Source organism: Podarcis bocagei, assembly GCF_964188305.1.
Source record: "Podarcis bocagei genome assembly, chromosome: 3".
NCBI classification, from domain to species: domain Eukaryota; kingdom Metazoa; phylum Chordata; class Lepidosauria; order Squamata; family Lacertidae; genus Podarcis; species Podarcis bocagei.
The window spans coordinates 48,337,912-48,410,000 of record NC_138127.1 but is presented as its reverse complement, the minus strand read 5'-3'; the positions used below and the strand labels follow the sequence as shown (position 1 = coordinate 48,410,000).

The following is a 72,089-nucleotide window of genomic DNA, read 5'->3' as shown; positions in this document are numbered from 1 at the left end:
TCAAGTCATCACACTTGTCCACATTTGCTGGGGGGGCTGATTTTTCCTGCCTTGATGTAAACACCAAAGGGTCCCAAAACTCTGTTCAGGGTGTCAAAGGGAAACAAAGTTTGCTTGTTTGCTAAGAGGAAGCCACATCATTTGCTGCTCTTTCGTTACTTCCTTCACCCCCTCAGGATTATGTAAATGGCACACATGTAGTTGCACTGACTTATGTATCATATCAAGCATGACTAGATCCCTATCCATGAAGTCTAATGTGTAGGGCGATCAAGCATAGAAGGAGTGGGACTGTGACACTGATCCCACCCCAGATATCATGTGACAAGGCTAGACACCTTTATTTATTACTTCCATAATTTATATACCACTTAGCACAGTGGTGGCCAAACTCGGCCCTCCAGATGTTTTGGGACTACAATTCCCATCAAGCCTGACCACTGGTCCTGTTAGCTAGGGATCATGGGAGTTGTATTCCCCAAACATCTGGAGGCCCGAGTTTGGCCGCCACTGACTTAGCACCTTATTTTCTAAGTCAACAAACCTTGACTTTCCAATCGTGGTTTGTTTGAGAGAAACAAACCAGCAACTCTGTTTTGCACATAATAAAAAGTCAGCCTGTATTATATAAGCTGTTATTCCCCACTTCCCTTATTTTCATGGAAAAGAAATAATATATCACCCTTTGATTTGGATAAGGTCACATTCATGTCTATTGACTGAACCAACAAAACTTGCATTTTGAACATTACTCTTTATAGTCATTACTTGCTCAGAACTGAAATATCACTATTCAAAATACAGTATGTTTTGAACATATAATGGGTGGTATTTTAAAAATGAAATGTGTAGCAGGCATGAACAGGCACAATCCTGATCTTAGGAAACATCCCACTGGGTTGTCTTCAATAGGAGTCAACACTAATTTACTCATTAAATTACTTCTGTAATTATTAACGCAGCATTCCTTCGACATACATTGCTTCTAAGCAGCTAAATAGTGCACAAAAACCTTGCCCAGAGTGGTTCATTCATATTATACCCAATTATCAAAACAATGTGAGAGCCAACCATAGTGCAATAGTGCAGTGGCAGCAACTAGCCCACTAAAATATCATATAAATTGGCCCTTATATTGGGATATTAGATCAGCACTGCAAATCTGAGAATTAGCACAATAATTCTCACGATAAAGTGCTGACAAAAGCCATATCTAGGTGCTTCCCATAACATATTCCAATGGTGACTCCAACAGCCCCATGGAAGGGGATGCACTGGTGTGACAGTCTTCTACACTGTAGTACCAATCCATGTGCCTAGTCTCTTAAACATAGAACTAGTGTGCTGGCTTTGTCATGCCGAAGTGGTTTCTAAGCAGCAACCCAGTTAAGCATACGGGATATATACTTGTTCCTTTAACCTTTCCCCATATAATATGGCTTAGGCCCAGGCTATCTGAAGAACCATATTCTCCCATTATGAACCTGCCTGTGCTCTGAGATCTTCAAGCCAGTCCCACCACCCTCACAGGGACATTGGGTAGGGACACAGGACAGGGCCTTCTGGGTGGCTTTGGAACTCCCTTCCTAGAGAAACTAGACTGCCTCCCTCATTGTTGTCATTCTGCCATCAGAGGAAGACTATTTTATTCTGGCAGGCTGTGGAGAACTGACTACTAATAAGGGCTTTTAATAGTCCTGTGCTGTTTTCACTCTCTGCATCTTAATAAATTTGTTTCTACATTATTTTAATTCTATTATAGTTTAATTACTTTTTAACTACATGTTTTTAGCTATCTGTGTTTTATCCATATTTGCTTTAATTTTTCTGAGCTCCCTTGAGTCCAGGTTCTGGAGAAAAGGTGGGACAACAACAACAAAACCACAGCTTGCCTTCAGGAACTTGATTCCTCCGAGCTTTCTTTTATCAACAATTTAAGTATTTATTGATCATGGTCATAAAATATATTCCCCACTGAGGCCAATAGGACACTCAAGGACTTGTTCACATCAACATTAGCAATGGGCAGCAAGGTAAAGTGTCTCATTAACATCTCATTACATCCCTGCTGCTGCAATAGATTGTGTAACCGGAGAAGCTATAGTTTAATTTCATAATTGCTTCTAAGGGAAAGAATAACTTTCACTCAAACGTGGAATTATTTGCTATGGAGCAAATTGACCCACAGCAAGTTATACTTACATACTTCATCTTCAGAAGCAAGAGTGATATGAGACTAACAAAATATTTCCCCCTTAGTAGGTAAATCAGATATTGTCAAGGTTTGTACAAATGAGGAGTGTCTTCTTCTAACAGTGTTTACCGAGAGGTGCTAGTCTGCATTGTGCAATTATTATTATTATTATTATTATTATTATTATTATTATTATTATTATTATTAATTGAATTTATATACTGCCCTATACCCAGGGGTCTCAGGGCAATCAACCTGCAAAATAATTTTAATAGGAATATAATGCAAAAAAAATTGAATCTACATATATTAAGGCAGCAATCTTCAACACATTCACCCCAAATAAGCACTCTCCTTCAATGGGACTACTTTATAGGTAAATGGCCTATAATAACCCAGTGTTCACATATGAAGGAACTAAAAATGCAATAATTTCTTCCTATATAATAAAAACATAAGAGGTATGTCACACTGCAGCTTGCTTGACCACAGAGAGGGGCCGCTGTAAACTGCAGTGTGACGACAGTCTTGGGAGAGCTGCTGGGCCATCTCAGCAACAATGGAGGACAGAAGCAGGCAGCCCAGGCAACCCATGAAAGAACAGTCATGGTAGTTCTTCAGCAATCATCCTGCTCTGCTGCGGCCACCATGACTACATGCCTCACTGATGATGTTGTTTCAAATTTCCCCCACAAGGAGGACAGTTGCTGAGGAGCCACCCCAGCCTGTTCACCAGGCCACCCACCACTACCTTCCTCTTTCTCACTGGAGAAGGTCTAAAGGGAGTGGGATGGTTTCTTCACAGCTCGCCCAGGCTTCTGCCACCTGCCTCCTCCTCTCAAAAGGTTCAAAGAGAGTCAGGTGTTCCTCTACAGGCTGCATTCCTCCCACTTCTTCCTGGGAAAAGGTCTAGGTTCAGTAGGAGGGAAGCCTCGCCATGCCTTTCCAGTCTTTCCCTCATCCAGGTAACATCACTCTGTTAATGGGAATTCTCCTGCTCTCTGGCTCAGCCAGCAGCTTTGGAATCTGTACCAATAGCAGCAGCAGAAAAAGGAGACGATCTAATGGGTTACTGGGGGGGGGGGGAGACACATACAGAGAGTGGGGAGGTGGGAATCAGGAGGGGAGTATGTGGGATTGGTGAGTAAAGCACAACACCTAGTAAATATTATATTATATTATATTAATTATATTATATTATATTATATTATATTATATTATATTATATTATATTATATTATATTATATTATATTATATTATATTCAAAAGTAACATTACCTTTTCTGCATAGTAAACCCCACTCTTTTCCCTTCCACCCATTCATGATGAAAAATACAATCACCTTTTGTATGGCAGGAAACTAAATCAAATATTTCAAAGTCAGAAACCCTCTAGTCACTCAGAAAAGATGGTATTATCTTTTTCCCCTTTTGTCCTTCATAAAGAATATGTTCCTTGTGAGACTTTTTCCCCTCCTCTGAAAGACACACATACCGCACACAAAACTCTAGGAGCAAAAGGGGAAGTTAAGAGCTCAGAATGAAGCAAGATAGAATATTAGCATTAGGAGATAACTACAGTGAAAGCATTTATTCCCACTGCATGGCGATATTCAGGTGATCAGACAAGAATTTTGCCCATGAATGCGGACCCATTGCAGCACAAGAAATTAAAACAGGCACACTCCTATTAACTATAGCTCCCCACTTCATCCAGTTGTTTTCATAGCCTACTTTGTTCCAGAGTTTGGTAACCATAGTTTACTGGGTGCTGATGAAACTGGAAACTATAGGCAATTAAAAGCTTCCTGGCTTAATCTTGGTTCATGTGAAGAGAGAAAAGGGTTTAAAGCAAAAACAACAGTTGAGTAAGGTGAGATATAATCACTTAAACCAGCTCAATGCCTTTATTTTATGCAATACAAGGCATTTTCATAATTTTACTTGCTCTGTGTTGTAGTTTGTTTCTTGTTTGTTTCAAACATTTGCACCCTGCTCTGATGGTGCTCGAATGGAAGGGGGGGTGAAAGTGTATGTTTAGAAACCAACCCACTGTATAAACATAAATTACATTAATTGCTCTGCCCACATTTGTCTTTAGCCCCATCCACCACTGTGATTCACAGAAAGTTGCCCAGAAGTAAATGAAGGTCTTGAGCTGGAAAAAAAATCCTGCCCCCCACTTGCTCTAATTCATTCCTATAGGGCAAATTAAAATGGAGGACAGTGTTGCACCCATGACATAACCCCATCTACTACCCTTCATACTGAGTGACCTGTCCCTGAGTGGCAGGTACCTCACAAGGAATATAAAATGTGTCTGAGCACAGAGAGGTCCTTGAGATATAGAAGATCTTCACACACTTCTTACTGGACTAACTGAAATGGGGTCTCTGCCTGCCTCCAAGATATATGTCAAGAAATCTGTTCACTCCCACAGAACTCAACATGCAACATCTTTGGGAAACTACAAGAAAAAAAAGTATTTATTTTACAGGCCCAAAGTCAAATTTGGAGATTTTCACCTTTGTTTTGCATTGTAAATTAGTGCCATGGTTTCCTAAACCCTGATCTATAATGGACTCCTTAACTGTATAATCCTATCTGCTTAGAAATCATATCACATTGGGTTCAATGGAGCTTATTCTTAGATAAGTTGGTATAGAACTGGACATCCTTCCCTAGCAAATTCATGCCACTGCAGGCATACTAAAAACAGTAGCATAGGCAGTGCAAGATTAAAGAACATGCCAGCCTGTGGGCAGAACTGATTTGAGGGTCTCCCCAGGACATTACAGTAACTTCCCATCCCACAGACACAAGCAGAGAGATCATCTGACGGGAAAAACAGTCTTTAATCACTCACTTTCTACCCCAAACAAGTATTCTGAAGAGCCTGGCCATGTCATGAGTCAGGCCAGGTGTGCAAGATGTTGAATTGCTGCCTCTCCTGCAGGTCAGAGCAGCTTTTTGGTGTCTTCATGAGAAATTCAACAACTGAGCCTTTTCCCAGCAGGAAAAAAGATTCCCATTGGGAATTCCTGCCTGCAGTGTATTAATAAAAGGCAAGAGGAGCCTTGCTTAGAAGCGGGTGCTCCCCCTCCACTTCAAACGTCGACGGAGAATTATCATAAGAAGGGGCACACAGCAATCGAGGCTACGAATGCAAACTATATTCAGGATTCATGAACTGGGCAAATGAGGACCAAACAACACGCACTTTGCATATATTACATGTGTGCCTGAATCGGATTAACGACCTGCTCTCCCCTGCTCCACACACACTCCAGTAAATCATGGGGAACTTTTCTCTTCCCCGCCCCCCTTTTTGCCCAGAAACAAGCAGCCCTGTTCAGGGAGGAGAAGCGAGCAGCTTTTCTCTTTTTTGCTTACAGACCATTTGGCCTGCCACCCCTTCCTCAAGCAAGCGCTCTTCAACTGCGGTTGCCTGCAGACCCGACGTGTCCTACGTGTCCTCTGCACAGCGGTGCTTTCCTCCTGCCATTAGCAAGGATGCTGATTGCCGCCGCCGCTGCTGCTGCTGCAACCGCGAACATCTGCTACTGTTACACAACGAGTCAACAAGGGAGCGAGCAAAGGGCGGGTGGCAATTGCATTGCCGCCCAGGAGCAGTTGCTCACAGTTCTTGCTGATATCTTTCTCGGCAGAGAGAGCGAGAGCTAGTTTAATAAAAAGGAAAGCGCCCCCCTCCCAAAGTGTAACATGGTGCAAATCCCACCCTACTCACATATAGGACAGGGAGCCTTCTAGTGAAGGCAAGATAAGGAGCAGGAGGAATGGGAGGCCGCGAAGGATTATGGGAAGAAGTAGGGCTGAGCATAGCTGTGGCCACTTTCAAACTTAGGGGAAAGGAGCTGTACACTTGGGGAAGGGAGGCTAATGGGGGTAAAAACCTAAGTTTTTCTGAGGGAAGGAAACAGTGTATAGGAACTCTTGGCAGAGCAGCAGTTGAAAGAGGGAGAGATTAGCTGCAGGTTTTTAAGGGTATGAAGTGCCGGATTTATGTATAAGCTAAACAAACTATAACCTAGGGCCCCACTCTCTTGGGGGGGCCCCAAAAAAATTAAAGGGGGAAAAACTAGATGTACATTTCCAAAATATAATACTTCTTCTTAATTGTATTTCAGTTCAACAATTACTTTGATAAAGTACACATTTTGTTATGTGCAAATGGCTTTAAATACATATTAGGTCAATAAATTACCATATAGCATATATTCAACACACAAAAACAGTGACAATTTGTTGTTGAAAAAGGACAGCTGGACATATAAAGGGCCCCTTTATCTTCAGTAGCTTAGGGCCTCATCAAACCTAAATCCGACCCTGGGTATGGGAAAGGCGTTTCTGCCCAAAAGAACTATCATTTCTTATTAGATAAGAATTCTCAGACCATTTTAATGCTTGAACCTTAAGGGGAAAACTGGCAGCAAGTGAAGGGCTGAACACCCTTCAATCCCATTCCCAGCCCTGTATTCAGAAGCAGCTGTTCCTATTTAATGTGACATGGGATGTTGTAGCATCAAAACAGCATCTAGGGTGTATTTTAGAAACATTTTAGAAACATCTAAGCCAGGGTGTATTTTAGAAACATTCAGTGCCAATCTTCACTTTGCCGATCAGGATCAATTAAAAAAAAAGTGCCTGTTAATTTGAAACAAATGCAAAGTTAAAAAAAACCATTGGGATTCCCTAGCAAAATAGTCCAATTGAATTCAGTGGGACTCGAAGTAGGAGTACAGTGGTACCTCAGGTTAAGTACTTAATTCGTTCCGGAGGTCCCTTCTTAACCTGAAACTGTTCTTAACCTGAAGCACTTTAGCTAATGGGGCCTCCTGCTGCCGCTGCGCTGCCAGAGCACAATTTCTGTTCTCATCCTGAAGCAACGTTCTTAACCAAGGTACTATTTCTGGGTTAGCGGAGTCTGTAACCTGAAGCGTATGTAACCTGAAGCGTATGTAACCCGAGGTACCACTGTATCTGCCTACATGAAAATCGAGCACCGTTGAAAAATGTTTGCAGTATTTAGGGGAAAGATGTAGGAAAGTATGGATGGGCTCTTGTGGATAAAGGAGGGAAAGAAATTGTTATATAAACTCATGCACTTAAATGCCATGTATTTGTCATAATGCAAGAACCTGCCATATACTAAGTTGGCCCTTCTTGCTACTGTTAATGGCTTTTTAAATTTTACACATCTTGATGGTGGTATCACATTGTTTTTATTGTGTGTTTCCAAGATACAGTATGTTCATATTCCTAAGTCACCACTATATTTTAGTATTGGGAAACTACATTAGTGTACAATCGTAAATAAATAAATGGCATTTAATTGTTGGTTTTCAGCTCACCTCTTTAGCCATAAGACCAAGTTTTCATTCTTTCTTAAATCCTAATCCTAAATAACATAAACCTGTTGATTTTTAGCAATAATTTAAATATGCCTTTATGAGAATTCATTCACATAAACAGTGTGATAATTCTAGGGATTTGCATTTAAATTTAAAAGAAGTATTTCCCTCATTATATACTCAGAAAACTATACTCTTGCTTTAAAAAACATTTGTGTCACCAAGAAAAGCATCTTTTGTGTTACTTTTTAATTTTAATTTTATTGAAGGGATTTCAGTAGAGTGGTATGCCAAACAAAACAATTACAGCTACAGTGATAAATCTTAACTATGAAGTAAGCAAGGATTCCAGGCATGCCCATCCTTCCCTACTCAATTTCCCATTCCTTTTTGCTTCCTAAAAGGTAAAGGTACCCCTGCCCGTACGGGCCAGTCTTGACAGACTCTAGGGTTGTGCGCTCATTTCACTCTAGAGGCCGGGAACCAGCGCTGTCCGCAGACACTTCCGGGTCACGTGGCCAGCATGACGAAGCTGCTCTGGTGAGCCAGAGCAGCACATGGAAACGCCGTTTACCTTCCCGCTAGTAAGCGGTCCCTATTTATCTACTTGCCCCCGGGGGTGCTTTCGAACTGCTAGGTTGGCAGGCGCTGGGACCGAGCAACGGGAGTGCACCCCGCCGCGGGGATTCGAACCGCCGACCATGTAATCAGCAAGTCCTGGGCACTGCGGTTTTACCCACAGCGCCACCCACGTCCCCACCTTATTGCTTCTTACCCCTTATTCAAACAGAAGGGGGGGAAATGTAAAAAAAGAAGAGAGATGAGAAAGGGAATGAGGAAATTAAAAAAGGGTGAAATTAATTAACTTACTTGTCAAGTTTGCCTGAATAAAATCTTGTTAAAGTTCAGAAATGTTAGCCAGTTACCTGTTGCAAAAATATTAACCTATTTACTTTAATTATGCAGTTGAATGTTCTCAGTAAACATCCTAGCATTAAAAGAGATGAATGGCAGTTCTTAAATAATTGGGTAAGCTTTCTTATTAAAGACAAACTGTCCAGTGGTTAAAGAAAGAGACAAGGTGACGAAGTCAAAAATTAGGGTAGTGTGTTGCATTGAGAGCATCTCAAATGCAATTTGCTTCTCACTAGAACAAGCAGAGCTAATTGCCCACCTCTCACTGATGATGGAGAAATTAAAATGCTTGTTCATCTCTTAATGTTTGCTTCCAGGCAAGAGCAAAAATCGATCACATGAGTAGCTCTTGTAAATTCTAAATGGTGAATCCTATCTTTTTCCACTTCTTAATTGAATGACACTTGTGAGCATTATCTCTGGGACAGATACACAATTAATTCATGCTCACTGAGAACCACTTGGTACACATAAAGGATGTGCAAGTGAGTTGTGCATGTTATTTCCTTGTTTTTGTAGTGTCATGTGAAGGAAAAACTCATGCCTAGAATGGATGCAGCTCATTTATCTCCCCAGTGGGGAAGATACACAAATTTCCCTTTAACACGAGACTCTGAGTGTGGAAAGGAGAAGATGTACATATTCTTTTTCCACATCATAAGCAAACATTATCATAAAGGCTTGTGATATAATGTGTCAGGTAGGGACTCTGTTAAGATCCATTAGCTTTTGGGTGAAAATGTAACATTTTTAGAGATGCAGAGATTCTCTGTGTCCCATCCAAATGTACCTATTTCTTTCCAGATCTGAGCTTGGGGGGGGTGTATATTCTAAAATATCAAGGCATTACTAGCAGCGCATAGTTCTAATTGACTTTCCTTCCTCACTCCAGATGTTGCAGTAACCCACCACCCAATCCTCATAGCAGGCTTGCAGTTCTAAAAAGTTTCCTTTCTTAGCTGTTAATATGATGAACAAATATATAAACCTTTATAAATTAAGGTTAAAGTTTTTAAAAAGCAAAGGCAGGTAGTCTTTGAGGCATAGAGGGAAGGGCAAGATTGAACTAGAGGTTATTTCAGTTGCAAAGCCCGGAGGAAGCAGGCTCATTATTCCTGGATCTCAGGGATGATATATTTTGTAATTAATGTGTTTTCTCACATAAAATGATTTGTGGATTTTGCAGAGGCTTAGGTGCTCAAGTTCCTCTTCATAATTTTATTATTGTTTATTTATTACATTCCATCCCACCCTTCTTCCCAAAGGAATCCAGCATGGTATCACAGCTTCTGCTGCTTCTTCGGCGATCACTCGTAGCTGAGTAAGATTGTCTTCCATGAACATGGTTTTAACAGTGAGTCCATAAGTGACTGTGGAGGCCAATTCTGGATCCACATGTCCTTCCACAGTGGGGACATAGATTTCCGGGCGGGAATATGAAAAGCAGCCTCAGTTGGCTGTGACTCAGAGCAAAAACAGAGTTGTCTGCGTAAAAATCCCCACCAAACTGGGGGGCAGGGAGCGTAGACAGAGGTAAGGGAAAAAAGAATACAAATAATGTTCAAACCACACACTAAACAGAATTTAACAGGAAATACCCTGAGGATCAATGAGAATAATTTGTTTGATAGGCTTATTAAAGAACTTCAAGACAAAGTGAATAATGAGGCAATGAAATCTTGTGGCTGCAGCAAAATAGGACAATACAGAGAGATGATAAGGCAAGAAATAAATCTACCAAAATGTTAGATAACTTTTCAAGCAGACAAATAGATTCAATTCAAACATTGGGTGAGAGCTATTTAAATTACACATAGGTTTTGAATCCATAGTCAATATTTAAGAAAGGTTTCTGTCTAAGTACGTCCAATTCAGTGTAGATACCATATTTTTCGCCCTATAAGACGCACTTTTTCCCCTCCAAAAATGAAGGGGAAATGTGGGTGCGTCTTATGGGGCGAATGCAGGCTTTCGCTGAAGCCTGGAGAGCGAGAGCGGTAGGTGCGCACCGACCCCTCTCGCTCTCCAGGCTTCGCGGACCTCTCCTCAAGCAGCGGGAACGTTCCCACTGCTTGGGGAGAGTTGCCGGCATCCCGAAGCCTGCAAGCGCTGATCCCAGCACGTGCAGGCTTCGCGGACCTCTCCTCAAGCAGCGGGAACGTTCCCACTGCTTGGGGAGAGTTGCCGGCATCCCGAAGCCTGCAAGCGCTGATCCCAGCACGTGCAGGCTTCGCGGATCTCTCCCCAAGCAGCGGGAACGTTCCCACTGCTTGGGGAGAGTTGCCGGCATTCCGAAGCCTGCAAGCGCTGATCCCAGCACGTGCAGGCTTCGCGGATCTCTCCCCAAGCAGCGGGAACGTTCCCACTGCTTGGGGAGAGTTGCCGGCATCCCGAAGCCTGCAAGCGCTGATCCCAGCACGTGCAGGCTTCGCGGATCTCTCCCCAAGCAGCGGGAACGTTCCCACTGCTTGGGGAGAGTTGCAGGCATCCCGAAGCCTGCAAGCGCTGATCCCAGCACGTGCAGGCTTCGCGGATCTCTCCCCAAGCAGCGGGAACGTTCCCACTGCTTGGGGAGAGTTGCCGGCATCCCGAAGCCTGCAAGCGCTGATCCCAGCACGTGCAGGCTTCGCGGATCTCTCCCCAAGCAGCGGGAACGTTCCCACTGCTTGGGGAGAGTTGCCGGCATCCCGAAGCCTGCAAGCGCTGATCCCAGCACGTGCAGGCTTCGCGGATCTCTCCCCAAGCAGCGGGAACGTTCCCACTGCTTGGGGAGAGTTGCCGGCATCCCGAAGCCTGCAAGCGCTGATCCCAGCACGCGCAGGCTTCGCGGATCTCTCCCCAAGCAGCGGGAACGTTCCCACTGCTTGGGGAGAGTTGCAGGCATCCCGAAGCCTGCGCGCGCTGATCCCAGCACGCGCAGGCTTCGCGGATCTCTCCCCAAGCAGCGGGAACGTTCCCACTGCTTGGGGAGAGTTGCAGGCATCCCGAAGCCTGCGCGGGCTGATCCCAGCACGCGCAGGCTTCGCGGATCTCTCCCCAAGCAGCGGGAACGTTCCCACTGCTTGGGGAGAGTTGCAGGCATCCCGAAGCCTGCGCGGGCTGATCCCAGCACGCGCAGGCTTCGCGGATCTCTCCCCAAGCAGCGGGAACGTTCCCACTGCTTGGGGAGAGTTGCAGGCATCCCGAAGCCTGCGCGTGCTGATCCCAGCACGCGCAGGCTTCACGGATCTCTCCCCAAGCAGCGGGAACGTTCCCGCTGCTTGGGGAGAGTTGCAGGCATCCCGAAGCCTGCAAGCGCTGATCCCAGCACGCGCAGGCTTCGCGGATCTCTCCCCAAGCAGCGGGAACGTTCCCACTGCTTGGGGAGAGTTGCAGGCATCCCGAAGCCTGCAAGCGCTGATCCCAGCACGTGCAGGCTTCGCGGATCTCTCCTCAAGCAGCGGGAACCACCGCTGGGCTCCCACGGCTTGCAGAGAGCTGCCTGTTTGGGGGCTGGGGTCGGGGGAAGCTCGGGCTGCCCCAGCCCTGCGCCTGGGGGGGAAATAATTTTTTCCCTTTATTTCCCCCCCAAAAAACTAGGTGCGTCTTATGGGCCGGAGCGTCTTATGGGGCGCAAAATACGGTACATTGAAATCAGTGGGCTTCTCAGTCGTGTTCATTGATTTCGTTGGGTATGGCTTCAGTATGACTTAGCTGGATATAACCCAAAAAATTCCACCAGTCATGCAGTGTTTAAAAACTTTCATTCACATTCTGTTGAATATAAGATATCATAAATAAAATTTATTGCATGAATAAACAAAAGCAGGGGACGTGGGTGGCGCTGTGGGTTAAACCACAGAGCCTAGGACTTGCTGATCAGAAAGTCAGCAGTTTGAATCCCCGCGATGGGGTGAGCTCCCGTTGCTCGGTCCCTGCTCCTGCCAACCTAGCAGTTCCAAACCATGTCAAACTGCAAGTAGATAAATAGGTACCGCTCCGGTGGGAAGGTAAACGACGTTTCCATGTGCTGTTCTGGTTTGCCAGAAGCGGCTTAGTCATGCTGGCCACATGACCCGGAAGCTGTACGCTGGCTCCCTCGGCCAGTAAAGCGAGATGAGCGCCGTAACCCCAGAGTCGGCCATGACTGGACCTAATGGTCAGGGGTCCCTTTACCTTTACTTTAATCAAAAGCAGGCCAAAGCATCCGTATCCAGTGTGATGACAAGACTAACAGTGTTACGTTATTACTGAGCCACAGCATGTTTTGGATTTGTGCATGTCCCCTCTTCCTTCAGTGCAGCCATGAGGATTAATGCAGAAGTTCTTGCTTCTGATTTTCATTAACCACAGTTTCATAAATTGTGTGGACTGCAAACTGTAGTTAAAGTTAATTATGGTTTGCTTTAAACAAGCCAGCATCATAAAGTATGGTGGGAATTCTGCTTGTTTCAAACAAACCATAGCAAATATTAACCACATTTTGTCGTGTTCCGATGACACAACAATCTGCATTTAATCTCAACCAGAAGCACAGCTTTTGAACTACTATTCACAGAGCTGGTGCACACATAATGCTAACTAGGACTAGTATGAACAGACTAAAGAACTGTTCATCATCAGAAACAACTCCCTTGGGAGGTCATGGATGCTCCTTCCTTGGAGGTTTTAAAGCAGAGGTTGAATGGTCATCTGTCTCGGATGCTTTAGTTGAGATTCCTGCATGGCAGGGGTTGGACTAGATGACCCATGGGGTCCCTTCCAACTCTACAATTCTGTGATTCTGTGACTTAACACAAATATGCAAATGTGTGTGTTCCAGGAAAGAAAATCACACTCACTTTGCTGCCCTACTGAGCTCCTCTGAGCAAAGTTATAGTTTGACTTAAAATGTTCTCTGAACTTGGACTCACAGTTTTTCTCCCTCCAGATGAACCGCAAGCTACAACCAACATCTGATCTTGGATTTACAGTTTTTGACAAGCTGCAGGCCCTGGTTGGGACAACACACTAAGCCAATTCATCACTTAGGTCACAGCAGAGCAGCCGTAGAAGAACCGAAGGCAGAGAGTGCAGTGGCAGCCATTTCCTCCACAGGAACCCTTATCCTCACATTTTTGGGCTATGCCATTCTTTGACTTAGTGTTACGTGTGAAGCAGCTCCCAGTCCTACTGGAGGGCAGAGGGAGGGCACAGTCCAAGGCTTGCTTTCATCATGGTGAACTGTTGTTTAGCATGGCATCTGAACATGGCCATTGCCAGTTGAGTTATGCCAGAAATGAGCCCAAAATACATTTCTGTCACTCTACATATACAACATAATTTCTTCATAATATATTTGGGTGATTTCAGCATGACAAAGGCATTTTTTCTTGTGTAAAACTTGTAATTATGGAAGACATGGCCTATTTTTTATTATTTGCTGTTTCTCTGATAGTACTGCAAGTAAGCCATAGTAAACTGGCAATTTAGGAAGACATTTTCAGTGAGAGCTTTCTAGGTAAAACCTGAGGACACTGCAGTCAGTGCTGGCAGGGATAATTGATTCTGGAAACTTAAAGGGAAGCAGGGGGCCTCAAGGGCTAACAGCACAGATAATTTAAGAAGAATCTGGGTGTCAAGTATCTGAAAACACAGAAGAATAGGAGAGAGTTAGTGTAGGGAGGAATTACTGGCAATGGTTTGGAAATGATAAATTAATTGTAGAAAGTATTTAACCAACTAATCTTCAATAAAACCGGAAGACCAATATAGTCTTAATACTTTTGCACCTCCTGCTGCTAATTATTATTAACATCTACTGCATTTCATTAACTTAAGATATACACTTCTGTATGTCAAATAATCATGGAGAAGATTTACATTAAACTAATGTATCTTTCATCCAAAAATAGCAGCAGTACTCAAAATATTGTAAGCTGTATTTATTACAATGATCATTTTTAGTTGTAATTTGAACTTATAAAAATATATACAATTTAAAAGAAGCTAACAGGAGCTATATAAGGGAGGTAAAACCCATAGAATGCCCCCTGTATGTAGCACTCTGTTACTCTTAATTTTCTCTGGATTATACTGAATACACAAGTCAAAGCGAGGATGTACAAGAACAAATATGTTCGTTGAGATAAGAGAGTATAGAGAATGTTCACAAAGGCTAACATTTCACAAAAAGCAGATATAGAGATACATCTGTTTCTGGGCTACACCACTTCAGACTACTGGCTGGTGATGACATCACTGAATGACTCATCAAACAAGCCTTCATGTGAAAAACTAGCACATCAGGGAAAAAGCTAATAGAAACCTTCACCTTGACATCTAGCTGTCTACAAAAGTTTTGTATAGAAAAGGTTGGGTGTTTTGGTTATTATTATTTTCTGTCATGGGAGCTGCCACATTTGAACTTGGACAGCCCATAAATTGGTACAGTGGTACCTTGGGTTACATACGCTTCAGATTACAGACTCCACTAACCCAGAAATAGTACCTCAGGTTAAGAACTTTGCTTCAGGATGAGAAGAGAAATTATGCTCCGGCGGCGCAGCAGCAGCGGGAGGCCCCATTAGCTAAAGTGGTGCTTCAGGTTAAGAACAGTTTCAGGTTAAGAAGGGACCTCCAGAACGAATTAAGTACTTAACCCGAGGTACCACTGTATATTTTCTCAGCTACAAACACTAAGCCAGGCATAGGCAAACTTGGCCCTCCACATGTTTTGAGACTATAGTTCCCATCATCCCTGGCCACTGGTCCTGTTACTTCTTGTAGTCCCAAAACATCTGGAGGGCCGAGTTTGCCTATGCTTGCACTAAGCCAAAGTAACTGTACAAATAGGATGCTTGGAATCTTACTTGGTCACAATGCATAAGCTCTACACCAGAAAACTAGTAGTATAAAAATAATGGGCTGCATGAAGGCATAGGGACAGGGGGTGGGGACACACACACAAGCATGTGACTAATACACCACCTCTGACAGAAACACATATTGGCCTTGTTTGGATGTTAGCTTCAATCTCTTGCATTCCATCCTCCTCCTCCAGTATGACTGTCTGCAAGAAATTCATAGAATCATAGAGTTGGAAGAGACCCTGGGTGTCATCTAGCCCAATCCCCACTGCAGTGCAGGAATCTCAACTAAAGCATCCATAACATATGACCATCCAACCTCTGCTTAAAAGGAATGAGAGTCCACCACCTTCTGAGGGAGTTTGTTTCACCATCAAGCAGTTCTTACCATCAGAAAGGTCTTCCTGACGTTTAGTCAGACTCTCCTTTCTTGTAACTTGAAGCTATTGGTTTGGGTCCTGTCCTCGGGAGCAGGTCAAAACAAGCTTGCTTCCATGTGACAGCCCTTTAGATATTGGAAGATCGCTATTATATCTCCTCTCAGTCTCCACTTTTCTAGACTAAATATATCAAACTCCCTCAACCATTCCTCATAAGACTTGGTTTCCAGACCCATTATCATCTTGGTCACTCTCCTCTGCATACATTCCAGCTTGTCAATATCCTTCTTAAACTGTGGTGACCTTCATTTCATTCAGGCCTTAAAAAGTAATGATAGTTCATACACATAAGTACCTGAAAAGAGTTAGCAATCTCTGACATAAATAATATATGCTATGGATTCCATTTTGCTTGTTCTAGCTTGTATGCTTTATATAGTCCTAAATGTTCTGCCCATGTATATGTCAAACGTGTTAAATAAAACTGGATGAGCTTTTTTATTATTTTCCCATTTTTATTTTGATTGCAGTTAGAAATATGACTGGTCGTTGTTGGGGTCTTTTGTTTGCTAGTTCTAAAGTTGGTTGGATAGACAACTCATAAACAGTGATCTTTCTTTCAAATCGCCTTCACTGTGAGAAAAGCTGTTCCCAGTCTCCAATTTCATACGGGAGAAGCTCTGGAATGGGGTAATGATGGCTAACCTCCAGAGGCATGAAATTAATCCTTTTAACTTTAAAGGATGATGAAGCATTTTAAGTGTCCTGGAACAAAACCGAAGGAAACAAATGGTGCAAACAGCAATGTTCACTCTGTGGTTTAAAATCAAATGTGTGCTGTGCTTAACAAAAATTATAATTCAGATTCATTCTCCTTCCAGTTCATGGCTGTTTACTTAAGTTTTTATCTGAGGCCAGATATCTGCTTTAATTTGGTTCAGGTTGGGTCCAAACAAAACATAACATGGCATTTCCGTTCTTACTGCCTTTTTTGTGGTTTAAAAACAGCTGCTGAGGGGTGGGGACAATTGGATCTGGGCCACAGTAATGGAGAAGAAAAGGGTAGCCCTTTTTGGTTTGTCAATTGGCTGGCTGACATCACACGCACACCCTAATCGCCACAGGGACAGGCAGGGAGAAGGTGAATACAATACAGGTATCTATCTCCCTGCTTTATGATGGAGAAAATTTTAGTCAGGGAAATGCTGTGAATGAAGAACTAGTGCCAAGTCCACCAGTACCCCCCAATCCAATTTGTGGGCCTACAGTTGCTTTTTAACAAAGATTACAAACATTGGGAGATGCAGTCATAGATGTGCAGTTTGGCCCCTAGTTTAAGGATGCAGTAACACACAACACATTCCTGTTCATCTCTCAGTGACAATATCACACGGGCACTTGTAGATGTGAAAGAGCCCTCACTGTGCAACAGTACATACAACTTTCACATCAGTTCATACACAGTATTTTTCATTGCAGGCAATGTATATGTATGGTGAGCCAGCTCTTTTTTCATTTATGCTGCTTTTGATATTTCAATAATGTTTTCCATTTTAGTTTGATGCTATTCCATTTATTAATTTTATTGTCAGGAGCTGCTTTGAGTTCTTTTTGAAGAGAAACTGTGGTACAGATCCCTAGAATAAATGTATGTATATATGAGGATATAACAGGGAAGCAATTGGGAAAAGATGGATCATTTATTAGAATTTATTCAGTTCCCAAAACAATGTTTGTGCATTGACAGTCAGAAGGTTTTTTGAGCGACAGTGAAGGCTCTTCTCTGTTCCAACTATATTTTGAGAAATGATAGCTCCCAGTGAGTCATCTGTAAAAAGGAAGAATAGGAAAGATTGGTGGACATACCTAGGCCTGGTCATCCTCTTGTTGCTCAAGTAGAGCTTTGCCCTGCCAGCCACTCTCAGGCTGCTGTCCATCAAAGAAGTCCTCTGTGAAGAGGATTCCTGAAGTGATGCTGGAAGTGTCCATGTTTCTCTGTGACTGCTGCCATTCTATCACTTTTGTTCTGATTTTGCTCAGAAATGTTCTTGGCTACTTGAGAGGACTTCCGGGTTGGCGCCATCGCCGAATGGCGGACTCCCTCCGAGCTCCGGAGGGAGTCTGCTCGGCAGGGGCTGGGTCTCACCGCGCCGGCGACGCGGGGACCCTTAAAAACCACAGGCACGGAGCCCGTGGACATGGTGACTCGGCTGGCACCGCTAGCACCCTCCCGACTCGTGAAGGAGCCTTTTTAAAGGCTTCCGATCGGGTGCCGGGGAATGGCGTGGTGCTTTGAGTCTACCGCTTCCCCTGCCGAGCGCAGCCGCATGCCATTCGACGGAGAGCGCTGGCTTCTTCCATTGGAAATTCGGACTATTAACAACAACCCGTGAGTAATTGGGAAACCGGGTACAAAAGGAGAAAAAAAGAATTTTTTTTCGGATTCGGCACGAGCGGGGGTGATCTAAAAAGGAAGTCAGACCCCCCCTGATTGTAAACATTTTAAAACAAGGACTGGGTAACCAAGATCGATTCAGAAGCTTTTTGCTGATAAAAATTATTAATTCCACGATGGGAAATTACAAGAATTGTGCTGGAGGAGAAGAGTGGAGGGTGAGAGGGAAAAGGCAACCCCCCCCCCTGGGAACTGGGGCGATTCGCAGAGCCTGGCGAAGAGAGACGGAGACTTTGACAGCTGTCAAAGTAGCTGTCAAAGCTTGAGAACATAAAGAGAACTTTGTTACAAGTATTTTGCTGGCTAATTCTGTTACAAATTGTCATTATATGGATACAAAATGTCGGGGGGGAAAAAGAAACAACAACTTGACTTTTGGATTAGAGGATACAAAGTTGCTGCAATCCCCCTAGAGGGGTTTCGGGACATTACAAGTGATCGTATGTGGAAAATTACTCTGGGCTGAGCACAGGACTTATTCTCTGGGAAAGCTGCAAAACTGAAATAGTATTTTGTCTACAGAGGTGTTTACATTAAAAGAAGACAATAGAATTCTCTATTGAAGAAAGGAAGGGACTGGACGTAAGTTTTAGTTCCTGAATAATAAACCTCTGTAGAGATACCAGATCTCGGAATAAGAACGTTTTAGCAGCTGAACAAGACAAGAAACCTGAGAAAGTAAGGAATAAAAAGAACAAAGGACCAACTATGACACGGAAAGAACAATGGGAGGAGCAACAAAGACCAAGGAAACTAAAGGCCTCTATTTGACTGGATTTCTGAAGTTCAACATCATTAAAATAAACAAATTAAAAGAAAAACCGGCAAGGTGGAATGGGAAAAATTTGGCTATGGACTTGAGACCTCCAGGCTGATAATATATAGACTGATGGACATGGGGAACTCAAACCGGGGAAGGGAGGGGGAGTTTTGGAATCCAAAGGCTATGTAACCAACTTTTTGAATTTTCTTATATTTTTTATCTTCTATTTCTTTATATAACTTTTGTATACTATGGTATTTTGATCTAACATGTTTTGAAAAAAAGAGGGAATTCGTGGAAGGAAATTGGGGTAGATCTTGGGGGGGGAAATCTTTTTTCTTTTTCTGTTAAAGATGGATGGTAAGATTGTATAAATTTAAATTGGTTAATGGGTTAAACATATTAAGTTTTAAATTGGTAATGAGAGCTTGTGGAACTAAATTAATGAAAGGGGAATATAGTCGGGAGGGGGAGGAGGGAGTCCTAGAAAGAAGGTTATGAAAGTAAGGATCTAAATTCTTTTTTTCTATCTTTTCTATCTTTTCTTTTCTGTTATATTTCTTTTCTGTTTTTATTGGAAACTTTAATAAATATGATTTAAAAAAAAAAAGAAATGTTCTTGGCTACTTGAAATAAAAGTTGGACCCCTCTTCTCCTCAAAGCATGTGAGAAGACTAAGAAGGAAACAACACTCAGGGTTGAATCCAACAAAGTAGTAAGAGTGGTAGACACAGCAAAATCAATGGACCTTAAATCCATTGACTTCGAAGTATCCAATCTGTGTATGTCGAAGGGTGCATCTGCATTATACATTTGAAGCAGTATTGTGCCACTTTAGTCAAGACTTCCCTCAAAGCATCCTGGGAAGTGTAGTTTCTTAACGGTGGTGAGTATTGTTAGGGGACCCCAGCTACAATTCCCAGAGCTCTGTGAGGAGAATGAGGATCTCTTAGCACCCCTGACAAAACTGCAGCCCTGGGTATTCTTTGGGGGAGACCGTGATTGTTTAAAGTGAAATGATCTGGCTTTAAATGTATAGTGCAATTGGTAGCTAAGTTGGTTCAGCCCATGATCAAAAAAGTCTGCAACATATTGATTCTTTCCTGGAATCGATTTGTTAGCAGGCTTCTTCTAAAAAAACAAACCAACAGCAACACACAAAATATTCAGTATTCAGAAAAAACCAAACCCTGAATTGCACTAGTTAGCAATATTTGCAGCTCCTGTTACAAAAGGGTGGGAAGAGCCTGTCCTGGCCTTAAATTCATTCTGCAACATCAGTTATCCAATGTGACTGGCAGAATTCCAGAGAATGTAGTATCCGTGTGAGTAAATGCAGGCAACCCCCCATTTGTGCTGGAGTTGCGTTCCTGGCCTCTGTGCATGTCAGTGGAGTGCACATAGCCCATTATGGCCCCGCCCCCCTTTCTACCGTCTTCCAAAAGGATCCCCACATGGGTCAACGTAGTCGTGCGTCAACTGAATATGCGCAAAATGATCGCCACCTGTACGTTTTTAATAAAATATTTACCCTCTAATCCCATTTTACTTTCAACAAAATGGTTAATGGTTTCTTTTCGTGTGTGTGTATTGTTCTGTTGCATGTATTTTGTTTGCGAAAGCTCTTAAAAATTAAAAATAAGCAGTTTTTAAAAATTTAAAATTTTAAAAAAGTTAAATAGTTATCATTATATTTATTTTTCAAATTATACTACAAGTTTGATTTTGTTCTGCAGAAAATGTGTCTAAAGTGATTCAAAGTGTCTAGATCAGTTACCACATTACTTTTTAAGGCAAGTAATGTGTTAAAAAATATTTAATAAGAACCAGAACTAAATTCATATTTTAAACTTTCGATTGATTTTTTGATTTATATGCAATCTTCCTACACAAGTCATGTTAAAGTTGGTTTACAGTATAGAAAACAACAACAGTGCATCGACAAGACACCAATGAGCATTTCAATAATAATATCAACAACATAACAATGTACTTCAAAATAATAAGCAGTGGTTGGACTCCCTGCCCCTCCCCACTTTAAATATAAATAACTCCACTGTTCTGAACTGTGCAGATGCAATAAGGTAAAGGTAAAGGGACCCCTGACCATTAGGTCCAGTCATGACCAACTCTGGGGTTGCGGTGCTCATCTTGCTTTATTGGCCGAGGGAGCCAGTGTACAGCTTCCAGGTCATGTGGCCAGCATGACTAAGCCGCTTCTGGCGAACCAGAGCAGCGCACATGGTGAACAATTAATATTCTTTGCCACCCTCAAATGAACTCTAGATCATGTTGAATTAGATTTATCATGAGTTTCCTTCCACTATAGCGCCATGCACTACATTGCCTTGCAGCTCTGTGGTATACCATGGGGTTATATGAGCTCCATGTAGACATGGTAACTTTCAAGCATATTTGAAGCACATTTCACCCCTCAGAGAATTCTGGGCACAGTATTTTGTTGAGGGTTGCTGGGCACTGTAACTCTGTGAGTGGTAAACCACAGTTCCCATAATTCTTTGAATGTGCTTTGGTCCAGCTATCTGAGGCAGCTGGCACATGGGGCTCCCTCCCCACCACCCATTGTAATGAAACACTGCAAGTCCCCATGGAACAGGCATGTCCAAAGTCCATTTCGGGGGCCTAATCCAGCCCCTGTGGCAGTTTATTTCCAACTTCAATAGTAAAAGAATCTCAAGAACTCCAACCTTAAAAGAAGCTCAACAACTTTGGGGTAAAATCATAAAAAAGCTCAACAACGTCAATCCTAAAAAAAGGTCAACTTTGGTCAGCTCCCATGGCCCTTCACTTCATCTAATCTGGCCCTTTTTGAAAAAGGTTTGAACACCACTGCCATAGAACCAAGAGGATGATGTGCCATCATGTGCAGGAGGTGGGGAACATGGCTGGATTGTCTTTTTAAAAAAAATTACAAGAAGAGACCAGTTAGCAATGCGGTTGTCAGGTCTGCTCTGTAAAAGGATCTGCAGGACTAATAATTCTGAGGAACTGATCTCGTTCATGAGTGGATCAAATCAGGTGAATTCACTTGGAAGGATTTGTCCCCAGGTCCCTAGTAAATACCTAAGTCAAGACGTGAGTAGGAAACCAGGAGACCCAAGCTGTTGAAAACCTTTCCCATCCTGTTTCTGAAACCTTTCCCATCCTGTTCCCTGATGGTGCAACCTTTATATCAAGAGACCAACCTCACAGAAAGAACCACAGTTTAAATTGGCCAGATTATGTTTCCTGCTGCCAGTGACTAACAAGGAGCGTCACAGCATCATTGTTGATTTCTCACAGGATCACCAACCGGGATGTCCCCAACACCATACCCCAAGCCACCTCTTGTGCAAGGAAACTGTTAGGCAATGTGACAGAATTCCTGTCTGGTACACCCAAGACCAGATAACATATACCCAGAATTGGTGGGTTGCTGGGCACAATACCTGAAAAGAAAGGTGGAATCATGATAGACCCCACTGGATCTATGATACTGTTGCCAAAACAACCCCCCCCCCCAAAAAAAAAATGCCAGCTAATGTAACTGGAAGAGTTAAACTACACACCCTCCTGCCCTCCTCCCTCAGTGATTCATGCAAGGTCAGCATACTGATCCAAGATTAAATTCCGGAGGGCCCATTGTTTTCCTGTTTAGCAACAGTAATAATACCAAATAACCACCCACATAATTTAGCTCTCAGCATCCCCTGGGACCAAGCGTCCCGTTTCACTGCAGTTTAATCCCCCGCAACTCACGGTGTGTTCAGATGAATTCCCATATGAATACCAGAAAAAAGGAAGGTCAAATAATAATAAACCTTGTTCCAGGACAAAACTCCACGCTGTCAGCTTCACCCTGGTCTTGGCAAACAAAGCTCCATATTAGGAGACTCCCTGCACTCAGGACTGCTTCGCACATGGCATTTTCCTCTAAAGATGGAAAGGATGGAGGAAAGTATACACACCTGATATCAGAGACCTGAGTATCTGTCTATAACTTTGACCTGGCAATTATACAAGATAAATTACTCCAGCAATTATTTTAGCTGGCTGACTGTGTCATTCTGTTCTATTACTTTGTAGCTGTAAAGACAAGTCGACTTCCTTACTTTAGCGAATAAGGTACTTTTTTGTTGTTAGCATAGCTTTCTCTGCTTGCCCAATTCTAATTTAGTAATAATGGTACTGACAGCATAGTCTCTGTTCCGATCAGAATCTTCTCATTCCATCAGCCAAGTAGATCGGGGCAGCCAATGCGATACCCAACATTTGTTGTTACGCTTCAACTCTCATCACTCCCAGCCATCATGGCTGATGGTCAGGGTTGGTGGGAGCAGTAGACTGTCAACATCTGGAGGGTACAACTTTTGCTACGCCTGATGTAGCAATGTAGAGCATTAACAGAGCAATACTATGCATGTCTACTCACAAGTAAGCCTCGCAGAATTCAATGAAACTTAACTGTCACCTTTGTATGTATATAAAGAATGACTACCTCGCAGGCTAGATTTGGGCTCTCCAAGACCCCAATAATTTGGCAATTAAAGAAACACATTATCTATTTTTTAAAAATTGTTCTGCCGGGTTGTTGTGAAGAACTCACCAGCCATCCAAAAATCAGGTGCCTCTGCCTTGAGTCACCTTGCAGCAGCACATATTATATTATATTATATTATATTATATTATATTATATTATATTATATTATATTATATTATATTATATTATATTACATTACATTATATTCCCCCTTTTTATTCTCCCTTTCCCTATGTCATCCTTAAAACACCCCTGCTAGGTGGGTGAGGCTGAAAGACAGTCACCCAGTGAGCTTGAACCATGGTCTCCCAGGTCGTTGTCCATCACTCCAACCATTTGCCACACTGCTTTGAAGGCCATAGAGCACAGGAAACAGGAAAGAACACTTATTCCTAAGACTGTTTTGCAGCTGCACAGCACCAGAAGATGAGGCTCCTTGGCATGGGAAAAATTACAACACTGTAATGGGAAGCAAAATGTTGGAAGCCCACCCCCACCCCTAGCTGGTCTATTTGCTTGAGTGTGTGTGTGTGTATGTTAGCTGACCCTTGTATATAAGATTACAGCCCAAGAAGGCAACATGCCTAGGTGGGACAACCTTAGGAGTCCATCTGGCTTCAAATCCCTACTCAAACATGAAGCTCACCTTGGCTCAGTTACTGCCTCCCAGCCTAACCTACTCCACAGGCTTATTGTGAGAATACAATGGGGAGGAAATAGGCAGGATGTGCGGCAGTTGCGTTAAACAAACAAATGCAGTATTAAATAGGAAGGCGCATGGTGCCTTGAAGCACGTCCTTTGCTAACTGCCACAATACTTGAGGATGTATTTATTTATTAAATTTGTATACCAACCTTCATCCATAGATCTCAGGGGAGTTCACAGCATTAGAATACAAGATAAAAATGCAAAATGCATAATAAAATCAAGACCGAAACAAACCAATAACACCCCCCCCAAAAAAAGTACTCAAAATAAGAATAGTCCAATACTATTGTGGATGAATGAATGTGCACCTCATTACTTTTGGATAATCCAAAGGGAATACTGGACTTTGCTCCCCATTCTGACCTTCTACTTAGTATTCAAGAAGCTACAAAAACATCAGTACACTATGGATTGTCTGTACCAATACTTTACGTCGAAGTCAATACTACCCTATCAAGGATCTGACCCAAACGAACCCAGATCATTTAGTGTGAGCCATCCTCAGCTCTAGAGTTGTTTTTGTGGGGTAATGTGCAGACATGGGGAAAAGTGGTGAAGTTTCAAACTTGCGGGTTAATATTTTAAGTTCACTGTGGTGTGGGTGGGTGTGGGTGCGTTGTGTATGAGAGAGAGAGAGAGAGAGAGAGAGAGAGAGAGATGCGCAAGGTTGGCTGCCAGAGATGGGCTTCCGTCCCTGTATTATCAACTGTCTTGACCCTGCTAAGCAACGCTTCCAAGAGGGCGCGAGCACCACAGATGTAGAAAACATGCGGGCGGGTGGGACGTGCTTTATTCACAGAGCAATTATCGCGTAGCCTCCTTTTTACAGCCATATAAACCTGCCATGGGTGTTTGCTTACTGCAAAACCGATTGCCTCCGTAGATACCGGGAGGCCGGTCAATCCTGCAGAGCCGCCTTTAGCCCCAACCTCCCGAAGTAAGGGCAAGTATACACTGCTGTGGCTCATGTTTGTTTACTAAAAAAAAAAAAAAAAGCGGGGAGAGGGAGGGGGATGCCTGGGCCGAGGATCGCTGGATTTGTTTGCAGAGCAGAGACGCCTCCGTTTGAGTGCCAAAGCTACCAGCAAAATGTGCACGGAGAAGCGGCGCGCCACCTCGAAAGCGTGGCTTGGATCTGGGTGTGCGTGCCCTGGAGGACGCGCTCCTCCAGGAATCCTGCAGGCTCTTTTTGTGCGGGTGTGCTTGCGCGCGCGCAACACACCACACCAGTGTGCGTGTGCAGGAGGCAAAGGGGAGAGGCTGCGAATAAGTTAGCCGTTGCTCCAAAGTAGCCCTATTGAAGAGCCCTCCCTGTTACCACGTGCTGGAAGGGAGCGCAGCCATTGTGGGAAGATAAAGAAGGGGGCCAGCTTTCTGTGAAAATGCAAGGGCTTTTCTCTCTCCAGGACTGGGGAAGGACGGTGACATTATATACAGATGGCTAATAATAATAATAATGATAATAATAATTCCCATATCGAATAACCCTGCAATAAACGTCCACGCTGGGAATGTACGACAGCCAGCACCCTAATAGCATGATAGATCAGTGCGAGGGAAGGGATGTAAACAGATCGCGGCTGAACACGAAGTGCCGCTCCATCCATAATGGTGAGCGATGGCTCTCGCCGCGGCCAGGGTTCCTGTTCCCTCTCATTGCTCTTGCCCCCCGGCAGCCCCCGATCCATTTCCGAGATCTGTGAAATGGAGGTCCTTAGCAAAGCGCGCCGACCGGAGGACATCAGCAAACCCACGTGTCACTCAGGCAGAAGGAACAGGATTCTTTGGATTCCTTCCAGTTCCGCCTGGCTTGTTGGGTTTTCTCCCCCCCTTCTTCGCCTGCTCCAGGTTTTACTTCTGGTTGCCTGTGAAGGCTTTCGCTCCTCCCTTTTGAAATCCTATATTAGCTGTGGCCAAAGCTGGGTAGGAAATACAGCTCATTGTTGGCAAGTGCTGATGAGAAACGCGCCGAGGAGGGAAAGCAGCGGCTCTGAGACTGGTTTATGCAGCAGCAGCAGCAGCAGCAGGAATAGCAATAATATAAAGATTATACTCCACTTACGCGAGCACAGAGGAGGGGAAAAGACAACCGCTTGCTCTATGCTGGGAGATCTTTACTGACTGATTTTAGCAACACGTTTGGAGCAAACAAGAGAGAGGGCGTGAGGTAAGTGGCGCGCAAAGTGGGGGTCTCTTTTTTGACGGGGGGTGCTTCTTCCTGCAATGCGCTCAATGGGGATGTTTGGAGGGGAGAGGGGGCCAAGGAGTGCATTTTCAGCAGAACCCCTCAATCCACTTCTTCTCGGATTGCAAAGAACCCTTGCAGACTTTAAATTCCCAAAGTTGCTCTTGACAAGGAGAAAGGGAGAAGGTCGCGCGCCGCTCTGCCTGCCTTATGTAAGCCGTTTTGTGCAAGGGCATGCTAAAAAAAATTAAATAAAAGAAACGTACGCGGTTGGAGGCAAATGAATTCGGGTTGGGAGGAAGGGGGATTGTTGATGGTGTGCACGCTCATTTAGCTCCGGGGTGTGCACGAGTTGCGGTGGGAGGGATAGGCGGCTGTATCCTTCCCCTTTTGCACAAGGTGCCTTCCTGCCTATTGCAGGCTGGAGAAAAGAAACCCAGAGCCGCCTGAGAACTGTAAGGAAACATTGCTGTCAGGAGGGAAAGAACCCGTCCGGGGTAGAATTCGTGCCGCGAGGCGTGATTACCCTGCAGACGGTTTCCTAAGGAGAAAGGCAGTTTAGTGAGAAAAGCGGCGCTGGTTGCTGGCAAGCGCGCACGCACACACAATGTTTATCTCTTTCTTTCTCTCTCTCTCTGTAAACATTAACTTTTAAAGGCTGGAAATGGCAGACCACATGATGGCCATGAACCACGGGCGCTTCCCCGACGGAACCAATGGGCTTCATCACCACCCAGCGCATCGAATGGGAATGGGTCAGTTTCCCACCCACCACCACCAGCAGCAGCAGCAACATGCCTTCAGTGCCTTGATGAGCGACCATATACATTACGGAGGTGGAAATATGAATGCAAACAGTGGGATCCGGCACGCCATGGGGCCGGGGAACGTGAACGGGGGGCACCCTCCCAGCACCATGCCTCCAACGGCGAGGTTTAACAATTCCCAGTTCATGGCTCCTACGGTTGCCACCCAGGCAGGGCCCTTGACGGCCAGCATGCAGCTGCAAAAGCTCAACAACCAGTACTTCAGCCACCACCCGTACCCTCACAACCACTACATGCCGGACTTGCACCCTGCCAGCCACCAGCTCAACGGAGCCACCCAGCATTTCAGAGACTGCAACCCAAAGCACGGCGCAGGCAGCGGAGGCAGCAGCGTGCCGGCCTCTGTGCCCCACGTCCCTGCAGCAATGCTGCCTCCCAATGTCATAGACACTGACTTCATCGACGAGGAGGTGCTTATGTCCTTAGTCATAGAAATGGGCTTGGATCGCATCAAGGAGCTTCCTGAGCTGTGGTTGGGACAGAACGAGTTTGATTTCATGACGGACTTCGTTTGCAAACAGCAGTCCAGCAGAGTGAGCTGCTGACTTCTTGCCAAACAAGATTTGACTTTTTTTATCTGTATGAATGAAAACATTCCCTCTAGACACAGTATTTCAAAGGCTTTTAGGAGCTCAAGTATCTGGGAAGCAGAGTAAACTATAAGCTTGTATAATTGTTTCCCCCCTTTTAAATTGGCTGCCACTTTTTTCTTCTTCTTAAACGTGGACACTCCATTATGCCCTCCCCTTCCCTATAATAATTTTAACTGATTCAGCCTTTTTTAGTAATTCCTCAGCTATAATTTCTTCACTGGCAACATACCAATTATTTCAACTGTTAGATATGAATATTGGCAAAGTGCTTAATATTGTGGATTTTCTATAGGCTATCATTTCAGATGACTGAAAACTGCATTCAAATTCTGAGTTGAAGGACAAAAATATTGCATTAGTTGGTTGCATGAACTTCAGGGTAGATTCCTGCACAAATACTGCCCTCTTGCTTTGTTTTTAACTATGCATTTGCAGTGAAACTAATTTTTTTTTAGTCTGCTGAACTGGAAGCTTAACAAATGTGGGCCAAACCCTCTCTGATCAGGAAAAATAGTACTGTTACTTAAACTCTGCTGTCTGCACCCTTTCTTTCCTCCCTACCCCCCAATCTGTACAGACAATAATATAGTGTGAATGGAATGGTGTCTAGTTGTTGGGGAAAGCATTTCATAGGATTTTATTTTATTCTGGTTCTATCGTCAGCATATTTTCATTTTGGCATTGTGCATAGTTTATTCAGTACGGGGGGAGCAAACTACTGTGTTGAAAGCTTTTTAGGAAATTTGACAGTATTTTTGTACAATTTTTTTGAGAACATACTTGTTAATTTATTCTATTTTAATTTGCCAATGTCAATAAAAAAAGTTACCTGCTTTAATTTTTTCTAGACACCAGTTACCAAATTTTTTTCTTTAGAATTTTATTTTTTCCTCCTCTCCACCTCACAAATGTTCGATACATATAACCCATTTAACTTGTTGAGCTGTTGGGTTGTGTGAAACATTCTGAAAGAAAATCTACATGACACCATTGTATGCTATATGTCATGATCAGTGCAGAAAGTTTTTTTTTAAAGGATTTAAGCCTAATTATGACATCAGTCTCATAAGTAACATTGTAACATGCCTGTGTGATTTTATCTAAAGTGAAATTGCCAAGAGGCAACAACTTTGTGATTTGCCAATTTACTTGCTTTAAATGTAGTCGTCCAGAATTATGATGCATAAAAGTATTTATTCTATTTATCTATTAAACTTTAATTTTATAAATACTCTCACTTATCTTATCCATAAGACTTGATTCTTCATGTAAATATATTTGCTGTCATCCAGAAGGGTTCAACAAAAGACAGGTTTTGTTCCCTCTTTAGCATCTAATGCTGTTAGCAAATGATAACCAAAAAAAACCCCTTGCATTCCATGAGTTTTCATTGGGCAGAAAGAAGGCAGAAAGAAAAGAAGGAGAACTTTGGTGGGAAATGTTTTCATTGGGCAAAGTTAAACGAGTCTTCCTGTCTAGAAGGTGAATCCTGACACCAAAAATGAATAACTTCCACATTTTGGCATAGAAGAGCAGAAACTGTTTATATACATTAAGGCAAGAGTAGGCACTATCCCCCCCCCCAACAATAGCTAGGATCAGGTGAAATGCTGTTTCAGTAGTAATATGAGTAAAGGTGGTGTCTTTGACAATGGACTTAATCACATTTTTTTTTTCAAGGTCACAGCAATTGAATGCGCTGACCTGACCCCTCATTCACCAAACTCTCTTGTAGACTAAAACTGAAATACGTGCAACAAGTTTAGACCTGTCCCCCTGTCTCATAGTAACTTCCAATACAGATGTGGTGGCATGTCATGGTTCAAGACTCCATGTGGGAAAACCTTCTGGGAACAGAAGAATTATTGGGTTTGAACTCTCTTGTACTGTATTTATAAAATAGAAAAAGGTTAGCTGGCCAGCCATTCTTATAACTGCATCTAGATCTGTGGCAGTCAGCTTGGGTGTGTGTCTTGGGTTTCTGTACTTTTTCTGTTGTAACACAAGGCTTGCCTTTGTCGCCCATCAACATTTTTTTCTTTCCAGGTGCCCTGCACCTGTTCTCTGCCATGTGGCCTTGGGATAGGTGGTTGTGGCTTGAGAGAGAGAACAACTGGACTAGAACTTATTTTGGTTCTTCTTAGTCTTCCATATGAAGATAATTCAAAATTTCCCCCATGGTTTATGCTTGTGCATCAACAAAATCATTGAATATGGGAAGGCAAGGGCAACTGAGAACAAGGGCATTGACATAAGCAAATAATATTTGGGGTTGTGCATGCTTGGTTTCAAGCAGTAATTGCTTCCAGCCATCTTACCATTACATTAGGATTTTATATTTTTGTCTGCATGTACTATTTACAGGAATACAGGTATAGCTGTGTTGAAACCTTGCATCAGTTTATTTTAAGGCTCTCTAATCTGCATCTTTGACTTGGACTTAACAGAGGTCAAGTTTTGACCTAGATGGCTTGGGGTATTTGGCTAGGAAAGTGTGTGGATCCAAGATGGCTGACATTCTATACTTCTAAAAAATAGTTACCTGGCTACTAAAGCAACTTAGGGGTCTAACATTACTTAACAACATGCTTTTAAACTAGAAGGCGTACTATTGGAATTTAAATACTCTGCGTAAACTTCATGGGATAGTTCTGCTTTCTTTGGTGACTGATCGAGCAAAGAACTATAAAGTTATGTCTAGGTAATTCTTTAGGTAGGAGATCATTCAATAACTGGCGTCTCTTGATCATACAAGAAAAAACTTCTTGTTTACATGCAGCAAACTGCATAACTTTAAGTTTATCAGGTGCTACAAAGCTGTCCAACTCTGCTATCAAGTGTTTTTTTCAAAAAATATTTAGGGCTTTTGTAAATTTATTTAAAGGGAGAGCAATTTCATGTATTACATGGCCACAAGCTCAGATTTTTCCAGTGAGTGTACATTTGATAGGGAGCTATAGCCAATATTGGCTCTTTTGAGTTTCCATATGATATATGACAGTTCAAAGGTACACCTACAGCAGAATCCTGTGTACAATTACTTGGTAGTAAATTCCATTCACTGCTTTTAGAATTGCAACCTTCACAGATCTTTCCATATAAAGCAACCTTAAGCTTCTAGAGAAGCTTAAAATATACTGGGAGTTGGATTACTCTAGTGTTTGTTTTGTAACAGTATATAAAGTCACAACACAGGTTCACATACAGTTGAAAAGCAACGTTTTGCAAACATTTTCATGAACCCTGTCTCTGAACTGAAGTTTGGGAAGCGTCAGAGCTTAACTCCTCAACTTCTGGCAGAACAGATCAGGTCCAAGGTGCTCCATAATATTTTCTGTAACTTTCTCTAATAATAAAAATAATAATAACTTTAAACCACTTATTTACACTAGACCAAAGTGTATAATTATGATGTGAGCAGTGACCTAGTTTGCCAGCCATTGCCAGATTATTTTGCAAACTAGGCTAGGGGGAAGAGTGTTACGTTCCTGTTTAAGTTGCTTATAGCACAGGAAACTTGACCTCTGTACTTTGGCTCTTTTTCAAAAAGTTCTCATATGGTACATGAGCTCTACTGTTCTTTAAGCCTTGGCCATAAATAGACACGGCGCTTTATTTGCAATGGAGATCAACGATAAGCCGTGCGCAGAAGCAGCACAAGAGACACTTGTTAAGAAAATAGGTGCTGATGAATAATAAAACAGCGTCGCTCTCTTGCGGCGAGCGGTGACAGCCACTTTTGCTGGTGCTGAGAAAGACGTCTCGCTGCTGCCATGCAGCTGGCAAGAACAGTTAGCTGCTCACAGCTGTTTATGAGGTGCTCAAGGGAGGCACACTAAGAAGAAGGTGACATCTATTGTGCAGTTTATAGTCTGGATGACTTTTACAACTGCAAAAGCCTACGCGGCACATAAATTGATGTCAACAGTAAAGGCCAGATCCTTTAGAGCAAAATATTAATCCCCTAATCTGTTATGGGTGGTCAGCTTTGAAATGTAAACACTCTTCTTCATGCCTGAATATATTAGGCATTGGTGCCACCTTGTGGAATGTAGATCGCAATTCAATGAAAAGAATTCCTTTCTCCCCATCCTCCACACAAAAGGAGCCATATAGAGATGTTAGACTATGATAATTGTGTGGAAAACTGGGCCTGAAAGAGAAGAAATGATGATTCTGGCCAATGGGACATTTACCTTTCAATGTACTCCTGGATTAGTTGATCCCTATAATAAATTTTTAAAAAGTTTCAGTTCTTTTGGTGCAGTAGATTTAGCCCATAGCACTTTGAATCTGGAAATTGGGGTTTGTATACTAACTCAAAGCCAAATGACCCAATGCAGTAATAGCATGCTTAGGAGTGACCGTGCTTCTTACTTACTTTTTTAACAATAGCATCTGTGATCTAGATTTGGGACTGCAGCACAGAAGCAGGGTTGTTGTTTTTTAAAACCCTTTCTCCCTGGGCCAGGCCGCCAATCTGCATCAAGGTCCCCATGCTAGGGATTATCAGAAAAAGAATTGAAAATAAAACTGCCAATAGCATACTGCCGTTACGCAAATCTATGACGTGACCTCATTTGGAACACCGTGTATAGTTCTGGTTGCCTCACATCGAAAAGCATGTTGTGAAGTTGGAGAAAAAGTCGAGAAATGGGCCAATGAAATAATCAAGTGGATGGATCAACACCCCCTCCCCTATGAGGAAAGGTGGCAACATTTGGGACTTTTCAGTTTAGAGAAATGGTGAGTTGGAGGTAATGTGATATAAGTTTATAAAATGATGCATGGCATGGAGAAAGCAGGCAGAGAAAAGTTTTTTCCACCACATAAGGCTAGAATCTGTGGATGTCCATTGAAGCTAAATGTTGGAAGTTTCAGGGCGGTATGCCCCTTGCATAGTTTTTTAAAGTATTTTTTAAAGTATTTTTATTAAGCAAAATAAAAAAATTCCTTCCAGCAGCACCTTAAAGACCAACTAAGTTAGTTCTTGGTATGAGCTTTCGTATCTGAAGAAGTGTGCATGCACACAAAAGCTCATACCAAGAACTAACTTAGTTGGTCTTTAAGGTGCTACTGGAAGGAATTTTTTTATTTTGACTATGGCAGACCAACACGGCTACCTATCTGTAACTTTATTAAGCAATTTCAACATAACAAATTATCAAACCATATAATCACATACATTATTTTCCTCCCTTTCCCCCCCTTCCATCCCTCCCTCCTCCCCCCCCCCATACCAGGGACATCCCTCAGCTCTTGCATAGTTAAACTATGGTGCTCGCTCACACAAGAGGCAGTGATAGTCACCAACTTTGATAACTTTAAACAAGGATTAGGCAAATCCAGGGAGGATGCTTCAATCAATGGCTACTAGCCATGATGAAGGTGATGCTCTGTCTCCATGGTCGGAGGCAGTAATTCTTCTGAGTACCAGTTGCTGCAACCTGCGGGAGGGGAGAGGGCCCTTTTGCTTGTGAGTTTCTCCCAGGCATCTGGCTGCCCCTGTAGAGTAGAGGGGGCATTGGCTTCATCCAGCAAGCCCTTTGTATGCTCTTAAGAGGTGTGGCCAGTCCTCAACATGCTGTTCCTGTAAACATGTCATTTGGCCTCTAGGGCTTTATACTGATGGAAAATGAGCCAAGTGGGGACCCGCTCCAGAATGGCCCATGTTGGAGGCCCACATCTGTTTCTTGCTGAGAAGCAACTTTCCCCACTGCTATCTGGCCTCAAAGGGGACCTCTGAGGCAAATATCAACTGTGGAGGAGATTTTCAGCAGGAAACCAATGTGAGGGCTCCATTTAGGTAAGGAGCCTGTTTTGGATTGGGGGTCCCATGTGATTGTTCTTTTGTTAGTGTTAAAGCTAACCAAGTTTAAGCACACTGGATTCATTAAACTTATCTCTTATATTCATTCACCTGTTGAACCAACCATCCTTTTCCATGTAATGCCAAACACTTCCATGACCAAGGAGCAAGCGTATGTAAATGAAGGGGTATGACTTCTAAGGGTTAGCTCAGTTCTTAGTGGCTCCAACTGCTTTTCTTAACACCTGTCATTTTTGAAAGACGAATCCTATTGCTGCAGTATAGCTTTTCGTTTCACTACATCAATGACAGACACAACAGCATATTTTAAACAGGATATTTTACTTAGCAGTACCAGGAGTTTTCTAGATATAACAAAAACAAAGAGAAACTAGGCAGGCAACTCGGGATGCCACAGCTTTTTGTTCATTGGTATATTAACCATTCCGTGGCTGGTTTTCTCTCACTGCAACGGATGTTAATTAAAAGCTGCGGCTTTTTCCAACAGTTGCCAAGACTGTCAGTCAAGCATGACCCCTTTTAAAATAGAGTCTAAAGCATTGTACATATATGTCAAGGAGATTTCATGAGTTCTTGGGACATTAAATCCAGAGTATCTTTGATCTCAAGTCAAGTTTTACATAGTTCAAATGAAATAGGAGTAATTTAACATGATAGATGACAGGCCATGGCTGTGCCTGTGGGAAATTTGCAGTAACCTACCTGCAGCCACTAGATGTAGCTGGCACTCTGTGCACTTTGGATTGTAACTTAGTTGTAGATTGATTTCTAATACAGTGGTACCTCGGGTTAAGAACTTAATTCGTTCCGGAGGTCCGTTCTTAACCTGAAACTGTTCTTAACCTGAAGCACCACTTTAGCTAATGGGGCCTCCTGCTGCCGCCATGCCACCAGAGCACGATTTCTGTTCTCATCCTGAAGCAAAGTTCTTAACCCGAGGTACTATTTCTGGGTTAGCGGAGTCTGTAACCCGAAGCATCTGTAACCTGAGGTACCACTGTACAAGCCTCAATTTGTGCTGCAATGTCCTGCTCTGCCCAATTTCACCTGTGCAATTTAAAAATGCTTTTCAGCCTCTTCCACTGTTAGCGCACCTGTATGGAAGGCAGACGCTCTTGTGTCAGGTTTCTAAAATGAACTGATGGTCAGAAAGGCAGGTAGATCTGCAATCAAATTTAGTCATCCGCCAGTAATTCCACACACACCCTTAATTTGGGAATGGCTTTAAAAGAAACCCACAAACATTTAAACCTTTCCTCTCTGCATAGAAATGACTCTTTGGTGACAGGTGTGCTGTTGGAAGTGCCCAGAACAATGGTTCTGGATGATTTCAACAGCCATGCTGAGGCTGCCTTTAGTGTTCTAGCTCGGGGCTTCAAGGCATCCATGATGACCAGGGTAGCCATGCATGGGTAACCTCCAGGTTGGATTACTGCAATGCACGTTGTGTGGGGCTGCCCTTGAGGGTGATCCAGAAACTGCAGCTAGTGCAAAATGCAGGGACTTGACCGCTCACCAGAGCAGGGTATTACTACCATGTTGTGCTGCTGCTGCTGCTGCTGCTGCTGCTGCAAGAATTGCACTGGCTCCCAGTTAGCTACAGGGCTAAGTTCAAGGTGCTGGTTCTGGTGTATAAAGCCCTATACTGCTTTGAACCAGGATACCTAAAAGCTTGTCTCGCCTCTTATACGGCTAATCCATCCCTATGCACTGCAGGTGAGTGCCTTATCAGCACATCCATTCTACACAAGATTGGAATTGGGTTTTTAGTGTAGGAATCCCCTCCCCTTAAATATCAGACATGTGCCATTTCTGTTGCCTTTTCATCACCTTCCTGAAGACCTTCCTCTTCCAAAAAGCCTTCTAAGTAAAGATCTTTCCCACTTTGCATCTGTATCAGAATCGCTTTTAGAGGTTTCACTTTATCCCTTGTGCATTTGCCCCCCTGAGCTGCTTTGGGAGGAAAGACAGGTTATAAATTTAACAAATAAATAAATATTAGAAGTCCTTCTGTTTTAAAAGTTGGAAAATTCCACTTCTTCACCACAGTCTATAGCCCAGGTTTGTTCTTGGCTGCAGATCATGGTTAAGGAGGAGATAAATTCCACATTTGGAATCTAATTATACTACTAACCATCATAAAAATAATTCTGCATTTTAAACCACATAATTCAATAAATGTCTCCAAACAATGTAGGTGACAGTTATACAACCCTTCTATTATCTGATTTCTTTCGAAAACCTCTGCTGCATTTAGGGTGCAAAATTATTCCTAATTCTGAAAAAAATACAATCTACAGTGTCTCTTGTATCGGTAATTATCATAGGTTATGGCTTGGAATAGGCTTGGAAATCTAGGTTCAAATCCCTGCTAATTCATGAAGGTTATCAAGCGACCTTTCAGTTTGCCCAACTCACATGGCTGTTTTGAGATACTTAAAAACCAGATAATCCTGCATATTCCACGCTGAGAAAGGTTGCACTAGAAATGTGGATGGATAGATTTGCTTTCACTGGGTCTGAATCTGGCTCCTTCAGCTTTGACTGAAGATACACACCAGGCACCCCCAACCTTCGGCCCTCCAGATGTTTTGGACTACAATTCCCATCATCCCTGACCATTGTTCCTGTTAACCAGCGATCATGGGAGTTGTAGGCCAAAACATCTGGAGGGCTGCAGGTTGGGGGTGCCTGATATACACTGTAATTACCCTCAGTAAGTGTATGCAGATCTACTCAGAAGAAAGCCCTACTGAGCTCACTAAGGATTGCTAACAGGTTAAAAGAGTTTAGGATTACAATTTAAAACTCATGTTTTGATTTATTTACATAGTATAAAGCCATAGTAACTCTTGGTCAATCCTTAGTCAGTTCAATCCTTATTTCCTAGATTTTTCATAATACTAATAATATCAGTGGGTTGTATCTGTGACTTAATGATTACATGCCTTACCCAAGGGATACACTCACATATTCACTCACTAACTTCCTACAGACTCACTCGCTAACTTACTTGAATAGCACAGAGTGCTGCATAAATGAAACCATAATAATTAATTCCCACCAACCTTGAAGGACTTGGGAAATTTCAGAACTCTTAAATCCAGAGCCAGTGGGGAATTCCTCCAGATCCTTGGAGCAGCTTTCTTACACAAATCCAACTTTATACATGGGTTTAGAATAACATTATTTGCAATAAATCTGTCATATTTAAAAGGTTTTCTGTGTCACCTAATTGGTTCTGCAATAGTTGGCCTCCACCACCTGGGTACTGAAGAAGAAGGCCAACAAACCAAAGAAGCTGTTCAGCTCAATAAAACCTTTTCAGTAATATGATGGTGGAAAACTGGGGAAATAGCTGTTATAAAAGAAACCTGATTGGAACATTCAAAAGATGTATATTATCAAAACCTCACTTAGCAAAAGGTACTGGTTCCTATTGATGACCAAGTCAGATTAACACTATATTCAGAACTTTGTAGGATAAGATCTGTGCCCCTTGATATGGGACAACCTTGTGATGTTGTCTTGTCCTCCAGAGCTTCTGGGTTGGAAGATCCTTGGTAGTATCCCACTTTCTCTTTCCTTTAGTGTTTTCTAGAAGGGACTGGTGCCCATTTGGACTGGTGAGAAGGCAGGGACCCCAACAATAAGTGGAGTCAGAGGCTATGCCTGGTGGAGCCAACCAATTCTACTTTTGTCCCCATCTTCCTATTGCTCTGTTCTATAAGAGTAACTGCAAGGGTGGCTGAGTTTTTGTCAATAGCATCGCTCAGAGTGGTGAATGGCACTATTTATCAGGAAGAAATTCCAATGAAAATGCTCATTATTACATATTTTACATGTTGTGCACCCGGGGGTGGGGCTAGCTGCCCATGGGGGTGGGCCGAGCGTCCCAGGGGGGCAGCGCAGTGATGTCACCCCCCCCAGGGATGACACCCAGCGCAGTCCGCACCTCCCACACACCCCTTCCTCCACCTGTGCTCCTAAGCAGTCTCAGCACCCTTAACTTCCTGCTGCCATTTGGGAACAGCATTCTGGAGAAAGGGCAAGCGGAGGACAAGGGGCTTCTCCTTTGGTTGCCGGGAAGAAGGCAATCCTCACAATTCTTGGGAGCAGGGGAGCATGCTTTCAATGTACGGTGTGTGCAGAGTACAACTTTTCCCTGCCTGTGTGTTGAGCTGCACCTGCTGAAATTCCTTCATCATTCCACACAGCTGTTAAAGGCCCAAGAGCTCTGTTCTATTTGGCATTTAGTCTTGGGAGCTCGCAGCCAAACTCTGGAGAGGAGTATTCTTGCCTGCTGTGTCATCCACTCCTCCCGCCCCCTGTGGCAGGAACAGAGGGAAAGTTTCCTTTTGCTGTTGGTTCTCCCTTTCTTGTCGTTCTTTTGGGCCTCCTCCTGCCATCTTCTTCTCTTCTGCTCCTTGTTCTCTCCCCAGGTAAGTGTGACAAAGTCGATAGCTGGCAGCATGGTTGAGAGACAACTATGGAAGTTTTCAAACTATATTTTGGTGCACGAGCTTTAAATAGTGTGAGCATGTGATTGCGACTATGGGAAAAGAAACTTCAGCTGCAAGCCCATATCCACTAACCTGGGAATAAGCCCCACTCAATTCAGGGCCTTACATTTGAGTAGTCACATATAGAATTGCATTGTGAGGTAAATAGCCTTACCGGAGCTTCCAGTGAAGGAGACCAATGTGAAGTAGATGTTTTTGGAGGAGGGAAATTTAAAGCAGGATTAGGCTAAGACTGTGCGGTATGAGGAAACTCTTGTGTTTTCGTTGCAAAAATAAATAATGGTGGTTAAGATTTAAACACAAAGCAAAGAAGCCTCTATGTGTTTCTAGAACAGTTTTGGCTTGGGGGCTGTTTTGAAACTCTGACACTATGGATTTCACATCTCTGTGAATTCATTGTGCATCAGAGTGCCTTTCCAACGTCCGTTTTCACAAACTACAGTGCTTAAAGCCTTACAGAAATTGCACAACTGTAATTCTGTATACAGAAGAACCATGCCGCAAAAGCAGCACTGGACACTGGACACAACAGGTGTGTTGTTTAGCTTTTGACAACAAACAATAACAGAGGCGCACTGTTTGCTTTTCTCTGTGATGCTTAACTTTTAAATAATCTGCACTCAGTGGCTGACAGTGTAAGCCTGTACCTGCTTACTTAGGGAGTAATTCTCACAGAACATAGTGGGACTTGTTTCCAAGCACATAGGCCTAGGATTTGGGCTGTGAAATATACCTATGGTGAGCTGGCATGGTAGAATTCTTTATTTGTTTTGTTGGGTGAATGTGAGGAATAAAGGCAGTTATCAAGGATCATCACTGTCATCCTTTTTTTAGATGGGCTTAAAATAACTCATGACTTCAGAGCAGGTGCCATGTGTCTTTCTGTTGGATTTGAGGGGAGGGGGGCGGAAAGCTAAAAATAGGCAAGTCCTGCAAACTTCTGAACTCCTCTACTGGGAGAAAAAGACCTTGTGACAAGGAAAGTGGCACCTTCTGTAATTCATCCCTGCAATAAAGAGGAAGACCCAAAACACATTTTTTAAGACAGCTTGCTTCTGTTGGTTGATCAGTTGTTCAGAATCTATTTTAACATGAGTGCCAAGTGCAGTGAATTGGTAAGAGAAGCTTAGAAAGGGAGCTCCCTCTTGGAAAGGGAGAAAACTTTTGCTCCGACGGTTAACAAGAACACCATTGGAAAGGAATGTGTTAAATAACTGCTGTGTTTTTAGTGGTAAACAAACTGGGTTCAGCCACAACCTCCTGAAGTGGGTCAAATACAGGTTAACAGCACAGGGCTTCCCCCTGTATAAACGTACTCTTTCTACATCAGTATACCTGTGTATGGGATACACTACTATCAAGCTGTGGTTAGCAAGTGGACTTAGGTGCATAGGTTAAAGCTGCACATGGCTTGCTTATTTTATAAACTAGATCCGTTTCCTTTCTGCCACAAAAGCAATATATTCTTCCATGCTACCCCAATCTCTGAGTGGCATGAGATTCCAGGGATTCCAGGCACATACCCAGAGTTCGTGTTTCCTTTTGGAAATGAGGCACAGCAGAGACTGTGGTGTCTTTACGATATATGGTTTATTTACACATTTATACAACCGAGCCTACGATGGAGGCGTTCACAGCATTAACACCCCAAAAGGGTCTTGTTTCTCCCATAGCTCAATCCTTGGATTCAAACAGAAATCAAGCATCGCTCTCAAACATTGCGCTGAGACTCTCTCTAGCTTACTACTTTACTTCTAGATTACAAAACTCTGTCTTTGTCTACTAACTAACTGTGAATGGTCAGCAGGTCTTGAGGCAGATACGAAGATTATGCCCATGACTGGTGTGGGTTGCAGTTCTGCAGTCTATCATGTCTAAAATGGCATTTTATTTATTTATTGTTTGCATGGGCCCACCACTTAGTAAGGAGCCTGCAGACTTTTACTTCAGCTTCAGCCCTGACAGCCACCATTGATCCTGAGACTAAATAACAATACGAGGATTCTTCTTCTGCATTGAGCTGTTCTCAAAGGCTGCTTGGTACAGTCAAACCTCTTACGTCCACCTCTGCTCGCGTCCATTTTGCCCAATGTCTGTGGCAAACCCGGAAGTAACAGGCAGGTTTGCCACCATTCACACATGCGCAGGAGCAGCGATCGCCATTCGCACATGCGCAGAAGTGGGCAATCACCGCCTGCACACAACAGCGCCTCTCTCAGCAACCCATTTCAACTTCTGGACGGGCCTCCAGAACAGATTGTGGTTGTGAGTAGAGGTTCCACTGTATTTGCATCTGTTGTAGCACATGGGGGACTGTCTTCTTCGTAGTGACTTGGGCCCACTATACCATAAACCTGGTGCCCTCTAGATGTTTTGTGTTACTTGTCCCATCAGCCCAAGGCAGCATTGCAAATAGTTGAGAATAATGGGAGTTGTAGTCTAACAAGAAGATTGGGGGAAGCTGCTCTATGATATGTTGATCCCAGTTTCTCTCTCCTTCCTTATGTTCCAATCACAAAGTCTGTGATTTTCTACCAGCAATTTCTTGATGATGCCCTCTGTCGAAGGTAAAATTGCCACAGTAAATCAAAGAGGGTTTTTTTACTAACGTGTGCTAAAAAGAGATAGAGAGAGTCAACAGTCGGCAAAATAATGGGGCATGGCTTTTTGTTCTGCAAAAAAATAATCTTTTGGGGATTAAGGGTTTGGTTTACTAATGGGAAATGATTTCTTACATAGCAATTCACGGCAAATTACTGGGAAGAAATTCCCCTTGGTTTGAGTACTTTCAAGTTAGATCATGCATACAGTAATACGTTGGATCAAATTGGCAGACAAGACATGTGACAGAATTTGAACCACAGTAATTATGAAGATCAAGAAACGTATGTCTGCAAAAATACATTGCCTGCTTAATAGAGATGACGCAGAACCAGAGCAAATAAAAGACTAGATGACAAAATGGGCTCAAAATATTGGAGAAAACATACCACTCGTTACCTGGGATATTCTGTGGTAAAAGGCACATTGGTTCTCCTTAGATATGGGAATAAGCGGAAATTCCTTTATCACCCCGGTTCAAATACAAAATATATAAATAAAAATTAGCCTCCCACACACTGGAACTACCAAAAGGAAAGAGGAGATTGCTTTCATATATGATGTAACAAAAATATATCTCAGGGGAAAAGAATGAGACAATTTAAAAAACCTTAAGGTGTGAAATTCCTCTTCATCCTTTGTTCTTGTTGAACTATGGAAAGTTTGGCTACGCCAGAACATAAAGCATTAGCTGTAATAAGAATAAATGTGCTGGCTGAAGGAAATTTTCTCTCTTTTTTGTAAGAAAATATTGTGATTTATTGATTAAGGAAATAACTCTTCTCAGCTTCCCATTTCTTGTACAATGAAACAGTCCTCTGAAAAGCCTTTAGGCAAAGCTGAAATGAAACAATGAATACCATGACTATGACCAATGAATCTTGTTTAGATAAATCTATTGGTGCTAAAAGAAAGACTGTGGCCAAGTAGCTTCTGATTAATCGCCATTAATTGGGACAAATGCACAAAACCTACAGTTTTTCCAGAGGGCTTCAGTGAATGGCAAAACTGTTTGGATGTGTGTGGAAGGAAGATACATGAAAGGGCTAAATAAATAAATATCTAGGTTGTCTAAGATGCCAGTTAAGCTTGTGCTAAATATAATATTTACTACTATCAACAGGTATGGCCTTCTTTGGCAGTTTTTGCTCTATTCTTGATTGCTGGTGTAGCTAAAAGCCTAACTTTGTCTCACACCCAGGTAACATCCCTAGAATGGAACATGACCAAAATGGAGCTGGCCCTCAGCCTGACCAGCAAGCCCCACCTCCCATAAGCAGCTCTGAAGCGCTGCCTACTGAGAATGGTCTAGAGAAACAAAGTGAAAAGTCGCCTCCGAGGTCTCTGTCCCCTGAGAACGCAGCGCATTCTCAGCCTGAAATAAAGCTGTGCGATATATCTGAGGAGCTGAGCCGACAGCTGGAGGACATTATTAAAACCTACGGGTCAGCTGCCAGCCTGGTGGAGGAAAGGAATGCTAAAGCGACAACAGACAGACCTGAGAAAGGAGATTCCTTTAATAATGAGGATGGAGAATATGAGGATGCCCATGACGAGGCTGAGAAGGAACAGGCAGCTTCTGGGGATGCATCTGGATCAAAGGAATCCAGCAGCCAGAAAGACCAGAAGTTGGAAAAGAAAATCCTGAAGGGACTAGGCAAGTAGCTCCTTGCGTAACTGGAATGCAGAACTTAATAGGACTCGTTGGCTATGTTGGAAAAGGCGCCGCAGTGGTCGTCTCCATAACATTTAATTGTTTGGTTCCAAAAGTACACATTTTCTTCTTGTTCCCTGGCAAGAAACCAGTTTTTATTTTCATTTTTAATATGTGGTGCAAAAATGGACATACATGGCAATTAACTGATGGTACAATTCTGTACATCACACCTAGACTTGTATAATTTGTAGGTGCAATAATGCAAAGCAGCATTTACCAGCAGTTCTCAACCTGTGGGTCCCCAGATGTTGTTGGACTACAACTCCCATCATCCTTGAGCTCTGGCCTTGCTAGCTAGGGGTGATAAGAGTTGTAGTCCAACAACATCTGGGGACCCACAGGTTGAGAAAGGCTGATTTAGGCTATTATTATTATTATTATTATTATTATTATTATTATTATTATTATTATTACTATTACTATTACAGTCATTACTTGGAAGTTGAACAGAATCCATCCAAAAGTCCATTCAACTTCCACAGCATTAAAAAACCAAAGCTCAGCTTCTGATTGCAGGAGCTTCCTGCAGCCATATCAGAAACCCTGTTGGACACTCAGCTTCCAAAAGAACGTTCGAAAACCGGAACAGTCACTTCCGGGTTTGAGTTATTTGGGAGAACTAGGCTGTTAGAAAACCAAGGTACGACTGTATTGAATTTATATACCGCTTAATTGCTAAAGTGTCTTCTTCAGTGAGTGTTTCATCCATCTTGAACTTGCACTAGGCATCATACAAAAAATTAGTCTGGCTGTCTGGCAAAAATGTGGAAATAGAACCACTGCCACAAAGATCACCAACCTTTTGGAGCCCATGAGCCCATTTGCCAACCAGAAAGCACGTGTAGTACATGGGTAACATGTGGGTAGCCACAAACAGTGTAGCACAAGGGTGCAACAGTGACAACCCCAACGCTACTACCATACTTAAAAGAAGGTCACCTGAAGTTGCTTCAAAAGCGCTTGGTACAAATCTAAAGAGAAATGTTCCACACAATCTGCTGCTAACATTTCTGAATATAGAAGCCAAAACCAATCTAAAATGCAGCTTCCAGTTGCTACAAATTCTTGTATTTTGCATGAAGTGCTCTCTGTGAGAATGTCCTTTTTAAAAATTACTTCAGGAAAAGAAGCTACCCTGCTGATGCAACATTTGAACAAGCTGAATACCCCAGAAGAGAAGCTGGAGATCCTATTTAAGAAGTATGCTGAACTGGTTAGTATAGCAGCTACGGAGAAAGGATAGAGACAGCCGCACTTTAAAGTGTATACATCTAAAAATAATATTGTAGAGCTGGTGAAAGTGCAGAAAGGGGACAGCTAAAACAGCTTTTCCTCCCCTGGGGGCTTTTTAGCAAGCAAGGAAGGATATGCTAAGTGTTTGAATTGATGCATGGTGTGAAGAAAGTAGATTGAAAGAAGTTCTCTCCATCTCTCATAGAATACAGCCGAGGGTCATCCAATGGGGATGAGATGTAGCGATGGCCAGCAGCACAGACAGCTATAAAAAGGAATTAGGCAATATATTATTCACAGAATACCAGTTGCTGGGGTGCAACTTGTCCTCATGTCCTACTTGAGAACTTGCCTTAGGCACCTGGTTGGCCATTGTGGGAACATTAGGAAGGACCATAGCACCATGGCAGAAGATCCCAGGTTCAATCTCCAGGTGGGGCTGAGGAAAGTGCCTGGCCAAAACCCTGGAGAGCCACTATTGAGCTAGATGGGCCAGTGGTCTGATTTGGTACAAGATGCCTTTATATGTTCTTAGCATATTCCTGGACTTGGTCTTATCCAGCAGGCAGGGCACCTTGTGTGCTCTTATATGTGATGTGATGTTGTGTTCTTGGGTTACAACCTGGGGGCTGATATTATGCTTCTAAGAGCCCTGCTGAAGCAATAAGAAGAGAGAATTCCCCCCCACAGACACACATATCTGGTTTTCCCTTGGACCTCTCATTTAACCCCTCTAAGGTCTGGTGTTGGGGTCCAGCTTGAGGCAGCAAGTAGAGGTGAGGGGTGAGGATGAAGGAGCAGGGCATATATAAGGAATAGACCAGCATAGCTTCAGCTCCATCATGTCCTGCTCTTGCTTTATCAGGGTTGCAGCTTGGCAAGCTTAGTTCTGAGACACTATATTGTTAGAGGTTTGTGGGTGCTGAATGCCTTGGTTTAGTAATTGGAATTTAATTAGAGCTTGTGTGTTACAACCGGGGGAAAGCCGGACTCTGTGTGTTTTAAGATAGATTCATGTGTGTATTTCCCCTGTGTGCTAGACACTTCCAGTCATTAACATTATTTTTTTTAAAATAATATTTATTAATTTTCAACAATTTAAACACAACACTACAAAAAAAAAGAAAAACAATACAACAATACAATACCATACAAAAAACACTACACAACACTAACACAAAAAATTAACAAAACAAAACAAAAACCATTCAAAACACAATCCAATTTCAATATCTTATCTTTCATTCACATGTTTCCACGACCTCCTCACACCTCCCTTTTTGTCTTCCTCTTCTATTAATTGTTTCAGCAATTCCTCTCCATCTTCCTCTATTTTCTATCCTATAATTATCTTAACACATTCTAACCTTATTTTTTCCCTTTAATACTCTATTAATCTATCTATACCTAATTCCTTATAACATTTCTACTAAAGCCATATAACTTCATTCCAACATTTTTCTAACATTCATTAATTTTACAGTATTTCTGTTAGTCTTTAAACTTTTTCCAATCTTCTTCCACCGATTCTTCTCCCTGGTCTCGGATTCTCCCAGTCATTTCCGCCAATTCCATGTAGTCCATCAACTTCATCTGCCATTCTTCCTGTGTGGGAAAATCTTGTGTCTTCCAATACTTCGCGATAAGTATTCTTGCTGCTGTTGTTGCATACATAAAAAAAGTTCTATCTTTAACACCAATTGGCCGACCATGCCCAGGAGAAAGGCCTCTGGTTTCTTCAAAAAAGTATATTTAAATATCTTTTTCATTTCGTTATAAATCATCTCCCAGAATGTCTTAATCCTTGGGCATGTCCACCAAAGGTGAAAAAATGTACCTTCAGTCTCATTACATTTCCAACATTTATTGTCGGGCAAATGGTATATTTTTGCAAGCTTGACTGGTGTCATGTACCACCTATAAATCATTTTCATTAAGTTTTCTCTTAAGGCATTACATGCCGTGAATTTCATACCCGTGGTCCATAACTGTTCCCAGTCAGCCATCATTATGTTATGCCCAACATCTTGTGCCCATTTAATCATAGCTGATTTCACCATTTCATCCTGAGTGTTCCATTTCAACAGCAAGTTATACATTCTTGACAAATTCTAAATTTTTGGATCCAACAATTCTGTTTCCAATTTTGACTTTTCCACCTGGAAACCAACTTTTTTGTCCAAATTGTAAGCCTCCATTATTTGGTAATAATGGAGCCAGTCTCTCACTTTGTTTTTCAATTTTTCAAAGCTCTGCAATTTTATTCTATCACCGTCATGCTCCAAAATTTCCCAATATTTCGGCCATTTGGCCTCCATATTGAGTTTTTTCTGTGCCTTCGCTTCCATTGGTGACAACCATCTTGGAGTTCTCTTTTCTAACAGATCCTTATATCTTATCCAAACGTTAAACAATGCTTTTCTAACAATATGATTTTTAAACGCTTTATGTACTTTTACCTTATCATACCACAGATATGCATGCCAGCCAAATGCATTATTAAAACCTTCTAAATCCAACACATCTGTGTTTTCAAGAAGCAGCCATTCTCTCAGCCACAAAAAGCAGCTGATTCATAATAAAGTTTAAGGTCTGGCAGGGCAAATCCACCTCTTTCTTTAGCATTGGTTAATATCTTAAATTTTATTCGAGGCTTCTTGCCCTGCCAAACAAATCTGGAAATATCTTTCTGCCACTTCTTGAAACAATCCATCTTATCTAAAATTTGCAATGTTTGAAACAGAAACAACATCCTTGGCAGCACGTTCATTTTTATCACAGCAATTCGGCCTAAGAATGATAACTTCAAATTTGTCCATATTTCTAGATCCTTTTTCATTTCAGTCCAACATTTTTCATAATTATCTTTAAATAAATTCACATTTTTTGCAGTCATGTTAACCCCTAAGTATTTCACTTTCTTAACCAACGTTAGTCCTGTCTCCTCCTGAAATTTCTCTCTCTCATTCACAGTTAAGTTTTTCTCTAAAACCTTAGTTTTCATCTTGGACAACTTAAAACCTGCTACCTGTCCAAATTCTTGAATCAATTCCAGTACCCTTTTAGTACTAGATTCTGGCTCCTGTAGAGTCAATACTAAATCATCAGCAAATGCTTTCAGTTTGTACTGTTTAGCTCCCACTTGTATACCTTTAACCTCTTGATCCTTTCTAATCATATTTAACAAAACCTCAAGGGCCGATATAAAAAGCAATGGAGAAATTGGGCAGCCTTGTCGTGTCCCTTTCTCAATCTTAAACTCTTCTGTCACTACATTGTTCACAATTAATTTAGCCTTTTGTTCAGAATAAATTGCACCTATACCATTTTCAAAACCTTGGCCTACCCCCATCCCCTGTAGATTCTTCTTCATAAAACTCCAAGAAATGTTGTCAAAGGCTTTAATTAATTAATTATGCTGGGCAAACATTAATTAATTATGCTGGGCAAACTTCCTAAGTTGTGTCTTAGGTGGTTCTTAATCCTTGGAAATCAACAGGAGTTGAAAGGTAATGGAGTCAGCCTAATTTCCTTTGAGGGGATGGCCTGGGGATAATGAGCCACTAGCACATCAAAGGGGCAGGAACTCTCCCTAAGTTAGAAAAGGCAGAGACCATAAATGCTAAGGGGGAACTGTTTGACAGGAGGAAGTTAGGGGCCAGAGAGAGGCATGACTGGTTGCTGCTGGCTGCAAGGCTGCAGTTGTTGTGAGAGGAACAGAAACCTACTGGAAACTGATGCTGCAGAGCCTCTCAGATCTACACTCAGGTTGTATATATGTGCAAATAAACCATATATCATAAAGACACCACAGTCTCTGCTGTGCCTCATTGTCCCAAAGGAAACACAGGGCCTGGTAAGTGTGCCTGGCACCTTCAGAATCTCACACCGCTCAGAACATTATAAAAGCAGAAATCAGGTTCAGCAGACACCATTAATACAAAGAGTCCGATATTATAGAGAGATAAGGAATAAGCCATAAGATATTAAAATCAAAACTTTAAAAAAGCATTATCCAGAATATTTTTCAGGAGTAAATTGGGCTGAGGGAGGGGAAACAGCATTTTGGTTAAAAATGTTTTTAAAGGAGACTGTAAAAATAGATAAGGCAGAACATTTGCTGTTGAAGTGATGCATGTCCACCCTTGTTTGATAAACTTGGACAGGAATGACTGAAGAAGGCCTGTTTTGACCATCAATGCAAAGCCTTCCAGCTTCTCCAGGGGGGAAAGGAGCGACCACAAGTCAGATAATTGTTTTCCTTTCAGCAAGTGTTAAAATTACTTTATCATTTTTTAAAAAATGAAAAAGGCCAGCTACAAACCTCAAACCACCTATTCTGAAATGAACAGTTACAGCTTCAGGTTACAGGAACCAGACTTTGGTCTGACCTCATATTTCCTTTGGCCAGCATCTATTTAATTTGGAACAATTTCTTTTGGAGCTGTCCACCTTTAAGTAATGCTTATTGAAATCTTGGTTTTTCAGCCGCTTTCTTTTATCATTGTCTTGTGCTGTGCCCAAGGGGGATGACAGCTTAGCAAAATCTATGCCTGGGCTGAGATGAGTGAGGTCAAGGAAGCTGCTGAAAGGTCTTGCAGTGATGTCATGGGTAACATTGTCAACTTTTAAAGTGAATTTTAGTCTTGTGCCTCTTTACCAGCTGTGAAGCCATTAGTAGGTGGTGATGCTTATCTCAGTTCTATAAAAAGCTTTGCCTGGTGATTTCTGCATAGCAAGCTGCTGTTAAAAGGTGCAAGCTCAGGCAGCCAGGACAATTCCCTCCATTCCCAGGGCAGATGCAAATGCCGGTCATGGCCACCATCCAAGAGTTCTGCTTTCTAAAGGTAGAAACCACTATACAGCTAGTGGCCTGATTTGTTGGGAAAGTGGTTTATTAGGAACAGGATCGTTGTCCTAGCAACTTATCAATCAATTAAGCACAACTCTCATTTTATCTCTTCGCTGTAAAAATAAAATGAGAAAGGTTTTCCAGCAGTCATGGGAGGCAGATGATTTAATGGTTCCCTGCAGTAAACCAGAACTCCCACTCAAATAAATATTAGTTTCTGTTTCTGTCCTCCCTTTACCCCACCCCCTTTTATTTTTTAGCTGGAGGAACATCGTGCTGAACAGAAGAAACTAAAGTATCTGCAGAAAAGGCAGGCACAGCTCACAAAGGAGAAGGACCAGTTGCAGAGTGAACACAGTAGAGCTGTCCTTGCCCGAAGCAAACTGGAAAGTCTCTGCAGAGAGCTACAAAGACACAACAAAACCCTGAAGGTAAAACAAATCCACACTTCCTCTTCTCCCATTGCTTTCCCCCTGGGAAAGCCACTCTTAAACCATTCAGAGCCGTGCTTTATAGGCATGGAACAAGGCCTGAGAAGAACATACTGACAGCCGCACTAATTTGTCTATTCCCAATCCAGAAAGTCTGGCAATTTGTAGACCTGTGGATAAGTGAACTGTCTTTATCAAGGAATTTTAAGCATTCTCAAATCCCAATTCAATGGTCTTCAGAAGATGCCATGACACTATTTCAAATCAGTTTAAATATATTGTTGCTGATGGCCAAGGATTCTCTTGTGCAGTAGATTAGTTTTTCAATGGCGGTCAATGTTTGGGAGTCAGCTGGCAAACTCTGACAGGTTTGGAGTGTGTGTGGAGAAATGGCTGTTTTTATGTTATTGGAAGGGAGAGAAAAGAGGGCTGTGAATTAGCTCAAGTCTGGAAATGCTTGAAAGTACAGGACTGCTTTTTGAATAGCCTGGTCACTGCCTCAAGTTTTGCTCATATTTGTACATTTGTAAGCAAAGTAAATGTAGGTTTACCATTGCTCCAAACCCATTTTGTGCTGCCCAGGCAACTTTACAATAGTATAATGTAGATGTGCTCCCTGATTAATGTTTTTTTTTTTGTTTGTTTTTTTTTGAGTGACAAGCATGCTGATTGGAGTGCACCTTATTCTAAGGTTACCAGATTTTTTCCCATGAATCCCGGGACACTTTTCAACTTCAGTCAGAATGGATGGATTTTGTCAGGGGACTGATTTGTAAATCTGGGGACTGTCCCCGGGAAACGGGGACGTCTGGTAACCTTACCTTATTCCCACCTCTCACATTAGGAACAATGACCATCTCCTAGTTAGTTATTAATGCTGTGCCATAATTGCAATTTTTGGGCTGTGCTATTGTTTCCAGTATTTGCAGTTTTGTGCTAAAATGACTGAACCGTAAATATAGGTATATGGCCCAGATTGAGCATATGGTAAATTTACCCAGCATCTCTCTGGATTGCATTATGAGATTCCTGTTGATTTATGTATGACAGATGTGGGGAACCTTCCAGATGTTGATGGACCACAACTCTGTCATCATCAATCATTGGCTATGCTGCCTGGGATTGATAGGAATTATAGTCCAACAGTATCACAGATGCCCATCCGCTATTGTATGGAAACCAGTGTCATGTTAACAGTGCTTTTGATTGCACCTGGAGTGAAAGAAGACAGCTTTGCCCCCTGTTAAGGAAACAAATTCCAAGGCATTGGATGGACTTCCGGGTTGGCGCGATTCGGAAATGGCGGATTCCCTCCGAGCTGCGGAGGGAATCGGCTCAACCGAGGACGGGTCTTTGCCACGCCGGCGACGCGGGGACCCTTAAAAACCGCAGGCGCGGAAGCCTGCGGACTGAAGACTCGGCGGGTGCCTTAAGCGCCCCCCCGATCCACGAAGAGCCTTTTTAAAGGCTGCGGAGAGGATACGGAGGGTGGCGTGGCACTGAGAGTCGATCGCTACCTCGGTGGAGTGAAGCCGCGAGCCATGACCAGAGAGCGCTGACTTCCTTCCTTGAAATTTGGACTGAAAAGAAAGAACCCGTGAGTAAGACGGAATTGGATTTTAAAAACATTGCCCTGAATTGGAGACAACCGGGGGGTGTGCTAAAAGGAAGTCCGCACCCCCCCCCCTTGCAGACGATCTAAGCAACGACAAAGTGCTAAGCTGGAGAGCCTACCCTTGGAGGGGTGAGTTAAAAAGGACACTAACTTCCAAGATTTAGTTAAAGGAAATTTTGAGCTGGAGAGTGGAGACTGGGAAGCCTTCTTTTTGCTTTAAACAACCCCCCCTCCCGGCCCGGGAGCGTCCTGTCTCTGTGCCTGTGTAAGAGCTGCGGAGTTTGACAGCTGTCAAAGCTGTCAAGCGGGCAGTTTAGAGTGGAAAAATTGCTATTTAAGATCCCTCTGGACTAAGATGAGTTACAATTGAATCAAGATTGTTGGAAACAAAGTAATAAAAATAAGTTAAACGATTGTTGGAGAAAAGACTAATAAGTAACCAGATCCCCCCTAGGGGGAATTCTGTGAAACTACAATGGATACAATGGCTGTGGATGGAAAGTTACTAGTGGAAATCGAAAGGATGTTTCAATTGGTGGGAACTCTACAAGAGCAGAGCTTAGCTATGAATAAACAACTTATGACCTTGACTTCTGGAACAGGCAGCTCTGCTGTATGTATTGAGGACCTGAATGAGAAAGAATCCACAGCTGAATGGGAACTGATATCTGAAAAGGTGGAAGAGACTAAACAAGAAAAAGAGAAAGTAAAGCTGGGAAGTAATAACCAAAAGCCGACATCTGTGGAACATAAGCAAGGAGATTTTTGGATTACACCTACCACAAGTCTGCGAAAGATGAAGAAGATGAAGGAGGAGGCCCCGGGAGTTTATGGAACACAGGAACTTAAAACAAAGAAATATGATGGGGGCCTCCATTCTGACTTTGACTTTGAGGATGCAGGATTTGTGGAAACCTTTCAGCAGTGGCTTTCAAATGTCCTTGTGGGAAGAGAATATGGTTTGATGGCGAAAGAGCTTTTTCCAGACTTGATGACCGACATAAAGGACTACCAACAAGATCGGCGGAGAGGGACTGAAAGAGACTTGAAAGCCTCGGACGTGAGGAACCCAGGCTAAGAACTGCTATTCTGGATATGTATTGGAAGGGACAAAAACCGGGGATGGGAGGGAGGGAAGAAGAGAATCTTAAAAACACTCAAGACCTTTAGGTTTAGTTAATATGACTTTTAATTAAGACAAAATGAGAAATCGACGGAAGAGAATTTGAGTCCAACTTAGGAAAAATCTATATTTCTTTATAAAAAAGGTGATAAGATGGTTAAGAGGAGAAACACCAAATTGCTGACACAATCTTGGGAATTGGGATGCACGAGGGGGGGTGGGGGGAAGTCTGGGAATAGGGTTAGGAAACTAGGATTTTCGGAATTTATACATGTTCTTGTCTTGTGTCTTTTTTGTGTGTGTTTTGTCTTTATAAAAGTGGAAAAACCAATAAAAATTTACAAATTCCAAGGCATTGAGGTGGGCACTTTGTGCTTTGCTCAGTTGTGTTGCACCAGTGAAGCAAATGACAGAATTATTTGTATTGCCAGGCCAAAGTGCTTTTTAGATATTTGTGTCCTTCTTCCCAGCAGCGTTTTAGCACTGAGGCACTTCTGCAAATATCTATTGCAACACAAGCCACAGAATGTATATCCAGTCATTAAGTAAGACTGCATGCCTGCCTCACCATGCTAACTGGGATCTAATAAGTGTAGCCAATGCATTTAATTTTGATAAACCAATTTGGCACTGGGAAAGACCTTTTACTTGACCCACCTCTGGGGTTGTTGTTTTATTTTTGTACTTCCCATGTGTCTCTCTGACATAACATTGCACATGTTCAAATGGGAAGTTGTTGAAACAGTGGCAATGGGGACCTATATGCAATGAATTTATGCTATGCTGCCACTGTAATGTTTTAAATGGCCAGCCAGCACATGGGTGCATAGTCTAATAACTGCTCCCAATCCTAGCTAGAAAACAAACAAACAAATGAAATACAGTGGTACCTCGGGTTACAGATGCTTCAGGTTACAGACTCCACTAACCCAGAAATAGTACCTCGGGTTAAGAACTTTACTTCAGGATGAGAACAGAAATTGCATGGCACAGCGACAGCGGAAAGCCCCATTAGTTAAAGTGGTACCTCAGGTTAAGAACAGTTTCAGGTTAAGAATGGACCTCCAGAATGAATTAAGTTCTTAACCCAAGCTACCACTCTAGCTTCAACATATTATATCAACAATCCTTCTAGTGTGTTGCAGCAGTGGAAAAGGGGAGGTAATCATTCCGAATCCTATGTGTGCTTACTACAAAGGAAGGGCTGCTAAATTCAATAGAACTTCATCCCAATTAAGTGTGCATAGAATTGGAGTCTCAGCAACATTTCTGCAGTCTACACATCCATGTTTGTGCCTTTTGGATTAAATGAATTGCAGCCAAATACTGCTTTCTTAATGTATTTTTTGTCCGTTGAGGATACCTGATACCGTGGCATGGGGACTACCTTCAGCTTAAAAGTACTCTGCTAGAAACCTTAGTCTTAATTCAGTTACTATATCTTCTGTAACAATAAATCTTTGTTTGTGTTGGTCTGCCCAGATGTAACTCCTTGCTCTTTTCAAAGCTGCTATCTCATTAGTGGATGTTTTTATGCTCATTATCTGGCATCTACAGTGCACTCTTTTTTTGCAGGATAGACTGGTGACAACTCCCATTTGTTCTGCAGCAAAAGTGAACCGTATAAGCAGCTGCCCTGCTGTTTTTGATCTTGTAATCTGAATTAAAGTGGCATCTTAAGTCTGACAAGTGAGATGGAGCCATGCAGCTCTATCCCTCTCTACTGGCCAACTGTTGTCTTGAGTACAATACAGGGCCCAACTCCACAACCCTTCCAGTATTATATCAATGGCCAGGAGCCCTGCCAGGCACCGTGGTACAAGTTCATTGCTCAGATTCAACCCACCAGCACACGGCCAGCAGTTTCTGGTAGGAAATCCTTTGTTCCCAAACCCCATGAATCCTGAGAATAAAATGCCAGCTACAGACATGGGCTCTTAGTTACCGCCTTCTTGATCAATGTACTGTCAGCGTTTGCCTGATTTTTGGCAGAATGTGACTGAAATTAATTGTGTGCCTCCACCTTGCTTCCAGAATAGGGGCAGGGAGGCTGCATAACATGAGAGGGCTGCTGCTTAACAGGAGAACCCTTAAAAACATACACCCACATAGATACACACATGCGCCCACACACACAAAATCTAGTGGAATAGAACAGATAGACCCACACACTCCCAAACCCCTTAAATACAGGAGATAGTGGCGTACAATGGTGCAGTGTTCAATTTTGAAGTGCAGGAGCTCATCAAGAAAGCTCTCCAAGCAATGTTCCCAAGAGGAGTCACAGGCATTCTCGTAGTACCCAAATTATTAGGAACACTGGAAGAACAATCCTATATAAAATTTCCAGGGAGTGGTTTCCACTGAACTCAGTGATTCTGCCTGCTTGCATTCAACTTGGAAGACACAGTGAGTCTTAACAAAAGATCACCAGCCTGTTGAAATGAAGCCTTTGGCTTTTTCTTGAGAAATGCAAAAGATCTTGCTAAGAAGTATTCCTGCTGAAATTGCTAGCATGAAGCCCATCAGAGGACAGAACTATCCAACCTCTCTTTGATTGATTGATTGATTGATTGATTGATTGATTGCTTTTTCCAAATCTGCTACAAATGAACTTGTCAGCTTTATCACCTCATTTATGTGACAGGGCAAGGAGGGTCCATTGGTCTAGTATATGGCAGTGGTGGTTTTATTAAGTTGTGAATTGCCTTTTATATACCGTAACTCTCCAAGTGATTTGCAATCCAACAATAAGAATCTACTAAAAAGATTTTAAAAATATACAAAACAACTGGAGGTGGGATTAAAAGCACTACAAATAAACACCCAATTTTTTCATATAAATGGAACAGTTTGTAGAAACAAAAATGTCTTGTTTCTAGAAAGTATAAGTAGTGCACACCTGTACAAAGGGTGGGTGCTTGTCATATCTCTACAGTCTCTAAGGTAGGAATGGGGAACCTGTGGCCCTCTAGATGCTGTTGACTCCAACTCCCATCATTGTGCTGGCTAGAGATGAAGGTAGCTGGAACTGCAGCAACATCTGGAGCGCCACAAGTTCTCCAGCCCTGCTGTGTGTCTACAAAGTTGACTTCATGGATCAGAAAAGGAATGGGTGCGGGGGAAAGAGGGTGAAGAAAGGAAGACAAATGTTGCCTTTTATGCATATGTTCACATATGTTTACCCCGTTTTTTGACCTTCGTCCTAAAGGTCGCCTTCAAAGATTTACCACACTTACCATGAAATAAAACCATCAATATTTTAAACTCAGTAAAACAGAACTGGAAAACTTGCATAGTGGTACAATCCTGTGCAGGTTTCCTTGGAAAGAAATCCCACTGTGTTCTGTGGTGCTTACTCCCAATGAAAGAAATAAAATTTAAGAAAGCTTTCCCCTTCCTTTTTACATATACAGAGACAACAAGGGAGGGAAACCAGTTTGTAACGTTTATTTCATTGCTGTTGCAAATTCTAAGCCCTCAAATCAGAGCAAGAAACATTTCAATCTCAATATCGTAAATGAGGCGCAATAATGAATGTGCCCCCCAAAGTCATTATTTCGTCTGCCCTCCCATTCCTGTTTGAAGGGCACCCAAATCCCCCCACCTGCAAAAGGATGTGTCTCTCACTCATTCACTACAATAACAAAAATCTGGATGCTAATTATCTCCTATGGAAATAATATAATTTGCTTTTATTGGAATATTGCATTACAGGAGGAGACCCTTCAGCGAGCAAGAGAGGATGAGGAAAAAAGGAAGGAGATCACTAATCATTTCCAAGGCACCTTGAACGATATCCAGGGGCAGATTGAGCAGCAAAGTGAAAGGAACATGAAGTTGTGCCAGGAGAACAGTGAGCTGGCAGAGAAATTGAAAAGTATCATAGATCAGTATGAAGTCAGAGAGGAGGTGAGAACAACATACAAATACTGCAGAAGGCTAACTTGTGCCAGATCTGTTGCCGTAATTTCTAGTCTTCTCTGTTCATTCCTCTTGCAAGTGCATTCAGCTTTTGGCAAAAAGCAGCATAGCTATTTAGTGTATATGCTCACCCACCCATTCACTGCAGGTAAGTTTCAAAAAGCATCTCTAAAGACATATGCAAACCAAGAATCCTTCTCCCCTTACATGCCCAGCTTTGGAGCACAAATTAGTAGCTTATTAATTTGGTTATTTATTGGAGTATGCTCCATACTGGGTATACACAGGGCATCTAAAATCTAAATTTTAAATATCTAAATTAGATATTAAATATCTAAATTAAATATCTAAATTAGATACCTTGTTTTGAAAAACTACCGTAAATCACTAGGTTTCATTTCCACTGGCACTGTCTGTATGCAAGACATTAATAATTTTGAAATAACTTTACCTTACTATAAAATATTTGCCTTTGGCTGTTGTCACGCTGGTGACTGAGTGCACATGTGGCAGCTAGGTTTAAACAGGGTGAGGGAAGCCTGGGAAGCCTGAGAAGTCCCAGGCACAGCAGTCAACCCAAGCAGGTCTTCCAAGGATCTTCCTGTTGTCATTGCTGCCACTGGTGGAATGAAGGGGGGAAATGTCCTTGTTGTTGCCGCTGCTGAGAGAAGCCCCAGAAGAAGGTGGCAGGGACTGAAGGGAAGAAAGCCTTTCTGCCCTTCATTCCCACCCTGGCAGCTAGTGGCCCATGGTCCAAACAGGAAGAGTGAGTGAAGAGGTGAGCAGAGGAAGTGAGCCAGGCCCAGGCAGGCAGGAGGACGGAGTGGGTGGAGAAAGGGAGCACTCCCTTCCCAATATCACTGGCTGCTGCCCCTAACCAAGGGGGGAGGGAGGTTGGTGCAGTAAATGGCAGCAGGAGCATCAGATTGCCTCCACCACTGTACTCCCATGACTCACTCCTCCCCTTTCAGTTAAGTGTCAGTGACCCAAGAAGTCAATCAAGTAACAGTTACAGGGAACCAGGCAGAAGGCCTTCTCGGTAGTGGCACCCACCCTGTGGAATGCCCTCCCACCAGATGTCAAAAAGAAAAACAACTACCAGACTTTTAGAAGACATCTGAAGGCAGCCCTGTTTAGGGAAGCTTTAAATGTTTAATAGATTGTTGTATTTTTATATTCTGTTGGGAGCTGCCCAGAGTGGCTGGGGAAACCCAGCCTGATGGGTGAGGTATAAATAATAAATTATTATTATTATTGTATCGGAGAGCTCCACCTGCATCATCTCAGCAGCCGCTACAGTTGGAGTTTAAGATGTTGTGTGGGGAAGAGTTCAGGGTATGGTGGGTAAGCAGAGTTGGCGAGCAAAGTGAGCAGGAGCAGAAGCCCCAACATTTAAATATGTCATGCTTACTTGACTGTTAACCCTGCTATATTCAGTCAGGCCAACCTTAGATAAATGTGCATAAGGACTGCAATTCCATATGGAATTTTTAAACTCTAAAAATCCATTATTTCTATAGGCAGGGAAATCACTACAAACAAAATGCATTGCAATGTGTTTTCTTCCAGCACCTAGATAAGATATTTAAGCACAGGGAACTTCAGCAGAAACTGGTGGATGCCAAGCTTGAACAGTCGCAGGAAGTGATGAAAGAAGCTGAGGAACGACATCAGCGAGAGAAGGAATATGTAAGTACTTGCCTTTAGCTTTATTTTTCCCTTTAGGCCAAGCGCAGGTCTGGAATGCCATCTTCCCATTTTAAGTACTTGTTCCTGGTCTGAACTGAGACAAGTGGCCTCCTATCTTAGCACTGAGTGGGATCCACCCTGGTTTAAAATCTGTAACAATACACAAGCCGGTGCCACTGGGCCTGGTAGGGCAGAAGGCAGAGAGGAAGAGTAGGGGGCGCCTGAACCAATGGCAGGCAGAGGCAGCTAACTCTAGTTTTGCTTCCATTCTCTTCCCTGTTCCACAAAGTTGACACTGAAGCGAAGGAAGGGGAAGCTGACAAGCAGTTTCACCACTGGAGTGGTTGTAAGTTAGAGAGCAGTCAGGTGGGCTCAGGGCAGACTGAAGCCAGTGCAAACAAGCCTACAGTTTGCTCAAGCATCTGATGCCCCCATGAGAAATTATGTTTGTTTGCCATAGCGATATCCTACAGCTCTCTGGGTACACATGCGGTTATCCATGCTTCTGCTTACTTCAGTCTTGTGATGTCTATTAGACCAAGACAGGAACTAGCCTGAAGGCACCCAGTGAGATCCATGACCAAGAGACAATTCTGAACCCAGATCTTCCCAGTCCCAGCATTCTTCACACTAGGCTACACTGGCTGTGGGGTTTTTTTTTTTTTTTTGTGCACTAGGGCACTTGGAAATTATAGCTATATAAGCATGAAGCTTAGCAAACACAAGACTCCTTTAACATCTCTGCTCTGTGCAGTCAAGTACTCCCCGACTGAATTATAACCTACCCACAAACAAATCGGAGTGAATGGTCAGTAGCCAGCGGTGTCTAACCTCTCCACGCTTTTTTTTTTTTTTTTTGGCAAATAAATCCTGATGTCTGCTCAATAAACAGGTGATCTGGAAGCAGCCTTCTTTTCAGAGGACAAATTGAGAGCAAAAAGCAAAGGCTGAAAGCAAGAGCCATCAGACAATGGAATAGCTCTGCTGCCTCCCTGTGGCATAGGGGAAGCTGTTCTCACTCATATGGCATACTGGCTGTTTGTACAACTAGTCGTGTTCGTCATATTATTAAAAACTCAAATGTTCAATGCAGTACTCTTATCCTTACAACTTAAAACATGCCTTAGGAAACATTTTCCAGGGATGCACACCCCTTTTCCTAGTTATCATGAATTTCAAGAGCTCCCTAGACCTTTTATCATTACAAAACTGGCAACTACTCTTAGCTGCTGAGAGAAAGACACCCCCGCCCCAAGATATACCCAAATTTCCCTAAGATAACCAGCTTAGTATCCATACAGAGGGGCTTGATCTAGCACTGATACAGCAGGTAACCAGTTACCATCAGCATTATACTTCATCCCCAAGATCAGGTCTAGATTTAAGTGGAGGCCATGACCGCATGCATTCATCCAGACAGGTATTGCTGCCACCGAACCAGCTTCAGCATTCGCATGAAGGGGGTCACTCCAGGGAGCCAATTCCAGTTTCATTTTACTAACCCAGCTTGATGCGTCATTACTAATTTTTCTTTAGAAAGGGGAGGAGTTCCATTTTGACGGGGTGCTAAGCGTTTTGTCTGCAGGCTTTGGTTTCACAGGAAAAGGCTGCTGGAAAATACCTGGGCAGGTGGATGTTGTTACTGGTATTGCCTCAGACAATATGTGAACCAGTAGATAGAAGCAGGCTGACTTCTTAATCACGACTGCAGCACTCTTCTGGTTGTTTAGTGACTCCTGGTAGAACTTTATGTCCAGAACCTTGAGGTTGTAAACTCAGTCTCAAGCATGACTGGAGGTTATAAATTTGTGAGTGGGGTGTTTGCTAGCCTTCTGAATTCATCTAGCTCCCCAAAGCAGTTAGGTCCCCCCCCAATGTTGCTTATAATTATACATATTTTTTCCCTGAGGCTCAAAGGTGCTAGATAGTCGCCACAGTTCCAGGCTCTTTGGGCAGCCTTGGGATTGACAGGCTCTGCATGACCCATTGCTACCTACAGCCACAGCAACATTTGCTCTCAACACCAGTGCTATCAGCTTATTAGAATTGCAGATGAACTCCAGGTTCCATTGACTAACTGGCAACTTCCCTCTGTCCATGTCTTGTGAATTCCCATTTATTGAAATTAGGCCAGAGCGCCTTTCTGGAGCAATGAAAATTGTCTGTGGTCATAAGAAGTTTCGAGAAGTTCTTCTCTGAAAGAGTTATTTACTACATCCCTGTCTTTTAATTAGAATGCCAGTTTAGACAGGAAAGTTCAGGCAGAAGGGAATCAGAGCAGTCCCACTGAGGCTGTGCTAAGCCTAGCCTGGAGCAGTTCAACTTTAACAAGATTCTTCGGACATTTCTATAATTCTAGGAGTGGGCAAGAGCTGAAGAACAAGCTTTATGCGTGTAAACTGCATTCAGTAGCACTGTACTGTATTCTTTACGAATTGGTTTCTGCTTTGAGTCCTTCCTCGTTTCTGCTTCATGTTTTATTAATAAAAAATACCAATATTTGTGTTTGGCTGAGCAGGTTGGCTTCTGAAGATTACCTCAGGCTGCATTTTTTATTTTGATTTTTTTAATAAAAAAAATCATGCTAATTTAAAACACTGCTTTGAACATTTGCTTTTATTGCAGGGTAACTCCTAGCTGTTTTTTAAAATAAATATTTATGGATAACTTAAAATACATTTGCTACAGGACATCAATAAGACCAGAGAAGGGGGGGGGAACGACTGTTTAGTGAGCCACAACAGATTACTGGAAAAAATTATTTCTGCCTCATCAGTTATGCTGGACTTCTTCAGCATCCCTGCTGGAATATGTGACAGGGAAGGCCTGATGAAATTTTTAAGCAGTGTCAAAATCCAGACAGTTTGCAGGATAAATGACTATCCTGAAGCCCGACTTGGCCCTCAGGCTATTCAGCATTTTGTTTTATACCGTTAAACACAACCAACCTGTAATTCTCCCAAAAGATTTTATTTTTATCTCACTTTTTAAAAAAAACCACTGGTGAAGGGGGTAAAAAAAAACCCCACACACCTATCATTTTGAAAGCCACACAAAACAGCCCTTGTGTATATTGCTTCACTTCATTGCTCTAGCTTTTGCAGCAGTTGTTTGGAAAGTTAGAATGCTAACAATGGCAGACCTTGGGGTCTCAAATTTCAGCAGTGCAAAAATTTGGTGCCCCCTGCCTCTTTCCTTCTGCTCTACATCATAGTTGTGGCACCTCCAAGATAGTAGTGTGTGCAGTGCTTTTTTTCTTTAAAAAAATGTTTAGGGGTCCTCTCATTTTCCTACTCATACTGAAATACTGCCCCTCAGTGAGGCCAAACTTAGATTCACAACATGTTTAGGGGTATGCACTGAGTGTGTGTGTGTGTTTGTGTGTGTGTGTTTGTGTGTGTGTGTGTGTGTGAGAGAGAGAGAGAGAGAGAGAGAGAGAGAGAGAGAGAGAGAGCGCTTTACAAGTAGATGAATGCTGGATTCTAAGGACTTTTGACTGAAATGAAAAGTCCACGTATTCCACTGCTATTCCTTTTGTGTCAAACATAGCTACTTAACCAAGCTGCAGAGTGGAAACTACAAGCAAAAATGCTGAAGGAGCAAGAGACAGTTCTCCAGGCCCAGGTGAAGAACAGCTGCTGACTGTATGATGTGCCTCTTTATTTGAAGGGGGTGGGAATGAATGTACTAAAGACAGGGGAGAGTTTAATATATGGTTTGCGCTTCACGCTTCATTAAAGCATATCCTCTGCAAGCAAAGGTCAGATGAGCATGCACTTGGGAAGTATTTGCATTGATCTGACCATAAACTATGTCGCATCTCAAGGGGCGGAAAGAATCAAAACATATGATGACCAGGGTCAGAGGAATATTATTATTTTACTGTATTTTACTGTATTATTATGTATTTTACTGTATTGGGTCATTTTCTCTTTAACTTTACACCAGCAATTATTTATTTAGTGCAGAGTGGGAAACCGATGGCCTTCCAGATTTTATTGGATACCAGCCAGCATGCCCAGTGGTCCCTGCCCCTGCCTTGGTGGTTTCTTCCATTGTCCCATGTCAGAGGCTATTAATTATTTGTTCTCTTTTTATTATTTTTGCAAGCTACTTTAGGTATGTTTCACTTCATGTTAGTTTTATTTCTAATGGGTGGTTAGTCTACGGGCCATATCCAGCCCTCTCAATCATTTTCTTGTGGTTTCCAACCCACCCTTTCCCCCATTTTTTTAGAAAAGTAGTTTTTTAAAATTGAAAATGCAAAAATATTTATGACCCCCCACCTCTCCAAATGTGCCCTTTAAAGCAAACTAAAAATTAGCTATACTTCCTTTTATACCTTGGACAAGTCCACTTTGACATGTATCCCCTGGAGAGTTCATCCTTTGTCAGTGCAGCCCCCAGCCAGAAAAAGTTAAGTCTCCCTTGTTTTATAAGATTATATATTCTGCTTTTTTTATCAAATGATTCTCAAGGCAGCTTGAAATTGACTGTAATACCACATACCTCAAAAATGGAGGCAGACACGGGGCAGATCATATGGCAAGATGAGAGTTGTTGTTTTTTAATGGATACGTGATGTTCCTACTTCCTGTTTTCGAGTCAGTTACTCTTGTGTACCACGACCTGTCAGCTATAGAACAAGTAACAATAAGTGGAAGACTTGAGTGCAGGGATAGTCTTAGTACCAATCTTATTAATGCTCTCAGACTTGGAAGTTTTCCTAGATGGAGAAGGCATTTCAAGGTTTTAATGGGCAGCAAAGTAGTAACACAATTCCATAACTTGTTTTCATGTTTACAATAAATAGGTGAAATCATGCAAATGCTACTAAAGTCCCCCCCCCTTTTAATAAATTAATCCAGTAAGAAATTTATTTAAGAGAGAGCCACCCCTGTTATGTACTGTGCCCTTATGACAAAATAGCAGAGGTAAGAGAAGAACTGGATTTATGAGATATTGAAAGACATAAGGGAGAGAAGACATAATCTGTCCAAAGGAAGGAAAGAACACATTAAAAAATGCAAAAGTCTTTTGCCCTGACCACTAGAGGTCCCTCCCAGACCTTATCAAGCTTCAGAGCATCCAGTACATCTTATTTACCTACTTTGAGTGATGCTGGTGTTTTAACCTAATAACATATCTGTTGTTGTTTTTGCTTCCAAGTACCTTTTTCCTATTTTTAGTTTTTGATATCCTCCTCTCAAAAGATCATTTGCCCCAGATAGATTAAAATATTCTCTAAGTATAAAATAAATTATTTGCTAAAAATTATAGTCTCTTTCATCTTGCTCTCTTCCTGCAATAATTTGAAAGTTTGGGCAGGGGGTTCACCTTTCTCGCTGTGGAACTATGAACGGAATTTGTGGAAGTGACTTATGTTTCCTTTCTCTGAATACAGCTTGCTCTCTATTCTGAACGATTTGAGGAGTTTCAGAAAACCTTGACAAAAAGCAATGAGGTGTTTGCCAGCTTCAAGCAAGAGATGGATAAGGTCAGTTAATACATTTTGTCTCTCAAATCTGTTCTGGAGGGCTTGCCATTTTGGTAGTGGAGGCTTCTTCAGGTTCACATGAGACTTTTTCTGTTATGGAATCAATCAGAAACACGTTGACATTTTCCTGTAAGGTGCAATGGATACCATTAAGAGTCAAACTCAAACAATTGGATACAGGGCAGTATTGATATTTAATAAATAATAATAATTAACCCTGCATTGCTGTCACACAGGTGTGTATACCTTATCACCATTAAACATTGTTGGAGCACAGAAACTGCATTTAGTGGCCCAAGTATGAATAAGACATTTCATCATCAGCATCATCAATTTGTGTGCCGCCTTTCCATAGTTAAAACAATGCTCAAGGCGGCTTACAACATGACAAGATTTACATAATTACCAACATAACAACATAACAAAAGTCATAAGCAGTAATTAAACACATCAAAAAGTACACAACCAAATGGAAAACCATTTCCACATAAATCATAAAATCTAAAACTAAGAATACAGCATTAATATCAGTCACAATATAAAATGACATAGATAAAAAATAAAAGCAATTTAAAAACAAAAATGGAGCCCTCTCTGCCCAGCAGCAGCAGCAACAGTCCTTTATGGAGCCTGTCAGGCCCCACCTTAAGCCAGGTGGAGAGAAGCAAGACAGAGCCCTTCAGGCTCTCATCAGGTCAGTCCTGCTGTATGATAATCTATTATTATTTAGCAATAGGTAAGAGAGGGTAGCTACTTTTTGAATGCTCTGCTGTGTATGGAAAGTATGCTAGGGAGAAGAGATTTAGATCAACTCTCTTGACATACTAACTTTTCCACAGGTATTTACTTGCATGTCATTCTGAGCAGGCTGTCCTTCCTAAAACAGCAGCACAGATATCTCCCGCTGCATAAGTCGAGTATTTTATGAGCCGCCTTGCATCCTCTGCGAGTACCTGCTCGCACTGCCAAAGTGTCTGTGGCTCCATATGACTTAGTTGTTCTGCCAGCTATCACTCACTCAGAGATTATAAATATGGATCAGAACAACTGACCCTTTTATTTTTTTTAAGAAGGTGTTCAGTGCTGACACTGTTCCAGACTATCATGGGACAGCTTGTAATTTGTGCAAAGCACTTAAAGATTGATTTCGAAGCAGTAAATTGTTTCCTGTGTTAATTATCCACAAAACCACACTGCCATTAAGGTGCTGTAATGTTTGTGTTATTCATTTGAATTAAGTGACTAATTCATTGAAAGCAAGAACTAATAGAGTAAAAGAACTATAATGGATTGGCAGTGCTATTATAGATGCGTGTTGCTCTTGCAACAAACATTTTGTGAAATCACTGACTTGTTACTGCTTTGAGGCAAGAATGTGTTCCACATACATGAGATATTGCTGTGTGCACACCTTGATGTGTGGGCTTTCAGTTGATCTCTGAAGAAAAGGAAACAGTAAATCTGACAGGCAAGTAGCACTTGGGGATCTAGTTGACAATGTCTTTTTATTCTAAGACCTTTATTTTCCACCATCAAATGTATTTTAACATGGGCAGAGTACAGTCAGAGATTTTTGTGAGCTGATCCCAAATTGAAGTTCTCCCATTTTCATGGTATGATAAGTGATTACAGTCATGCCTTGGCTCCCAAACAAATCAGCTCCTGACCACCACAAACCCAGAAGTGACTGTTCCGGTTTGGGAACTATTTTTGGAAGCCGAACATCCATGACTTCCAATTGGCTACAGGAGCCTCCTGCAGCCAATCAGAAGCTGCACTTTGGTTTCCAAACGTTTTGGAAGTCAAATGGGCTTTTGGAACAGATTCCATTTGACTTCCAAGGTACAACCGTACTGCCATAAGTCAAACTAGAACCCTTGACTATTGCCAAGGTTGGGATCAGCACTTGTTCACATGGGATATGTGTAAATGCTGGCTTGTTCCTGATGCCATCCGGATTTTCCCCTTCTTAGATGACCAAGAAAATGAAAAAGTTGGAAAAGGATACAGCTACGTGGAAAGCAAGGTTTGAGAACTGCAATAAAGCTTTGTTGGACATGATTGAAGAGGTGAGAAACCATTCCTTGAACAATTTTAAATTGCAATCTCATAAATTGTTCTGAATAATAGCTCTCTGATACAGCTTCCATTGTAAAGTTCATAGAGCATTCATAATCGCAAAGGGGCCATAGTTCAGTGGTACAGCATCAGCTTTGTATGGAAACAGTCTCAAGTCTCCATGCTTGCCTGAAACTCTGAAGAGCTTGTACCTGTCAGTGCAGACAATACTGAGCTAGATTGATCAATTCAGTCTGACTTGATGTGTGGCAATGCAATGGAAAAAGCAGTGGGAAACAGCTCCGAAAGCTTAAAATCACTATTTTGGGGGAGGTTTCCCCAAAAAAGCTAGACAATTTTGGGGTCTTCCTAAAAAGTTTTGCAGGTGTCAGGAATGTTACATTTTGAAATATAGCAACAGAGGGTTGGGGTGGGTATTTTTAAGAGTGGTTAAAAAAAGATGGTCACCTTCTTGCAGAATGTTTTGGGAAATTACATTCTAACTTAAAAAAGGTAAAGGGACATTAGGTCCAGTCGTTATTGGCCGAGGGAGCCGGTGTACAGCTTCCGGGTCATGTGGCCAGCATGACTAAGCTGCTTCTGGCCAACCAGAGCAGCGCACAGAAACGCCGTTTACCTTCTCCCCGCCAGAGCGGTACCTATTTATCTACTTGCACACTGACGTGCTTTCGAACTGCTAGGTGGGCAGGAACAGGGACCGAGCAACGGGAGCTCACCCCATCGCAGGGATTCAAACCGCTAACCTTCTGATCGGCAAGTCCTAGGCTCTGTGGTTTAACCCACAGCGCCACCCGGATCCCTAAATTCTAACTTAGTAATTGGCTAATTAGTGGCAGCTAATAAACGGGGGGGGGGGGAGTAGTTTATTGTATGTGGGATGCTTAAGCAACTGAATGACTAGCATAGAAATGTAAGGCTTTCGAGAGGAAGCAGATTGGTCCTAGTTCTGAGATGGGGAAGCTGCCAGTATGAATGGGCAGGGTGCTTTCCTGACTGTTTTGTGGCCTCTGGGCTGTGGAAGTAACTAAAAATAATGCATCACCTTTCTTTGCATGGATGATGTCGGGTGTGGAGAAAGCTATAACATTTTCTCTGAGCAAGATGGTTCAGGCAGGGAATTAAAAAAATATAAACAGAGATGTTTTAACATGACATTCTACTCCTTCTAAATTATCTGAACTTCACATTGCAGAAGTGAAAGTCTAACAGCATATGCTACGTGTAGTTTGTAACTTCCTGACTTGACTCCCTCCCCCCCCCCCCATTCTGGCAGTAAATGTTTACTTCTGTAACATTTGGCCAGCTCCAAAGATTTACATAAACTATTATAAAGACCCCAGGGCCTGTAGAACCACCCCAGAGAACTGTAAGACTGTGTCAGCAGGAAAAACACTTTGCAGAAGTGGCCAGGCCACTTCTTGATTGGGGAGGTCACTTTTCAAGCCATGTTCTTTAACCATCTTCCTGATTTTTGCTTGATCTGTTAAACTGGCCCCTCTGGTTGTCCTGTGCCATTTGTCGACGCAGCAGCCTTCAAACGCTTTGTTTGCTCTATCACAGAAAGCCATGCGAGCCAAGGAGTATGAGTGCTTTGTAGTGAAAATTCAAAGGCTGGAGAATCTGTGCAGAGCTCTTCAGGATGAAAGGAATGTGCTGTACAAAAAAATAAAAGATGCAAAATTCCCTGAGGAGAAGGAGGAGGAGGAAGAAGAGGAGGAGGAGGAGGAAGAACAACCACCACCACCACCAGAACTAAGTGGACAGGACGATGGTCTGAAAAATGAGGCTAGTGTGAGCTCCTCTGTTGCAGACCAGGCTGCTGCTGCTGAGCTACCTGCCACTGATGAGAATATGCTGAAGGATCTGGCTGCAGCTTTCATGGTGACCCATCATGAGGGAATGCTCCCAATAGCCGCTAATGTGGACACACCTGAAGCCCTGGTAGCCACTAATGTAGAAATGTCTGAAGAACCGTGTAATCTGCAATCATGTGCTCCAGTTTGTCCCCCAGAGCCATTGCTCCTGATGCCACAAGACACAGAGAATCTCTCCATACAGCCAGCAGCATCCACACCCACAGCAGAAAAACATGAAGGGGACACGGCGAAACAACTTGCTCAGGGTCATCCGGTTCTGCAGTTGTTGGATGCTGACATGGAAGGTGTTGATTAGTATTAATGTGATTATATTTCTTTCCCAACTGCCATCCTTTCATATATTTTTGTTCTAATTATGCGGCTTTAAAATGTTCACAGATTTGCTCCTCATAATCGTGGGACGTGACTTGTGTCTGTGACATCGAGCCCCGTCGGTAGCAATGCATTTTCAGTTTGCCCACTTTTTCATCAAATCAAAGCAAAAAAGTGCTTTCCTAAAGTGTCACAAAACGCATGGTGTTTGGTCCCATCAACCCGTTTTGAAAATCCGTAAGGCTCCCTACTTTAAGAACTACAGCACTTTAATTCAACATGCTCTCACAAACACCTGAGCACATTAGTTTGGTCTGAGGTGCCAGAATGTCACTTCTAAATATAGGAATAAATGTTACATGGGGGAAGCATACTTGGGGAAGTAGAAGCTGGAAAAGCAGTAATGTGAGGGTCAAATCTTATTCCAAAGTAACTACTAATTAGTCTATGATCTTCAAAACATTTTTGTTTGGACAGATTCTCCCGACTTCAAGCAATTCTGTGTCTCCCTGGGACCCCGATTCTTTTCTTTACCCCCAACGCAATCCTTTTCTCACAAGGAAGAATAGTTGTCTATGAGTCGCTAATGAAGTGTTGGATACAGAGAGATATGAAAAATAGTTAATGAGATTATACTTTTACTGTAGGCTAGCCTACAGGCCTCTCAGTTTTGTTGGATTCCCAACGTCCATCAGACTTGACCACTGGCCTTACTGGTTGGAGCTGATGGGAGTTGGGAGTCCTACAGTATCTGGAAGACTATAGGTTAGCTGCCTCAACCTATGTGCCTTGCTTTAATACTTTACCCTATGTCACTTAAAGTGTCACTATTTCAACATGTTTGGTCACAGTTCATCAATTTGTCATTAAGTCTCATTGAATTAAACATGTAACTTGGTGCCCTTGGTGGACTGCATAACATAAAAACTGAAGGAGGGTTTTTTCCCTTGTAGGATTGGATTGATTAAATCTGTAGAATTCTATCCTGAATTTGATAATTTAACTGTTTTGCTTGCTTATCAGTAGTTTAAACACTGAATTAATACAGTTTCAATGCCTACTACTTTTCTGCTTTCCTTGTTTCCTCTTTTATTGCCTGATTGTCCATTTCCTAACATTCCTACAAAACTTGTATTATATACAGGGGTTCCAAACACACATTTGCTGTAGGCCTCCTAATTATCAACCTTGATTAAGTGGTTTAGAATGGACAAGCCGTATGATACATTCAGTAATGAGAAAAACCAGCCTGTTAAGGTGGGTTGGTATTCTTTTTTCTTTGCATTGTAGGGAAGGATGGCAATGATTGGGAATCACCAGCATACAGGCATCATTAAGCCCAGCAAGGGTCCTAATTAGGCCCACGAGACCATTTTCCTCAAACCACATAGGCCTGCACAACACCTAATGTCACAGGTGACATCAGGTTCTGGGCAGGTAAAGACTTGGCTAGCATCTAATACACTAGGGAAGTTCCCTATCAAGAACTCCTTAGTGCAGCCAGTTGGGCTGCTGCCAGGACCTATCAGCTGACAAGCGCTGACAGCACACCTTCAAGCACACTTTCTGTCAGTGCCAGGGTCAGCTCCTTTGAAGTCAACTGAGATTAGGACCCATGGTACCTGCCGGATCTCACCCTGATGGAGGCTTATCCATTTAGGCCATAACTGCAGAGGGATTTGAACCAGCGACCCCTCCCTGCCTCACAGTACAAATCCTTAGCCATTAAACTACACCAATTCACCTTTCAGTACTGCTGGCTAGATTTGGGACTCCTGGGAGAAGCCTAGCAGCTATAAACACGTTTGAGGACATGCCTCCTTTGTAGGCCTAAACTGGAGTAGACTTGTCCTTAGCATTGGGCAATGAATAAACCTGAAAGTTTCTCTGAGCAAATGTATCCAAATGACTAATTTATTTCAGAGGGCATTTCTGGGTGTGTGAGAATTGGCAAGTCTCCAAGACAGATTACAAAGGCTATAAAAGACTACAAAGCCCAAAAGAAAAAAGGAAAAAGTTTCATGTAGGCAGAGTAACATCAAACTTTTTGATCCTTCTCACATAATATCCGGGAAGAGTCCACACAAATCAGCCCAGGGAATAATTAATGGCCTGCAAGTCTATACGTGAAGCCTGTGATTCAGCAGCCACACCTGTGATGCAGAATTAATGAAAGGCAGCAAGTAGTAAGCTTGCAGGTTTTGAAAACTGGGCACAGGTCCAGAACAATAGCTAGATGCTCGTGCGTACTATTGCAAGTGGAAGAGACTGCACCCGTGAATGATTTTTGAGGTTTCCTAGGTGCCTTTCTTGTCCTACACACCATCTCTTATTGTAATAGGTATGAGTTACTCGTGCGTAAGCTGGTGCCTTTCTCGGTTAATTTGCCTTCTTAAACCTTTCTGACTGCACAGCCCCTTCTCATCGTGGCTGCCTCAGTCACTGGCAGAATCCATCAGTGGGCGTTTCTTGAACCTCTTCCAACATAAAAGTTGTTTGACACCCAGTCTCCTCCTCCTCTCACTGCGCGGGAGTCTTCTGCGCAGGGAAGGCGTGGGTAGCGGAGGACCTGGGCTCTCCTCACTGATGTCCAGTGAAGAGTCCTGGAGCCCTCTCTCCAATTCCCCCGTCTGCCCCCCTTCATCCCTGGTGTTGCGCTGAATGGCTTCCCCCTCTACTGAGCTGTTTCTCCCCCTGCTGCTGGGTCCTTCGCCAGCATCATCTGGGAGCCTCCCTTTCGCCTCTCCCTCCGATGTCAGTTCCCTGACACTTATGAACCATCTTGGCCTGCATTGTAAAGTATACCTAGAAGAATACAGCAAAGTCACGTACCTGAAAGCTTCAAAATACCAGGTGTTCTGGGAGAGGAAATGACTGTTAGACCAATTGTAAGTCTGTGGTGTGAGTTTTCCGCTGTCCCCCTTGACCCCTTTCACAATTAACTGCCATGCTTTTGTTCAGACAGATTTAAACAAAACTTTAATGAAGGAATGCATTTTTTAAAAAAAACAAAGAGCCATCTTAAAACAAACCAGAAATGACCAATATTATTGATGACCAACTGGAGCTAGAACAGTATTTTCATTCAGGTCCAACTTGCAGATCATTTCAAATCTCTGACCTTGCAACACCAGCGGCTTGTTCCTTTGTGCTTCTAACACTTGTTGAGAGCGAGTGATCCACCCACACTATGAGCACCAAAATAGCTTACCTTTATGTAAATAACGAAATGACAGCAGAAGCACATCTTATATTTTGATCTCGGCAGGTCAAGTGATTCACACCCTTGATTCCAGAAAGCTGCATTTTCCTGATGTCAGCAGAAGGGTGTGTCATTACTGGTGTTAGCTGACGCTATTGTTGGCCGTTGGGCAGGGACATCCCAGCGTACACAGCCCTTACGCAAAACAAAATTAAGCTCAACAGCCAAGACAGATTGACAAAAATGGAAAGGAGCAGAATGTGCCCACGGCTAAGGTTCAAAAATAGCAAGCCCCTGTCCACACAGCTAAAAGACTTTTCAGCATTTTTTTAAAAAGCAGCTTAACTTTTATTGTTCTGTTCTGTTTTCAAAAGCTATTCCTTCTGACACCTCCCCCCCAAATGGGTTAAGTGAGAGGAAACTTCATCTGCAGAACTTGTAAATGAGCAAGTGAAGATCATGAAAACTGAGGTAGATATTCCTATATTCCTAGCCAAAACAATAAAACTAGTTACTGACATATGAGACCAACATCTGCCATTAGTTTAACTTGCTGTTCCTTCTCTTCATAATACAGTGGTACCTTGGGTTACAAACACCTCGGGTTACAAACGCTTTGGGTTAGAAACTCCGCTAACCCAGAAGTAGTACTTCGGGTTACAAACTTTGCCCCAGGATGAGAACAAATCGCAGCGGCAGCAGCAGGAGGTCCCATTAGAGAAAGTGCACCTCAGGTTAAGAACGGTTTCAGGTTAAGAACAGTCCCCCGGAACAAATTAAGTTCGTAACCTGAGGTACCACTGTACTCTGGTAAATTTTTGTTAGAGGGCACCAGCCTAATGATTCATTCTGCCCCAAACTGGCTTCACACAACAAGATGAAAGTGCTGCCTGTCTTTTTACTTTGTGTCCAGATAGCACTCTAAAGAGTCTGCCAAATGTATTTTTGCATTTGCAAACACTCCCTTTCCTTGGCACCTTGCCATTAAGTTACCAACATTCAGACTGACTGACACACCTGTTCCTTTTCTGCAGCCTGCCCATACATAGACTCTCTACTGTGATGAAAGACTAGAAGCACATTTGGGTACTATTCAAAACATTCCAGGATGCTGATCTACCACAGTTAAACATAAATGCTGGAACATGAGCAAGAACTGTTCCTTGTGCAGTGTTAGCCCATTCTTTTCTCTACTGGGGGAAATACTCAACATGTAGAATAGGAAATCTCTAAGATGCTCCATACAGGCGATACATTTAAAGTAGATTTAAAGCACACACACACACACACACACACACACACACACACACCCAAAGAATCCTGAGAACCATCATTCGTTAAGGGTGCAAGGAATTGTCACTCTGTGAAGAGTAAACTACAGTTCCCAGGATTCAGGGAGAGGGTGCTTTAAATGTGTGCACAGACTAAAGGTACTGAGCATTTGTAGTCATAGGAAACCTCTGCCCATTCAGAGCTGGAGATTATGGCCATTATATGGGAGCTGATGTAAACACCATCCTTGTGGGGTTTTGCATTTGTCGCTGAAGCTATTTGCCCTGACAGAGAAAGTTTGCAAGCATGCACACGATACACAAGTTTTCTCCACAATAACTTCTGTGGGAGGATTTTAATCAGAAAAAAAGCTTAGTGGACAACAGTTCTCCAATCTCCACACCCAAGTGCCATGCAGTTATTAAAACACACACACACACACTTGGAAGACTCTAATCATAGACTCCCACATCTTGTCTGGTACCTTATTTCTGTGGTCATGCAATTCCCTGGGTAGCAAGCAATAACATACTGCTTCCAGAGTAAGGGGAC

General features: G+C 42.6%; 2 protein-coding genes across 2 annotated transcripts; both read left to right on the top strand.

The window, feature by feature from the left end:
* The first annotated feature begins 25,982 nt into the window (after positions 1–25,982).
* CITED2 (Cbp/p300 interacting transactivator with Glu/Asp rich carboxy-terminal domain 2) lies at positions 25,983–28,991 on the top strand. Its single transcript, XM_081186842.1, has 2 exons — positions 25,983–26,322; positions 26,998–28,991. The coding sequence occupies exon 2, from the start codon at positions 27,005–27,007 to the stop codon at positions 27,710–27,712; it is 708 nt and encodes a 235-aa protein (XP_081042968.1). The 5' UTR covers positions 25,983–26,322; positions 26,998–27,004; the 3' UTR covers positions 27,713–28,991.
* An 8,854-nt stretch (positions 28,992–37,845) lies between these two features.
* TXLNB (taxilin beta) lies at positions 37,846–68,123 on the top strand. The gene is made up of 10 exons (XM_081187887.1): positions 37,846–38,032; positions 41,916–42,371; positions 43,553–43,644; positions 48,777–48,947; positions 55,403–55,597; positions 57,179–57,298; positions 60,848–60,922; positions 62,703–62,795; positions 64,769–64,864; positions 66,435–68,123. Exons 2-10 carry the CDS (start codon positions 41,930–41,932, stop codon positions 67,044–67,046), a joined length of 1,896 nt encoding a protein of 631 aa, XP_081044013.1. The 5' UTR covers positions 37,846–38,032; positions 41,916–41,929; the 3' UTR covers positions 67,047–68,123.
* Positions 68,124–72,089: the final 3,966 nt, after the last annotated feature.

What these genes read in the sequence shown, in the direction of transcription:
- CITED2 (XM_081186842.1), top strand. Translation starts at nt 27,005, where the DNA reads ATGGCAGACCACATGATGGCCATGAACCACGGGCGCTTCCCCGACGGA.
- TXLNB (XM_081187887.1), top strand. Translation starts at nt 41,930, where the DNA reads ATGGAACATGACCAAAATGGAGCTGGCCCTCAGCCTGACCAGCAAGCC. An exon ending in TTAAGAAGTATGCTGAACTG is followed by an intron (nt 43,645 to 48,776) that starts GTTAGTATAGCA and finishes TTTATTTTTTAG; the next exon opens with CTGGAGGAACATCGTGCTGA. An exon ending in ATCAGCGAGAGAAGGAATAT is followed by an intron (nt 57,299 to 60,847) that starts GTAAGTACTTGC and finishes TGTCAAACATAG; the next exon opens with CTACTTAACCAAGCTGCAGA.